This window comes from Silene latifolia, chromosome 1 (assembly GCF_048544455.1).
Source record: "Silene latifolia isolate original U9 population chromosome 1, ASM4854445v1, whole genome shotgun sequence".
NCBI lineage: Eukaryota > Viridiplantae > Streptophyta > Magnoliopsida > Caryophyllales > Caryophyllaceae > Silene > Silene latifolia.
The window spans coordinates 174596819-174668907 of NC_133526.1; the positions used below are offsets into that span (position 1 = coordinate 174596819).

Genomic DNA, 72089 nt, shown 5'->3' on the forward strand with positions numbered 1-72089 from the left:
TGCAAAGTTTAAAGTTTAAACAACCTTCAGTACCTATCTGCAAAGTTTACAGTAGAACATTGTGAGAATTAAAAGATTTTGTCATTTAGGGTGAGCTTATAAAGCTGTGAGTTGAAAACTTGCGCCAAAATCGTGACATAATGTGATTTTCTCATTCGAATTACATCATATAGAAAAATACTTCGTACCATAAATCTAATAGTTAGCCTTGAGATTGATAGATACACTCCTTTAAATGTTAGATACACTCATTTAGATTGTTAGATACACATCTTTAGATTGCTATATACACATATCTGGCAAGCTAGATATACTTGTTTACCTTGTCAGATACACATCTCTGACAAGCTAGATACACTCCTTTACCTTCCTAGATACGCATCTCTAGATTGCTAGATACCCCCTACTACCTAAGCCCCTCATCATTTTCAATCAACCTTGGCCAAAATGTTAATTTAATAGTCAACTTCCTCCATAATTTTCAGTATTAACCCGATTCACCATTTCATCCACCAACATGTGAGCTTCAAATAATGGTAAATCAGCTACCACACAGAATATCATAATGCGTGTTAAATACAAATAATGTCACGATAAGCAAAATCATCTAAGTGCTGTCATTGTTCAAGTATTTCAAATGCTATTAGAGTGTACATTTCAACTAACACACAACATTTCTAACTAGCTGCTTTCACTTAATTTACTAAAGACTAATTATATTTTTTTGGGATATTCTCTCGTGTACCCCCGAACTTTTTCGTTTTCTATGGTGTACCCCTCTTTTTTCGCAAAAAAGCTTTGACCGACAATAATTCTCTGTTACGAGTTCAGAAAACGGTTATTTTTTTTTCAAACCAATTATCTAGTCAAGGCCTTCAATTTGAAAAAAAAATTCACCGCTTTTTGAACTCGTAGCCGGTAGTTATGGTTGGTCAAACATTTTTTAACGAATAAACTTTGACCGACCATAATTCCCGTCTACGAGTTGAGACGTCGGTGATTTTTTTTTCAAACGGAAGATCTCTTAAAGACGGTCAATTTGGAAAAAAAGTTTATCGTATTCTGAACTTGTAGCCCAGAGTTATTGACAGTCAAATTTTTTTTGCATAAAAAGAGGGGTATATCATAGAAAATGAAAAAACTGAGGGGTACACGAGAGAATATCCCTATTTTTTTTTTTATTAACCAGTGATATTTTTTTCCAAAATCAATTGAAATGCGAGATCTACAATAAACGAAGTAAGATTTCAGAAAACTAATCGTACCGTCGAAGAAATCTGAAAATTTAGAGCCGCAAACTATATGGAAGTCATCGGAAAATCCATAACTCGGTTGTTGGCCATAGGAGCGACAAAAGAAGAGCGTTGGCTTGGTATGCGTGGCCGGCGGAGGATAGCACCATCTCCGGTGGTCTTTTTGGAAGCAACGGCGGATGATGGTGGTGGTGACTGGTGGTAGTGGTGGTGGATGAAGGAGATGGAAATTTAGGCGGGATGTGTGATATAAAGGATAAGGGTGGGGAAGTCAGACCGATGGATTTGGTTTTGCTTTTATTAAATTAGTTCGTACGGTTCGCACCGTACTTTAGTTCGCACCTGACCCCGACCCTATATATATATATATATATATATATATATATATATATATATATATATATATATATATATATATATATATATATATATATATAATTCAAATAATAGTTAAATATTAACTATTGTAGTTTAAATTAAAAACACTAAACATTTTGTTTTATAAAACTTTTATATCTTTTCTATTTAAAAAATAATTAAATAAACTTAATTTTTATAATTGTTTCACTATTAAAAAAAAATAAACGATTAATCTGGCTAAATTATTAATATTGAATTTAATATTTTTTTAACAAATTTTATTTAAATATGGTTAGAAAAATGATTGGAGAAGCTTATCTTGATCCTAAGTCGAAACTTAACTCGTATGGCCATACTTGTGTTATGACCCGACATGTTAACCCTATTTTGTGGCAATAGTTTTACGTTCATATGTAACACATCAGAACTCTCATATAGGATCGTCTTATATCGTGTGATTGATCCAATAGAACAAGCCCTAACGACCCCAAACTCAAGAGCTGAGTTTGACCCCAATCCACATTGATTCGACCCAAAATAACTCGACCTGAATGTTTATTGTTGAACGCTGATCATTAGTTCATTAACATTTACCCATAGATAATATAACAGCAACTCTCCTATAGGACCGTCTTATAGCATAGCACTGGTCCAAAAGGAGAGAAGCCCAAAGATAATATTTAATATAATATTTATTTTAATTTTAGTTTAACAACACGACATTTTATGATAAAAAATAACCTATTTAAATATACAAGTTATTAATATAAAATTTTAGTTTATCAAAATAAAATGTTTTTTTTACAAGTATATTAACTAATTTTTTGCGAGTTTAGGTTATTTGATTGAAAAAGGGACTTATAAGTTAATTGTTTGGGCTTTTGGGTTATGGGTTGGTCTTATACTATAAGACAGTCTTATAGAACAATTTGTGATAATATAATAATAGTTGATGCAAACCTAAAATGACCCCGCCCGACGTGACCCGTAATCTGCAAATTTGAAATTAAGCAACCCAACTCCGATGTAGTTGACCTGTTTGACTGATGTACTTATAGATAAGACTATCCAAATAACATAGGCCCAATAAAATCACTTAATAAAAATATAAAATAATATTTTTATTTTAATAAATTACTCGTAATATTTTAAATTGATAACTTACATCTTAAAATATGTTAACTTTCATTATAACTTATAAGATATGAAATTATCAAAAAAAATAATCGTCGGGTTAATCTATCAGTATATTTTGTTTGGTTTTTTTTTTCTATTAAGTCAGTTTTATATTATAAGACCTTATACTATAAGACGGTCTTATATGATAATTGATGGTAACCCATACTTTCAAATAAAATAAACAATAGACTAATGAAATGAGATATATAACGATGGTCCTAAAAAAAAAATCAGAACTTGGGCCAAAATTTGTTGGCTCGTACGTATTACAAACCCTATTAACCCCGTATTTAAATATCTCAAAGAAATACTCATTTACCTATCACTACTCCTAGTCCACACCGTTTAAACTCTCACCCTAACCCTCTCAAACTCACTCTAACACCTTTTATTTGATAAAATTGATGATGATCATCACTCTCCTATTACCTTCTGAATTGGGTTTGATTCTATCACTACTCGTAATCTTCATTGTCTAAGCAAAACATAAATGCATTGCCCTTCACTATTTTTTACAATATATTCAAGTAACAAAACACACATATGCAGAAAAAACTTATAGTTATTCCCAAGCTTTTTATTTCAAGGGTTGATATGATTTGTTTTAAGGGTTGTGTGATTTATTTTAGAATATTTTTTTATTTTATTATTTACAGTTTGGATCGGAGTTTTTCTCCAGTTGCTTTTTAGTTAGTTTTTACTCTTCTTATGTATTTTTTTTCCTTTAAAAAAAAGAGTCAAATATCCCGTCGTTTCCTGAACTACTTACTACGAAGTATATTAATTTGGTTAATTGTCTATTTACTGTATGAATTTGGTTTATTGTATTTTTTTTAGTAATTAATAAGTAATTGCAAATAATTAAACCATATTTCTGATCAATTCTTGTATCAAAAGTTCATTTTATTTTAGTTTAATACATAATAAATTTGTTAATAATATAATGATTATGTTTTTAATTCCTATTTTATTCTAGTTAATTAATGGGATATTTCTGACTAATTATTCAATTTGATTGTTGTAGTCAGTATAAAAAAAAATTGAGTTTGTAAAGAAATGATGATAGTAGAACGTGGGGTATAGTCTGGGCCCTCTATTTAAAAAATAAAAATATGTACTTTCAACCCAGTGCGACACCTCAGCACTGTGGTTGTTCCTTTAATAAATTGGATTTTTATAGTTATTGATGCGTGTATTTTATATAAGGTTTTTCCCATATATTTATACGCATTTCTATGTTATTTATATGGCATCTAGCTACAAATGTCCCCCCGAATATTCTATTTTGGTTTGTCTTGTATTAATTGCAGGTATGAACCAGAAAGGAGTAATATTGAGCCTGAACCCATCCCATTCGCATGCATTTTGAAGAAGGAAGAATCGGAGCTTGGAATCTGTCACTTAGAGATGCGTGAAGTAGCTTCGGAAGGTGTTCAAGAGTTCACACGTACTAATATAGCTCGATCGACCAAGTTGGCTGCTGGAACTGGTCGATCGAATGCTTTATGCTGCTGGAGTTCCTCGATCGAGTTCTCCCTTTACTCGATCGAGATAACTGTTTGTTGAAGTCCTCGATCGAGTACTCGTGTTACTCGATCGAGAGGTTTTTTGAGTTTTGTCCTCGGTCGAGTAGTTTTATTCTGCTCGATCGAGAGGTTTAGTCTGATACGCAGATTTTAGTTAATTTTCGGATATTCTTTTTGTAACTAGGAATAAATAGAAGTATGACGGCAGTCATACGGGAGGGCATCTTCTTCTCTTCTCTATCATCCTTTCTCTTAGAACTTTACTTTCTAGACCTAATTACTCCATTGCTACTCTCTTGTATTTAGTATTTCTAATCTTTATCTTAATTGATCTTTATTGCAATTTTATTCTTGTTCTTATCTTTTCTATTAATTTCTCTTTCTCTTATCTCTCATCTAATTGATTGCTATGTTTAATTTATTTGTTTTGTTTATCATTATTTCTTCAATATCTATCATGCATAGCTAATTCCTCTATGCTAGGACATAGGAGAGCCATGGTAATTAGGGAGTTATGAATAGGTGATTAGGGTTTGGTGGAAATTAGATCTGTGTTGTTAATCACTGCAATTAACTGTAATTATCTGCTTGAGTCGACGCATTTAGATGATTAACTTTGCTACACCTTACCTGGATCGAAAGATTGGAAGGGGTAAGACCTGCAGTGAACATTAGAGCATTCTAATGAGGGTGAAAGCTAAGTTAGTAATGTTTTAGGGCGAATAGCGGACCGAAAGGACCTTTTCACTACCCTACAGACCGAATTTGTCTTGACCTATGACCCTAGATTGGACTCCCTGAGAATCATGGTGAACCGACTTTCCTAGCTGTTTCTCTCTATTTGGTAATCTCGTTAAGATTCTACTTTATTTCTCTTTACTCTCCTTCTCTTATACCTCCGTAGTTTAGAATCAAAATATTCAAACCTCCAAGAAACAATTACTCAGACGGACTTAATTTAGCATACATTTTCCCATCTCCTTGTGGATTCGATACCCGACTGCCTCTATTGCATTTATTAGAGACCGGTTGGTTTTATTTTTGATAGAGTTGCGACAGCCGTGTCAAATTTTGGCGCCGTTGCCGGGGAGGTGGCGTAATTTTGTTGTTTTATTTTAAGTTTGTCTCTCGTCTCAAGGAATTCATTCATTGAGACTGATCTAATATTTTTCTCTAGTGCTTTAATAGTGTTGCAGGAAATCTGTCCTAGAAGAGGACGTTTTTTTTTGGTGAAATGGTAAGTAATATTAAGCTTAATCAACCGTTACATCATAGGTCGCAATACAATCTCTTTCTTAGGACATGAAACCCCTAATAAGAGTTGAATGCTTCTCTTTTAAAGCTTCACTGACATTACACTTAATTCTATGACAAACCACATACTTCACAATCCGCAAGATATAATTCGGTCTCTTCATAAGCTGGTCATGTAAACTAACATTACGTGCTTGCCAAATCCGATAAATGAGAACACAAATTGCTGCATAAACAATGTGCTTCTTTAGCAGGGGCTTCAATCTGCACTTTATCCACCATTGCATCGTTTGCTGCCAAGGAATATGGGTCTTCAACCATCAACCAGTCTGACATAAGCTGCAAACAATACCTACTATACCAGCAGTCAAAGAAAAGATGTGAATTGATGAGTCATAATTATATACATATTTATGCCTCCCCTTAATTACTTTTGATACGGTTTTCGTGCTAGTTTATAACATTTACATGCCTTTTAAGTTAGAATGTCGATACTTCCGCCTTTTGATGTTTGATGCGTTTGAGGAGCAAAGGAATGAAATGAGCATCACGGGGTGGGCATGAAGGGATACACGAAGCATGGCACGAGAATCCATAAGAATGAAGGAAGAGAAGTTAAGAAGAAAATACGAAGAAAAGAGCTTCTTATCACTAGTGCTTCCTTTGAAGAGACATATCTTGAGTTCTACAACAGATTTTCAAGTAATTCTAAATGCAGGTGAAATCTTATCCTCTTAGCTTTCCAACGCCGTAAAAATCGCTTGTTTCTGACAAGTAACGAAGAAATGGCGGCCGTTTGAAGATCAGTGCGCAAAGCAGGAACTTGGTTCCTCGATCAAGCCAAGCTAGGCTCGATCGAGGAACCAACCTAATCAACTAAATTTTGCAATGTCGAGAGTTGGGTGTTCTTGAACTTTGGTGCCTCGATCGAGCCAGGCCAGGCTCGATCGAGGAAGTGGTTCCTCGATCGAGTCCACTTAGGCTCGATCGAGGAACCTTCCAGTTTTATAATTCCCGCAACTTTCCTTAAGTCGGTTATGTATTGCTATAAATACCAAAACTCATATCCTAGGTTATTTATGCTTTATTTTCAGTAGGTTTAATATAGCTTCCTTATAAAACTCTCTCAAATACTTAGCTTAGTTTAATTATTGTTCGGATCTATTGCCTTTAATTACGGTATTGTTCTTAATCTTTCCTTTATTATTAATCATTTATTTCATTGTTCATCTTTTATGCTTGCAATCATGTTTCTTATTATTGTTATTGTTGTTTGTACCTTTAATATGAGTAGCTAAATTCTTAATCTAGGGTGAAGGGGATCTAGGTTAATTAGAAAGGGGAAATTGATTAATTGCTAGTGAAATCGTTTAAGTTGCCGCTTGATTATTGTTCTTATTCTAGTTGATTAACTTAGGCCTGAGTTGTTAATTAGTGTAGCGAATTAATCCTTTCACCGACCGGGTTAGAATTAATATAGGCTGCGATAATTGAATAGATTATATCTAATTATAGCGACCGCATGTTAGAATCGATCTAAAGGGCATAATAGAGTCGATCGATCTTATGACCTTAGACAACTTAGTAGATCTAGCAATTGATTAATAGACCCCATATAATTGACCTAGTGAACTGGAAATCCTAGACTTTTAATATTATCGTTATTCATCTTTTATTTACTTTGCAATTAGCTGTTAGAAATCAAATCAAACAAACTCCCACAATTGGTTACCTTAAGACACTATAAACATCAACAAACTAGATAATCACCGCTTCCCTGTGGATTCGACCCTGACTTGCCGCTAGCTATTTTGTTAGTAGTAGTTTAGGTTTACTTTGATTAAGGCCAACGACTGAAATAACCTTATCAAATTTGGCGCCGTTGCCGGGGAGGCAACAATTGTTCTGTTTGTTTCTGTTTATTTTTGTCTTTTGTTTTGGGAACTTTGTTCCTTGAGACGATTTTATCTTTTCTTGTTGTTTTCGTGTTTGCCCAGGTCTAACAGGTTAGAGATCCTACCGTTTGATCCCGAGCCAGAAAAGACTTTTCGCTACAGACGAAAATTTCAAAGAGAAGTAAGTCAAGTGGAAGACTTGAGTACACTTGACTACGAGCAGTATACTTTCGCAGAAGACTCGTCCTTAGAAGAGGACACACTTATTTCTGCAGCTGTGACTTCTACAACACCAAAGATGCCTACATTAGCAAGTCACTCTGAACCCACGGTTGATTCTATTCCTAAAGGCTTCAAGCTCCCTACCGCTGGTAAGGGAACTTTTGAGATCAAGCCTTCTTACATAAGCTTGATAGAGAGGAATTTATTTGGAGGAAAAGCAGGAGAGGACCCCGCAAAGCATATGGAGAAATTTGTTACTTATTGTTGTTCTATTCCTTTGACAGCTGGGGTATCTCAAGATCAAGTCAAACAAACTTTATTCCCTTTCTCTTTGAGAGATGATGCAGCTGAGTGGTTAAGGGACTTAGACATGGAGACCGACGCAATTACCAACTGGACTTCTCTAGCTCTTGCATTCTACAAGAGGTATTTTCCACCACAGAAAACTAATGCATTGAGAAGTCAGATTACAAGTTTTAAGCAAGGTCCTACTGAGGATTTTAATGAAGCTTGGATACGGTTAAAAAGACTAGTTCGCTCCGTCCCTCGCCATGGTTTTGAGATTTGGTTCCTTTGCAACCAGTTTTACAACGGGTTGTATGATGATCATAAAGCTTTACTTGATTCTGCTGCTAATGGGAGATTTCAAGATAACACTAATGATAGTAATGCTTGGAAATTGATTGATCAGATAGCTACTCACACAGCTGAGTATGGTAACCCCAGAGGAAGTAAGAGAGGAAGTGGCTCAGATAGTGCGGTTGCGGCACAGTTGGAGACTATATTGGCTCAATTAGCTGAATTGAAGACTACTCAGTCTTTGGGTAAGCAAGAGATGGTTCATATGGTTCAACAAGAAGTGTCCTGCGAGAGATGTGGTATAGATGGCCACACTACGGCCAAGTGTATGAGTACTATTGAGCAAGTTCATGCCTTCCAGTCTTTCAAGCAAGGTACTCCATATTCTAACTTCTTCCCTGAAAGGAGTTCGAATGCTTATGGTCAAGCTCCTCAACAAAATCCATATATTATTCCTCCATATCATGGTAATCAACCACAAGGAGGTTATCAAAGGCCGAATCAAGGAGGTTTTCAACAATTTCAAGCTCCTGCTCAAGCTCCAAGTAATGAAGTGTCAGAGTTACGAGCACTCTTGCAACAAACTTTGATGATGCAACAAAAGCAAACGGCTCAAATCTCCGAACTTATGGCTCATAATAAGATGTTGGATACTCAAGTTGCTCAAATGGCGGCTCAAAATCCATCAAAACAATCCGGTCTTCCTCCTCAAGGTAAACAAGCACATGAGCACGTTAATTCTATTTCCTTGAGGAGCGGTACTTCTTATAACGGTCCGGACATGCCCATTAATGATGATGAAGTTCCATACATGCATCCTAAGGGGTTGGGAAATTTGGAGCTAAGTGACGATGAAAAAGAAACTTACAAAGATGAAACACGGGATTTGACGAAAAGCAAAAAGACGGAGCAAAGCCAGGTTCCTCGATCGAGTAGACACGGGCTCGATCAAGGATCTTCCTCACTCGATCGAGTGCACCCCGGGCTCGATCAAGGCACCCCTGTTTTTGACGATAATATTTCCAAACCGTCTCCTAATGCCAAAAAAGTTGAGTCGATTAAAATTCAACTACCTTTTCCTCAGAGACTGCAGAAATCCAAACTTGAACAACAGTTTGGAAGATTCATGGAGGTAGTGAAGAAGCTTCAAGTGACAATGCCATTTACTGAATTGGTAACTCAAGTTCCGGCTTATGCTAAGTTTTTGAAAGAGATATTGTCCAAGAAGAGGTCTTTTAATGAAGTGGAGACTGTCGCGTTCACTCATGAATGCTACGCCGCGTTGCAAGCCAATTCTCCACCTAAGCTTAAGGATTCAGGGAGTTTTTCTATTCCTTGTACTATAGGCCATTTATCTATTGACAATGCTTTATGTGATTTAGGAGCGAGTGTTAGTGTGACACCCTCACTTATCGCGGAAAAGTAAACACGTAATTCTAGAATAAAACTGCATGGATATGTTTGTAATAGGTTCAATTGGGTAAAAACCTGTAATTTTAAAACCTGAACCTGTTATAAAGATATCCAAATTGGAAGGTGTCAAACATACAAGGTCTAACTAGAAGTGTCATAACATAACCATCGCTAAAGTCGCGAATAGCAAATTATACAACCAAATGTAAAGAGGGAGACATATGTCCCTAAAATGTATGTGACATAAAAAGTGTTTAAGGGTCACAATAAAATAAAGCCAATCTAGGTTCCAAGGTTACTTTGCTCGCTAGCTCGTCCATGTACCCCATATATGCATCACCTACCTGTTATTCGCATTTTATACAAATACGAAAGCCACAGTCAGTGGGGAGTAACTCCGAGTTCTCCCAGCCACGAAATGTCATAATTAATATAACATGTAAACATAAGAATATGAATACGAATCACATAATGCCTTAGCATATAGATGCTAGACAGTCGTGCTTATCATGTGAACAACAATATAACAACACATAGTCCTAGCATGTGAATACTAGACCGACTCATACTACACTATCATGTGAATCACATAACATCCAGGAATCCAAACTCTATCAACCATAGCCGGCTTGCATCTCACCTTCTATGATTCATAGAATCACCATACAAGAAAGGACAATATATCAAAGACAGGCATAAGTTCTTAGTACGGTCAATAGTCACTCTGTAACTCGAGTCTATACAACGAGGTAGGGAAGGTAATCGAACCGGTATCTTGGCTCAGAGGTTCTATCAAAACATGGCCAAGACACAACACAACCCTAGCCTAAAATCTGCGCAGACCTAGACATGCGGATACACACCACCGCACCCAAGACCCACAATTTTTCTAAAACAAAGTGAGTGTTGGGAAATGTGTCCTCAACAATAGTGCGATCACATGATTTAAATATCATTATTAAAATCTCATTTTAAGAATACATGTGGGATGTAATTTTTACAGTCAACTGGTCCACACATATCGGTAATGATTGGCTGACTAGAGTTTGACATTACTGTCGTGCGACGGTGGTGATCAGTTGATCCCCTTAGGTCATACCTATAGGGAAATACTCTTAATTGATTATTTAATTAATCGTATACCGATATGAGTTAATTAAATTACTTAAAATTGACGGATGATTTTGTGAGTATAATTTACGTATCTTATTGTAAATGTGATTAAATAAGACACGGTCTAAGTAATCGAATTATTTTATTACTTGGATGAAATTATTGTTTACAGAAACAATTGAAACGGAATGAATAAATTATTATAAATACAGAATGTTGTAGTTTATAATTTGGAAACATTTTTGGTACGAGTAATTATGAATTACTAGTCAATTTTGTAAATGACATATTTTATGAGTATGTTGATTTTTAATATGATAAAAAAAAATACATTGCATTGTAACATGTCATGTAACATGTTACATGTGACAAAATTGACATATGACAAAATAAAATGGACTACCCATTTTATCTCATGTGTACCGAAAATTAGAGGGTGTTAGTGGATAAATTGTGTTGATTATTTTAATAAGGGAAAAAACACAATTATTACACTCTATATCTAGGCATGCAAGCCTACTCTTCATGGGGAAGAAAAAGGGATCCATGCATTGGCTTCCCAAAACCCTCCAATCGGTTTCCCTTATGGAAAACTAAAATGTTTTCCTCTTATATTCATTCATCACTTCACTAAATATTTTTCTAGTGTAAGAAAAATAAATCTCTCCATAGCTTGTGAAAACTTAGAGAGAAAAATACACAAAACTCTTTCCTTTGGCCGAGATTTTGTAGTGCCAATACATATTATTTTGTGTCATATTTTAAGTAAGACTAATTTTAATACTAGATCATATTATATTAGTCTTTAAGATGTATTCCTTGGGTATATGCTTTTGGGAGGGATTCTACACTTGAATCCTTGTTCTTCCATTTGGAAAGCTCAAGAACAAAAGAGAAGGAGATCTCTTTTGTGCCCATAAAACCGAATCATCCATTGTAAGAATATGATTTCTTCCCCTTTTGTTTATTTGTTTGCATGCATAAAATCCGTATTTAATTTTATGACAAATTAATTTTAACATATATGAGTATGTTAGTATGTTTATGAATCTACATTTCTTTCAATCGGTATCAAGAGCCACGGTTGTTTGCATGCAAATTGGTTAAAAGTTTTTCCGAGTTATATGAATAACAAAATAAAACTTGTAAAATTTGTGTTATTATGATATATCACGAAATTATTACATGCATGTTAATATTTCTGGTCCTAAAGTGTTTTAGGATTTTTTGGTTAATTTTTCGGATTTTTATTGTTCATATTTAACAATAATGGCATTTAAATGTGATTTTATGAGTAAAATTGTCATTTTTGGTCTAAAATTAGCTATACTTCGAATTTTAAGTTGATTTTTGGATATGTTATCACATATATTATTTTGAGATAACCTGTAAAGTTTCATAATTTTTGCACTTGTTATGCTCGAAAAATGCATTTTTCATTATTAAATTCGGATTTAAGAGAATAATAGGTTAATATGAGTTAAATTTCGAATCTGGTCATAGAAAATTTATATGTTGTCACATGCAATTTTACAAGATGTGTGTAAAATTATTGGCTATAAAGAAGTCTTTTAGCATGATTTATGAATTTTTGAAGAAAAATGGCATAAATAGTGACATTATTAGTGAAAATTAATAAAATATAATCTATGACTTAGGAAAAACGTCTAATGTTGCATTTTATTGTATTTTTCAGATCTAAAATTGAAAAGTTAATGAAAATAATTTTTCCATGTTTTTATGATTATTTTATTATAAATCGATAAACCGCAACATTGTTTTTCCGGAATAATTTCGAAATTTTTAACCTAAGATTTTGAACATTATGAGTGTCATGGAATTTTTCCAGAATGTTCATGAATTTAAATTTCAAATTTTGAATTTATTTGAAATTTTTGGATTTATTTGAAGTTTAATAGCTTATTTTTGTAATTTTGGTCCATTTATGAACAATTTTGTAAATAAAAGTTAATTATGGTCAAATTATTAGTGAAGACTATATTTTGAGTCCTAAGAGGTTAGGGTAATTAACTTATGCATAAATATGAGTTTATGTATTTTTGTGATTATAAAACGTTGAAATCACGCAAATCCGTAAAAACCGAGTAATATATGATATTGGCTATTTAAAGGCGATTTAGCATAAAAATTGAGCATGTTCATACATATTATAATGCTGCTTTTTCTTTATGATTGTCATAATTTTAATTTATGTAATTTTGAATTATGTAATTTTACTTAGTATGGCCTTAGATTTTAATTGGTATTTCCCGAAATGTATGGGAATATCGATTCGGTTGTAATTTTTATTGTGATCTCGTATCACCGTTTTGTTATTTAATAGATTTATTTTATTTTAGTTACAAATGTATAATAGGAAATTATGTAATTTATTATGTAATTTTTATTCATTCCGGAGTTCCAAAAGACGGATTTCTTCAAGAATGGCGATACATAAAGACGGTGTTACCTCGAGATGTGTGCCACAACCGAAGTTCAAGGGACCAATGGAGTTGGTTTCCGAATATGTAATAGATTAATAGTTTTTCTATTTTAGGAAAGGCCATACTAGGATTTATTTATCTTTATGCTTGCATTTTATTTTATGTCACATGCATTGCTAAATCGCCATAACTAAACATGCATTGTCTTTTATCGAGTTTTTCGACCGTGTCAATTAGAATTATCGTAGTTCACCGCTTTAGTTCACTTAAAACGTGATAGATAATAAATTGACATGACCTCTCGCTAAAACTATCAATTGAGACATAGCCTTACCAAATAGTAGAAACCATGAAAACCTATTTCGCGAGGGAGTGCGCTCGGCCACACCGGGGTACAAACCTTGTTACGTAGGGGAAGTGGGTGATGAATGTTAATCCACCGAATTCATGTTGATGAGGGATGTATCGGCCCCACCGTGCCCAAGTTAATGTGGGTTTGGATCATGGACACATTTATTCGAAATTTGGATTGAACTCAACAAAAGTATTTGATAAGGGATGTATCGGCCCCACCGTGCCCTTGTCGATGTGTTTTGGGCTAAAGATAAATGTTAATGTAATTTTATCGACCAAGAGTTCTAAAAGTAGAATCGATTAAAGAGTTAATCCACCGAGTTATATTGATAAGGGATGTATCGGCCCCACCGTGCCCAAGTTAATATGAATTTGGATCTTGGAATCATTTATCATAGTTGGGTAGAGGTCACTATGTAAATGCTTTACTTGTTATTTTCAAGTATTAATAAAACGATAAATGTCAAGTTTTCCATTATTCCGTTGTTGTTATTGTTCTATTTCTTTACCACAATTCATATACGATATCATTTCGTTTTTGATTCAAATCTCCATTAAAATATCGTGACTAAAGACAAATTTGAATTTGCTTCTAAACCTCATATGAACCATTGCTAAGGATCTCTTGTAAAGAGTATAGATTAAAGTTATTCATTATCAAACAGGTTTTTGATTCTTGACTAACACATCTACTTACAATGGATCATTTTTCCATGTACTTAATTGAATTAAGTACCTTGAAGCGATAAATTGTTTTGGTGATTAGATTTTGTAATTCGTAATTGACCAAAATAACGCAACCACTTCAATGAAAGTTTTAAGACTAAAACGAACAAATGAAGAGTGATCTTCGTGAATTCAATTTTGCTTCTCAAAGCAAAGACTCATTGAAATAAGTGGGAGCATTCTCTTAAACTGTTAAGATGAGGACGAGGTTCAAGAAGTAAAAGGAATTGATACAAGGTAATGTTAAAGGTAAAGTTGTTGAGAATGACGATACTAAACCTATCAATCCCAACCGATAAAGTTTCCATTGTCTTAAATGTTGGACACGAGAAAGGAAACTACCCCAAATTATTGAAGAATCAACAAGTTAGTTGTGGGACATCTAATGGGACCTTCTTCTTTAAAAAGTGTTTATTTGATTAAACATAAATTTTGCTAGTGCCACTTCGTCAATATTAGAAACCAGTGGAGGTTTTCATCATTGTATTCGACACATAAGATGATTAGAATATGACGACTAGCAACAATAATGTTGAGAGATAGAGTAATTGTGTACTCAATCTAGTTTTTGGATTTAAAGTTGTACTTAATTGTGACTATTAAGTGCATAAACTCTAAATAAGAATATAAACTTGTTAAGATACAAAAGAGGTTTTCACTTTTGTGACCCTATACACCACGATTTGATGTATGGCTAGCCCATTATCAAGGTGATTATATTCTAAACCAAACTAGAATTATATATCATGAAGATGATGCTAGACTCAAGTTGGTAACCCAAGATTAAACCTTAAAATTTTGGAATAATGAACGCAAAGAGTTAACGAGTACTCTTGAAACCATTAGATTGTTAATGGTATATGCGTATCTTGTATTCAAAGCAAGATGTCTCGTGCCTTTTGGTTGAAAAGGAGATCGAGGTTATAAATCATTTATCCATAATAGGTTGATCATTCTCTTTTACCAACGATTTAAGTTAACGCTAGTGTGTTCACTTAATAAGGTAAATAGAGAAATCTTTTAAGAATTTCAAAGAGTTCAAGGAATCACGATTTAGTCGTGATGGGATTATCAAAGTGAAGACTTTGATATAAGCCAAATGAATTGTGATATAGTATCACAAATTAATCTCTCTTAGCACACATTATGGATTAATGTGTGGTTGGATAAGAAATCAAACGCTATTCGATATGGTTTGGACTTCAATCAAGTTACTTTGAGTTACTTGATCTTCTTGGGGATTTTATCATTTTGTCTAAATTATTTTTCCACTAAATCGAATCATATGAGATATGAAATGGTAAGGGTACCATGGTTGTAAGTTTATCACAAGAAACAAATACTCATTTTTCCCTCTTCAATTATCACGAGTACGACGAGTTTGCGGCTCGTGAAGCTGTCTTTCTAAAATACAAGTTTATTTTTAGAAGACAGAGTGGGAGAAATTATTCAAGAGCCACAAAGAATGTTATGTCGCAAGAAACTGGTCTTTCTTGGCTACATGAGACGTTTTGTGTAACACATTGTTTCTTCAAAAACCTAGGAGGTTAAATTCGTCACTTGTTAAAAATGATGAATTCATGCTACTTTTAAGAAAGTAAAGAGCTTATAACTTACAAAAGAAATTGTTTGATTCAAGTTGATTACTTCTGGAAAGTAATCGACAAAGGACTTACATAAGAATGTTTAAGTCACAACTCAATACAAGGCTTAGAGCCATGAGAATCCGAAATAAAAGGCTTGATTAGTGACAAAGGGTTTTGCACTAATAAAGAGATATTTCAAAGCAAGATTGGTTGCAAAGAGTTTTGCACTAATTGAAATGCTTAAGTATATTTGGATCTTCTTAGGGATTGTGTTTCAATATTATGAAATACATAGCGAATGAATCTAAAACCCACTTCTTCAATAGAAGGAATGTATTCAATACATATCATGAGTTTAGTAGATTCTTGCAATCCTAAGATAATGTGAAACTTAAGAGAGGGTCTTAAGTAGGACATCAATGAGTTAGAATCAACATTTTAATCATGTGATAAAATATTTCTCGATAAGTCGAGAAGTTGTGGTTATACATGAAGTTTAGTGGGAGTTACGGAAATTTTAATTAGTCCGATATGTGGATGACATATTGATCATTAGGAATGATTTAAGACTTTTGGAGTATTATAATACATCTTGAATATCCGGATTTATGAAGATAAATCCACATGATATTAGAGTTAGTAAGAAGTCTTATGTTGATAAGATTCATGACTAGTTCAAATAAATTGAACATATTTGATTGATTTCATTTGCTTCCGCTGCCGAATCAATTAAAAAGAAATGATGTATAACACATCATATGCTTTAAGTATGATGAATTGTTTTCAAAATCGAATTTAAGTAATCTTTACCAAGTGAGCTATAAAGATTACCCTTAAGTGCTTGTAGAAGCATTAAGGCTATGATGCAAAGTGTTTATGATGCAATATTGTGTAAGGGTGTTACACAAGTGACAATTGACAATTGAGATTGCGCATGGTTTCCGACAAAACCATAATCAAAACACATTAAGATGGTTAAGATACCATTGTGGCAATGTTAATTAAGAAGTAGATTTTCTAGAATCGTTCTAGGAAATAAAGAACAATGAGAGATATTTATAACGGAAATTAAGTACACTTGTGATCATGAGATGTGCAAGAAGGATGAGTCCCGCATACTGTGAAAACAGTGGGAGCTATTCTTAGGCTAGAGGGCCTATGTCTTGATTGGATCTCGACACGTACTTAGAAAGTTTTGTAATGCAAATGTATACATTACAAAGGAAAACGAGTATGTAGTGAGGTTGAGTAAGGTACAAGAAATTGATAAAACCTACTAACCAAAGCCTTCTCAAAGGCTAAACATGATGAGTCATGTCATTTCAATTGAATTGAAATGAAAAACTACGTACAAGATCAAATTAGATTATAGAACATGAAATAGTAATCAGGCATTGACTATTCATGTGTGATAATCGCATTTGTCGTTCGAGTTTTGTTTTAAAACTCTTTTATTATACCTTGTTACATCCAAACGGGTTGTAGTGACAATTGAACCCCGTTAAAGTGAACACGGATTAACATTGTATTCGCCCATAGTCACTTGTATGAGGTGACGTCTCGAAGTGACTAGAGTGTGATGCGATTGATGGCAAGTTCAAATGCCATAGAGTCATGTGAGATGACTAGTCGATCACATAGGCAGATTGTTAGGAACACCTTGTCGGGCCTTATGACCGCTTATAGAGTTCTGGCAAATTTATATAGCCTGGTCGTGGCGAGAGCTGCTATAGTATTCAAATGAGTCGATTCTTTTGACTAAAGACTATTCACCTAAGATGGCTCGTTTCGATTAACTTTGATTTGTGTTACTACGACCTTCGTAAATGGGGTCAAATGGGCATATTTTGGGTTATGATGGCTGTGGCTAGTCGAAGGGAATGAGTGCGATAGGAATTGTCCATCCCCTTGTCAGGGTTAAAACAATATCTCAGGGCCACTCGAGGAGTAATGAACTGGAAATGCGTGGCCACGCTCGGAAAGTATCTATGATAGATAAGTCCGGTCAATCAGTTATTCTCCAGATCGAGGAAACCACTCTCGATATGATCACTTGCAAGTACGACCTGAAAGACACCTTGCATTGAGTGGGAGATAGTAATAGGACAAGAGAATTGGTGACGCACACTTGTCGAGGACAAGTGGGAGATTGTTGGGAAATGTGTCCTCAACAATAGTGCGATCACATGATTTAAATATCATTATTAAAATCTCATTTTAAGAATACATGTGGGATGTAATTTTTACAGTCAACTGGTCCACACATATCGGTAATGATTGGTTGACTAGAGTTTGACATTATTTGTCGTGCGTGCGACGGTGGTGATCGTTGATCCCCTTAGGTCATACCTATAGGGAAATACTCTTAATTGATTATTTAATTAATCGTATACCGATATGAGTTAATTAAATTACTTAAAATTGACGGATGATTTTGTGAGTATAATTTACGTATCTTATTGTAAATGTGATTAAATAAGACACGGTCTAAGTAATCGAATTATTTTATTACTTGGATGAAATTATTGTTTACAGAAACAATTGAAACGGAATGAATAAATTATTATAAATACAGAATGTTGTAGTTTATAATTTGGAAACATTTTTGGTACGAGTAATTATGAATTACTAGTCAATTTTGTAAATGACATATTTTATGAGTATGTTGATTTTTAATATGATAAAAAAAATACATTGCATTGTAACATGTCATGTAACATGTTACATGTGACAAAATTGACATATGACAAAATAAAATGGACTACCCATTTTATCTCATGTGTACCGAAAATTAGAGGGTGTTAGTGGATAAATTGTGTTGATTATTTTAATAAGGGAAAAAACACAATTATTACACTCTATATCTAGGCATGCAAGCCTACTCTTCATGGGGAAGAAAAAGGGATCCATGCATTGGCTTCCCAAAACCCTCCAATCGGTTTCCCTTATGGAAAACTAAAATGTTTTCCTCTTATATTCATTCATCACTTCACTAAATATTTTTCTAGTGTAAGAAAAATAAATCTCTCCATAGCTTGTGAAAACTTAGAGAGAAAAATACACAAAACTCTTTCCTTTGGCCGAGATTTTGTAGTGCCAATACATATTATTTTGTGTCATATTTTAAGTAAGACTAATTTTAATACTAGATCATATTATATTAGTCTTTAAGATGTATTCCTTGGGTATATGCTTTTGGGAGGGATTCTACACTTGAATCCTTGTTCTTCCATTTGGAAAGCTCAAGAACAAAAGAGAAGGAGATCTCTTTTGTGCCCATAAAACCGAATCATCCATTGTAAGAATATGATTTCTTCCCCTTTTGTTTATTTGTTTGCATGCATAAAATCCGTATTTAATTTTATGACAAATTAATTTTAACATATATGAGTATGTTAGTATGTTTATGAATCTACATTTCTTTCAGTGAGTACCCTAAGGAGTCCACCAAAGGGTTGGCTAGTACTTAAGCTGACCACTTACTATCAAAATAAGTAACGAGGTCATGCCCCAACTTGGATATAAACCCACCAAGTCAGGAACACAGAGGCTATCAAGCAGTGAACATACACTCGCCAAAGACTATAATGGCCTATCTATGATGAAGGCCGAAATACTCACCTAGGACCTAGTCCCATCTAGTCCCAGCTTGAATACTTTAGCCCACACCACACAAGACAAGTAGGACACCCAATTAACCATAAAAGGGGCAAAGAGTCCAACTTACCAACATAAATGCTAACATTCTATCATGTGAAAGGCTATATAAATGTCTATTCAGCAGACAATCCAACCATATCCTCAATGTCATCAATAACCAAATTATAGCTAACCATCAATATCATAGTCCATGAGAATAAACTACAATGGCTAAAGGCAAACAAGACTCAAGCATAAGGCATCCAAAGCATCCAACAACCAACATGTGAAATGATAATTACAAATATCAAGGCATAACATAAAACCTCCAATAACAACCAATCTTACCTCAAAGAAAAACCCTCGACCCGAGTCCCGCGACGGGTCATCGGTCAAATCGAGGTTGTTGGTTTAAACCTAGTTTGACCAAACTCGTTCGGTCAAACGGCCCCACTCGAGTCTTGGCCTACTTTGGCCCAAATCATAAAATTTATCACAATATAATTCTCATGCTATTTCTAATTTCTATCATGTGAAAAACGAAAGTAACACATTATCAATCACCTAAACACTTAACAAACAACAGGCACAACATTAACTACTAATGTGACATTAATTCGTCGAGTAACTCGGAATAGTTACCTTACGCTAGCAAAGAGACAAGTAATAACTTGAGAAAGCTTCTAAAACCCAAAATTACTCTTCCTCTTCAACCACATATGAGCCACCTAAAAAAATTATGTGAAAGGACGATATTAACGAATTATCTTTATATAAAATATGAGACGGAAATTAATTTAATTATATTTTAAATAAACCAAACTAGCGTCAAAACAAATTATAGACACGGCTCTAAAATTATTATGACAACCTCAAACTCGGCCTAACCACCAACTACACATGGCCTCAAACTCGTGACTTAGCTAGGTCACGCTTTGCCAGGCCACGGCCAGGCCACTAGAGTCCGACACGACCACCACCCCGACTACCCATAGCCACCCTTCACCCTACTTCATAACCTGACCCAAAAATCACCCAAAACAGAACCCAAAAGATGCCTAAATTCGACCCCAACTCCAGTCCTCAAATGCAAAGTGAAAACCCACGATGACGGCTCTCGTCCCGCCCAAAAAAACAGTACCAATCGTCCCCTTAAGACTCCATTCTCGCGCCTAAAAACATTCCTAGCTGAGCCAACTAAGTCAGCATTTAAAACGGTTTTAGAGCGGAAATCCACAAGTATAAAGCAACTCAAAAACAGACCCTAAAGACTACAAAAATCGTCCCAACACAGAGTCCAAATTAGTCCAAAACAATCCCTACATGTCAGTATACACCGTCTCAACTATAAAACACACCAATTATCACCCAAAACAATCCATACATGTCAGCATACACCGTCTTAAATATACCACTTACTAGCTAGCATCCCAAATGATCCCTAGAGGTCAGTATACACCGTCTCAATCATCTCCACATATCAGTATACACCGTCTCAACTATACAACTGACTAATTAACATCCATAAGGATCCCTATATATAATTATACACCGTCTTAATTATAAAACAGACTAACCAGCATTCGAAATAAACATATTTTACAAGTAATATTGAGTAATCTATAATTGTTACCTTTTTCCGATTGAACTAATCATTTATGACTAACAAATCTTCTACAAGACCGTCTATTTTAGTACATACAACCGTCTTATAATAAATATAGCTGAAAATATAAATTGGGTTTGTAAAAATACGTAACGAAAATGAATTTTACTTACAACGGATTGACAGGAACGATGGGAGCAGCAATATGGAACGAAAATCATTGATAACGGATGACAAACGGAGTGGCAGGATCAATTTAAAATCAAAAAAAAATTGAAACAGAACGTAAAAGAAGATAAAGGAAGGGAGAAGAAGAATGATGCGTGAGAAAATGAAAGAATGAGTGACGAGCTTGCTTGCCTGCTATATATTATACGTACGTTTCTTCGTCGTTAAGAAACTTCGATAGTTATTAAAACCGTTTCGAGTTAAATTTAACCGATTTAAGTAAAAGTTTCAGTAATAAAACGGAATCAATAATAAATAAATTTAATGAGTGAAAATAATATAAACTCAGCTAGTTAACGTAAATAATAAGAAATCGGCTTGAAACGGAATTATTAGCGATTTTTACGAAACTAACGGATATTAATAAAAAATTGCTAATTTAGTGAAATAAGCTCAAAATAGCTAATTGGACGGTTTTGTTCCCAAAATCCATCTCGGGTTCACTTAAAACAACTTTCATAAGGACTCGTAAAGAAACGGAAGTTATTAAATAAATAAACTCGAACTAACTTCAATAAACTCGAACTAACTTTAAATAAACTTATTAATGATTATTAAAATTAACGTATCGAATTATGATGAAATTAATTAATTAGCTAAGCATATATATATAAATCGTTAAATGATGTAATTAAATTCAAAATAGCAATTAAAAGAATTTTATCCAACTTAATAAAATACGGGGTGTTACAATCACCCCATTTTTTAAAAAGTTTCGTCCTCGAAACTTGAAAGTATAAATGAAAGGTTATAAAAATAAAACTGAAATTGGAATCGGTAACCAAAACATTTAAAAAGGTCACTTATCGTAAGAATCAAAATTCTTTCAAAAGTTTCAAATAAAATTTTAAAACGTAACGATTCTCATCAAAGGAACGGAAGTGCTCTCGTTGCGCATTCAAGAACATCACATTCCAAATCAAAGATAAAGTCAAAAAGCAAATTATTTGTATAAATCGAAAATCAAAATACTTTCAGAAACATTAATGAAAAGTTTTCAAAAGTATAAGTCTCATTCATGGAACGAAATTGCTCTTGTTGTGCACACAAGAACGCTGACCTTCCAAGTCAAAGACAAATTTAAAACCGAAAATCACTCGTCGACAAGAGTAGAACAAGTTATTAAACGTTTCCAATAACTAGTTCTAACATCCGATCAACGTTAAAATCAAAATAAGAGAAAGGTAATCTACTCAAATTTTCTTTTGCAAAAAGCCAAAATAGAAATAAAGGTTTCACCTTTAAACTAAAAGGGGAGTTAAATTCCGGAAATATAATATTAAACTTTGACAAAGAAGTCATAAATAGATCAAGGTTAATAGAAATTGGATAAAATTTAAAGAAATTTCGGGTCTAGTAATTAAAATTACGATAAATGAGTTTATATTCAAGGAAGGAATAGGGAACTAAATCAAATTTTCATTTTCAGATCTTTAAAAATAGGTTAGGTTTGCAGAAGTGACATAAACTTTTAAGAATGAATCAAAACTGGTAGCTTGAAAGTTTAGAAGTTGTACAAAAAGGAAAGTAACTTAGATAGCATAAAAACAAAGTATGTTAAGAGAGCTCAAACTTAACCAACAAGAGAGCTATAAAGACTTTCATAGGGTAAAAATTGAAGTCAAAATTACAAGGATGTCAAAGATAGAGTTTCACAGGATACAAGTGTCAAACTTAAAGGAGGAGCAAGATGAAGCGAGGAAATGAGGTATGAACGGTAACGCTTATGATCAAGGAGAAAGGAAAATTAGACAACAAGGAAACTTAAGCAACATGTCAAGATGTGAGACTAAAAGAGTCGAATCATAAAGATAACTAGTTAACAACCAGTAAGAGATATTAGAATTAGGGAGGTATTCAAGACAAGGAAATAACGAGTAAACTTTTATACTTAAGAATCAAATCCAACCAAGGTATGAACGAAAGGGAGGAAAACGATTAAAGGTATGAAAGAGGATTTTAAGGCTTAAACCATACGCTTCCTAAAACTTAAGGTTCTCTCTAACAAGGTCACGCCTATTAGGGTATTGTACCTTCATGACAAAACGACCAAATCCCAAACAAGGGTCAAGGTAAAATAAATGCTCGCTTAAGGGGTGATAAATCGGTTAGATACTTCTTCCACCTATCTTATCACATATTAGGATTTCCCTAAAGCAAATCTACCACTCAAGTATAAAAGCATCTCTTTATCTCAAGCACTCGACACAACCTCAATGTTTTAAAAACCAAAGACTCAATTGACAAAGACTTCTCAACAAAGTTCTCAAGAAACAACTAATATCAAATCACATCCCCAATCTATACGGGATTGTTGACATCTAAAAATGGGTTTTCTTCCAAATTCATATTCTAAACTTATCTCATGTTTACTCCTAAGGTGACGACGCTCAACCTACTAAGCTTTCAAATCCCAAACATAAACAACAAAGCCAAGTTCTATAACTTTAATCACATAGGCAACTCATTCCTAACACAAAGAATCTACCAATCAATTATACTCACTTTGTCAAGGAACTAGGTATAAGAATCACTAAGTATGTCTCATCACCTTACCTAAGTCTTTCTAACATCACATCCCCTCAAAACCAGGGTTAAGGGTCAGACACAAACAATCTCCTCAAAAGTCGAATTTTCCAACCAAGGTCAACATTCCTCACAAGAAGGAGTACTATCAAATGGCGTTAAGGGAGGATAAGCAAGGAACAAAAGACAAGTTAGGAGTACAAGCGTAGCTTTTAAAGTAAAACAGAAGGGAGTTTTGAAGGAGGATAAGCACCAAGAGATTAAGAATAAGGCGAGATACAAAAAGAACGAGAAACATCTTCAAGGAAGTAGAAGCATTCTTCAAAGGTTGAACAAATCTTCAATCCTCAGCAAAAGGCACTAAATCTTGATCTTCGTAAAATATAAGTGTCCTTTCAATGGAACGGAGATACTCTTGGCGATCACTCAAGAACATCAATATTCCAATTCAAAGACATAAAAATACATTTTTACACCAACAAATGATAAAACTAATTATCAGACGTCTCCAATAACAAGTTTTAACACTAATTGACGTTAAAACCAGTGAAAAACATTAAAATATTTTCAAAACCTTTAGTTCAATTTTTTTTTTTTATAATAAGGGTAATAACTCCATTAGCTATAGATAAGCTCACGGTCATTGATCCAAGAACGCAACAATTATTAAATGACAATCAACAAACAGGTTAGTACCTAACAAAGAGCAAACACAAAGAGACTACAACATAAGGTCCTAAGTCTACCCATCTTACCCATCTCTCAAGTTTATTATTTTAAGGTCAAGTAATTTTATTGGGGTGCACAAACGTGCGTCGGGAGCAAATATGCTCTGATACCAACTGTGACACCCTCACTTATCGCGGAAAAGTAAACACGTAATTCTAGAATAAAACTGCATGGATATGTTTGTAATAGGTTCAATTGGGTAAAAACCTGTAATTTTAAAACCCGAACTCGTTATAAAGATATCCAAATTGGAAGGTGTCAAACATACAAGGTCTAACTAGAAGTGTCATAACATAACCATCGCTAAAGTCGCGAATAGCAAATTATACAACCAAATGTAAAGAGGGAGACATATGTCCCTAAAATGTATGTGACATAAAAAGTGTTTAAGGGTCACAATAAAATAAAGCCAATCTAGGTTCCAAGGTTACTTTGCTCGCTAGCTCGTCCATGTACCCCATATATGCATCACCTACTGTTATTCGCATTTTATACAAATACGAAAGCCACGATCAGTGGGGAGTAACTCCGAGTTCTCCCAACCACGAAATGTCATAATTAATATAACATGTAAACATAAGAATATGAATACGAATCACATAATGCCTTAGCATATAGATGCTAGACAGTCGTGCTTATCATGTGAACAACAATATAACAACACATAGTCCTAGCATGTGAATACTAGACCGACTCATACTACACTATCATGTGAATCACATAACATCCAGGAATCCAAACTCTATCAACCATAGCCGGCTTGCATCTCACCTTCTATGATTCATAGAATCACCATACAAGAAAGGACAATATATCAAAGACAGGCATAAGTTCTTAGTACGGTCAATAGTCACTCTGTAACTCGAGTCTATACAACGAGGTAGGGAAGGTAATCGAACCGGTATCTTGGCTCAGAGGTTCTATCAAAACATGGCCAAGACACAACACAACCCTAGCCTAAAAATCAAGCAGACCTAGACATGCGGATACACACCACCGCACCCAAGACCCACAATTTTTCTAAAACAAAGTGAGTACCCTAAGGAGTCCACCAAAGGGTTGGCTAGTACTTAAGCTGACCACTTACTATCAAAATAAGTAACGAGGTCATGCCCCAACTTGGATATAAACCCACCAAGTCAGGAACACAGAGGCTATCAAGCAGTGAACATACACTCGCCAAAGACTATAATGGCCTATCTATGATGAAGGCCGAAATACTCACCTAGGACCTAGTCCCATCTAGTCCCAGCTTGAATACTTTAGCCCACACCACACAAGACAAGTAGGACACCCAATTAACCATAAAAGGGGCAAAGAGTCCAACTTACCAACATAAATGCTAACATTCTATCATGTGAAAGGCTATATAAATGTCTATTCAGCAGACAATCCAACCATATCCTCAATGTCATCAATAACCAAATTATAGCTAACCATCAATATCATAGTCCATGAGAATAAACTACAATGGCTAAAGGCAAACAAGACTCAAGCATAAGGCATCCAAAGCATCCAACAACCAACATGTGAAATGATAATTACAAATATCAAGGCATAACATAAAACCTCCAATAACAACCAATCTTACCTCAAAGACAAACCCTCGACCCGAGTCCCGCGACGGGTCATCGGTCAAATCGAGGCTGACTGGTTTAAACCTAGTTTGACCAAACTCGTTGGTCAACTGCCCAACTCGCAGTCTTGGCCTACTTTGGCCCAAATCATAAAATTTATCACAATATAATTCTCATGCTATTTCTAATTTCTATCATGTGAAAAACGAAAGTAACACATTATCAATCACCTAAACACTTAACAAACAACAGGCACAACATTAACTACTAATGTGACATTAATTCGTCGAGTAACTCGGAATAGTTACCTTACGCTAGCAAAGAGACAAGTAATAACTTGAGAAAGCTTCTAAAACCCAAAATTACTCTTCCTCTTCAACCACATATGAGCCACCTAAAAAATTATGTGAAAGGACGATATTAACGAATTATCTTTATATAAAATATGAGACGGAAATTAATTTAATTATATTTTAAATAAACCAAACTAGCGTCAAAACAAATTATAGACACGGCTCTAAAATTATTATGACAACCTCAAACTCGGCCTAACCACCAACTACACATGGCCTCAAACTCGTGACTTAGCTAGGTCATCGCCAGGCCACGGCTGGGCCACTAGGAGTCCGACACGACCACCACCCGACTACCCATAGCCACCCTTCACCCTACTTCATAACTCGACCCAAAAATCGGTCCAAAAAAAGAACCCAAAAGATGCCTAAATTCGACCCCAACTCCCGGTCCTCAAATGCAAAGTGAAAACCCACGATGACGGCTCTCGTCCCGCCCAAAACAGTACCAATCGTCCCCTTAAGACTCCATTCTCGCGCCTAAAAACATTCCTAGCTGAGCCAACTAAGTCAGCATTTAAAACGGTTTTAGAGCGGAAATCCACAAGTATAAAGCAACTCAAAAAGAGTCCCTAAAGACTACAAAAATCGCCCCAACACAGAGTCCAAATCACTCCAAAACAATCCCTACATGTCAGTATACACCGTCTCAACTATAAAACACACCAATTATCACCCAAAACAATCCATACATGTCAAAGATACACCGTCTTAAATATACCACTTACTAGCTAGCATCCCAAATGATCCCTAGAGGTCGGTATACACCGTCTCAATCATCTCCACATATCAGTATACACCGTCTCAACTATACAACCGACTAATTAACATCCATAAGGATCCCTATATATAATTATACACCGTCTCAATTATAAAACAGACTAACCAAAGATTCGAAATAAACATATTTTACAAGTAATATTGAGTAATCTATAATTGTTACCTTTTTCCGATTGAACTAATCATTTATGACTAACAAATCTTCTACAAGACCGTCTATTTTAGTACATACAACCGTCTTATAATAAATATAGCTGAAAATATAAATTGGGTTTGTAAAAATACGTAACGAAAATGAATTTTACTTACAACGGATTGACAGAACGATGGGAGCAAAGAATATGGAACGAAAATCATTGATAACGGATGACAAACGGAGTGGCGGGATCAATTTAAAATCAAAAAAATGAAACGAACGTAAAAGAAGATAAAGGAAGGAGAAGAAGAATGATGATGTGAGAAAATGAAAGAATGAGTGACGAGCTTGCTTGCTCGCTATATATTATACGTACGTTTCTTCGTCGTTAAGAAACTTCGATAGTTATTAAAACCGTTTCGAGTTAAATTTAACCGATTTAAGTAAAAGTTTCAGTAATAAAACGGAATCAATAATAAATAAATTTAATGAGTGAAAATAAAATAAACTCAGCTAGTTAACGTAAATAATAAGAAATCGGCTCGAAACGGAATTATTAGCGATTTTTACGAAACTAACGGATATTAATAAAAAATTGCTAATTTAGTGAAATAAGCTCAAAATAGCTAATTGGACGGTTTTGTTCCCAAAATCCATCTCGGGTTCACTTAAAACAACTTTCATAAGGACTCGTAAAGAAACGGAAATTATTAAATAAATAAACTCGAACTAACTTCAATAAACTCGAACTAACTTTAAATAAACTTATTAATGATTATTAAAATTAACGTATCGAATTATGATGAAATTAATTAATTAGCTAAGCATATATATATAAATCGTTAAATGATGTAATTAAATTCAAAATAGCAATTAAAAGAATTTTATCCAACTTAATAAAATACGGGGTGTTACAGTTAGTGTCATGCCGTATAAAATTTGCAATCAATTAAACATGACTAAGCTTAAATGTACTAATATGACTATCCAATTGGCTGACAGGTTTATTAAGCACCCCATGGGTATCTTAGAAGATGTGCCAGTTAAGATAGGAAAATTTTTCATTCCAGTCGACTTTGTAGTGATAGATATAGCTGAGGATTATCGTGTTCCTATTATTCTAGGACGACCATTCTTGCATACTGCAGGGGCGGTTATAGATGTTAGACATGGGAGTCTTACGTTCAACATTGGAGAGGATACTGTCACTTTTGGTCTTGACAAAGCATCACGTCCTCCTAATTTAAAAGCTTCTTATCATATGATTAATGCTCTTGATCCTACTTTTGATGATTGTCTTGCTTGGTGTTTTGACAGGAATTCACCTGACGCCCCTGCTGCTGCGTCATATCCATGGAGTAAGGAAGTGGATGAGATAGAGAAGCTTATTTATGGAGATTATCCTCCTCCTGAGATGATTTACAGCTGTGATGAGGATGTTGATATGGAAGCTGAGTTGGATGCTTTGGAAGCTGAAATTTTCAGAGAGGAACCAGTTAGAGTTTTTGATGAAGCTTCTATGACAGACGAAGTGCCTTATCTCCTTCCTCAAGAAGATGACCTGAAGAACGATGAACATTGCTCTTATTTTACATTAGACTTTGAGTTTGATGAGCCAGGACATTTTTCATTATTTTTATTCTTTGCTTGGACTATTTATTGGTGCTACTTATGCTTGTGTGTAGCACATGCGCTACTTTTTGATTTACTGTTATGAGCATTAACTTGTATTGATTATGATTTGTGTGCGCATTTGTTTTAAATGCAGATTTCTTGCTCGACAGTAGGTTCCTCGATCGAGTGTCATGGGGCTCGATCGAGTCACCTCATGTTTTGGTAGCTGACGATGATAGGAATTGTGCGGATGATTAATTTCCCCTGTTTTGCTGCTGGTTTGGGGGAACCATAAGCTCTTACCCGGTATTCTCTTCCCTTATAGCTTCTTTTATTGTATTGTCTATTTCTTCTCCATTCCTTTTGTTAGTTGTGTCCTTTAGGTTGCTGGATTTTTGTGTGATTGCTATGATGTAGGCGTCACAATGAGGACACTGTGACATTTAGGTTTGGGGGAGGAGTCTTTATTTATGTTGTGTGCTTTACTTATTGTTGTGTGCATTTATATAAAAAATCCATAAAAATTAAAAACATGTTTTTCCTTTGTTTTAGGTTGAGTCTTGGTGAATTTAATAACTATGATGTTAATTTGCATTGTTTTTGCATTTGAATCCCAAATAGTTGTTCATGTACATTGTTTTGACTCGTTAGCCATGAAAACAAAGCTCATAATTCAAGTCTTAACCGTATTGACATGCCTTATATTGATTAGATTTGACACAATTACGTTGGTAAACTACTTAAATTCTGAGGTTTATAGAGCTTCCTAGGCCAGGAACATCAATAAAATGGTCTCATTGTCAATTAGGCTTGAGTGTGGTTTCTCCTTGTGGAATGTGTAATATCAAACTGCATAAGTGTGACATTGATTTCTTGATACTTCTATTGCTTTCATTTGACTAAATACATGTGGACAGGCGTTCTTACCGTTCAAATAAGCCTTGCAATTGCCTTTTTGTTAGCTCGTTTGAACCCTTGTAGCCAATCTTAAATTACATCTAGCTACAATCCAAGAATTTGCCTACCTTTTCGGGACAGTCGCAGTTGCTTGTTTATCATAATTATTTTGCTATTATGGTTGGGTTGGGACTTATTGTTGTCCTGTGGGTATAGCAAAATACTTTTAGCGATTGTGTTGTATCCTTGTGTTGGAAAAGAAAAATATGAAGCGAAAAAAAAAGAAAAAAAAAAAAAGAGAGAAAAATCGAAAAATAGAAAAAGAGAAAAGAAAAGAAAAGAGATTGCTTCATTTGGTTTTGTCAAGGATAAAAAGGATGGTTGTTAGAGTCTAATGCATAGTTGGAGAGTAATTTATTAGCTCTCATATGTTGTAAAGTTGAGATCATTTCTCTAAGTTGGGTTCATTTATTATCAAATATTTGGTTTTTGTTTTGGTTAGCGCTGCGACTACCGTCTTAGCTCCACATATCCATAACGTGCTTAGGCACAAACCATTTCTATCCCTTTAACCCATTTGCCACCCTTATTGTCCTTGATACATGTAATTTTGTCTACATATGTGATTGCATATTAGTTGGGGAAATCTCTATCACATTAGATTGCATGCATGTTTCATAAGTTGAGTAAGTGTTTCTACTTATTTATATCTTCACATATAACTCACCCTATATACTTATGAGTGCATGAGTGACATCCGCGAGAATCCAACTAATTTGTCTTGCAAGATCGAAAGGTATTTGACATTTGTCTATAGTATGGTGACTTGAGACTTGAGCTATGTTTTCTATTTCCCGTACCTTTGAATTTGTTTTATTGGTACACTTTAGTCATTGCTTTGTTACAAGATATGGATAGCTTGAGATTTGTATGTGCATCAACATTAGCTCTGAGTTGTTTATTTGCCATTTGTATGGTTGTCTTTTGTATTATGTGTTGCTTTGCTTGAGGACAAGCAAAAAGATAGTTTGGGGGAGTTTGATGAGTCATAATTATATACATATTTATGCCTCCCCTTAATTGCTTTTGATACGGTTTTCGTGCTAGTTTATAGCATTTACATGCCTTTTAAGTTAGAATGTCGATACTTCCCCCTTTTGATGTTTGATGCAGGAATGATGCATTTGAGGAGCAAAGGAATAAAATGAGAATCTCAGAGTGGGCATGAAGGGATACACGAAGCATGGCACGAGAATCCATAAGAATGAAGGAAGAGAAGTTAAGAAGAAAACACGAAGAAAAGAGCTTCTTATCACTAGTTCTTCCTTTGAAGATACATATCTTGAGTTATACAACTGATTTTCAAGTAATTATAATTGGAGGTGAAAGTTTATCCTCTTAGCTTTCCAACGCCATAAAAATCGCTTGTTTCTGACAAGTAACGAAGAAATGGCGGCCGTTTGAAGATCACTGCGCAAAGCAGGAACTTGGTTCCTCGATCGGGCCAAACTAAGCTCGATCGAGGAACCAACCTAATCAACTAAATTTCGCAATGTCGAGAGTTGGATGTTCTTGAACTTTGGTGCCTCGATCGAGCCAGGCCAGGCTCGATCGAGGAAGTGGTTCCTCGATCGAGTCCACTTAGGCTCGATCGAGGAACCTTCCAGTTTTATAATTCCCGCAAGTTTCCTTAAGTCGGTTATGTATTGCTATAAATACCAAAACTCGTACCCTAGGTTATTTATGCTTTATTTTCAATAGGTTTAATATAGCTTCCTTATAAAACTCTCTCAAATACTTAGCTTAGTTTAATTATTGTTCGGATCTATTGCCTTTAATTACGGTATTGTTCTTAATCTTTCCTTTATTATTAATCATTTATTTCTTTGTTCATTTTTTATGCTTGCAATCATGTTTCTTATTATTGTTATTGTTGTTTGTACCTTTAATATGAGTAGCTAAATTCTTAATCTAGGGTGAAGGGGATCTAGGTTAATTAGAAAGGGGAAATTGATTAATTGCTAGTGAAATCGTTTAAGTTGCCGCTTGATTATTGTTCTTATTCTAGTTAATTAACTTAGGCATGAGTTGTTAATTAGTGTAGCGAATTAATCCTTTCACCGACTGGGTTAGAATTAATATAGGCTGCGATAATTGAATAGATTGTATCTAATTATAGCGACCGCATCTTAGAATCGATCTAAAGGGCATAATAGAGTCGATCGATCTTATGACCTTAGACAACTTGGTAGATCTAGCAATTGATTAATAGACCCCATATAATTGACCTAGTGAACCGGAAATCCTAGACTTTTAATATTATCGCTATTCATCTTTTATTTACTTTGCAATTAGCTGTTAGAAATCAAATCAAACAAACCCCCCACAATTGGTTACCTTAAGACACTATAAACATCAACAAACTAGATAATCACCGCTTCCCTGTGGATTCGACCCTGACTTACCGCTAGCTATTTTGTTAGTAGTAGTTTAGGTTTACTTTGATTAAGGCCAACGAATGAAATAACCTTATCATGAATGCGACTCACTGGCAGTCTCACACAACAGACAACTAGTCTCTACATTTAAACCTCTTCTACACAATCTATCCCTGGTTAAAAGTCTCTCTTGAGCAGCCAACTAAGCTATAAAATTGTGCTTGCTCATTCCATATCTAGTCCACACCAAAGCTCTCCACTTCACCTTAACTTGATCATTCTGCAGCCAGAGATACCCATCTTGAATAGAATAGTCAGTACCAGTCCTCCATGAATTATTAGTAAACCCCAATTGTATTCTATCCTTTACCCAACAGATGTTTTTCTAGGCCCAACTAGCAGTAACAGAAGGATTATAGCTCCACCAGTCAGACTGCTTTATGTAAATATTATTCACCCATTTCCCCCCACAAATGATCTTTCTTATTAGCTATCCACCACACATACTTGCAAATAGCAGCAATGTTCCACAATTCAGATTTGAGAATGGCCAAACCACCAAATTCCTTGGATTTGCACACCTTAGACCAAGCCACGGGAGGAGATTTATCATACCGAATATGCCCTTGCCACAAAAAATTCCTGCAAATATCATCAATTTGTTTAGGGTGTTGCTTTTTCACATACGGGGTTTACTCTTTCACATACATTTTTTCATAAAGTTTTCATACTATACCCTTTTTCTAAATCTAAACAAATTAGGTTTTACATATACTTTCTCCCTAAACTTAAACCAAAATTGTTCTACAAACATAAACAAAATTGTTCTACAAACATAACGATGGATTACACTTTTCAAATTCTTCAATTAATGAAGTAAGTAATTTGTTTGCAATTAATAAAAAATTGTTTAGTAAATATTTTGAATCATAATTAGGGTTTATAATTCTTCAAATTCTTCAATTAGGTTGATGACGATTGTAGGGGGATAACGGTGGTCTGCTCTGGATGGGGACAATGGTGGTCGGAGAGATTGTGGGACGCCGTTGATCGGCTGGGTCTGGGGACGCCGGTGGTCGGCTAGAGATTAGGGGAATCACAGGGGAAGGGAAACGCTGACAGTTGCAGAGGGCGGAGAGTGCGGCGTAGAGGGAGGGTGCTCGAGGTCGATCGACCTGAGTTCGGCCGAAGTGAGGGTTGTCGGCGAACGAACTGATTGGAGGTGGTGAACGAAGGTGGGTGTTGGTGTTTTAGTGGTGAAAGGAGATTAAGGAAGTGAGAAAAAAAATTAATTATAAAAATGACAAGGTTAAAATTGTAAATGACGTATGTGAAAGAGTAATATTCGTATGTGAAAAAACAATACCGTTTTTATTATTATTATTATTATTATTATTATTATTATTATTTTTGAGGAAGTACTCGAGTTAGGAGGGAATGAGCATATCGTATTGGGCTGACGAAGCTGTGTGCGTTATAAAGGAAAGAAACCGTCGACTACTGGATCATACTAAATCCGTAACTGACTCGTCCATAAAACCCAGTAACAATCTAATAAGTCAATCACACTCTCTTTCTCTCTCTTTAAACCCCTGCCAAATTAGAGCACCATTTTCGGACAATCATTCAACAATGGCGAATGCACTTAAAATCGTCTTCGGACTTCTCACTGTCGTCACCTTCGGAATGATCATCGGTATCGTTTTCTCCTCTCTTCCTCCTATATCATTATTGTTTCATTACTTCCAATTTTTTGAGCTTAATTCTTAATCTTGATTATTAATTTTTGATTTAATGCTTGTTTTGATCGTTTAAGAGCTTATTGATTTGAAATGCTTCAGTTCAATTAGAAAACTGTCAATGTTTGTATTTTAGTAGTGATTTTGAATCTTTTGATTCAGCAATTTCGCTAATTAGATTAGATATCATGTGCTGCATTTGTTTTGGAGTAAACTAATTCGAAATTACTGGCTAATTAGGCTGTACTTATGGTGGAATGATCAAACATAGCAAAGAAATGAGATTGCTTTTTTTTTTTTTGTTAAGGATGCGATTTTGGGATTAGATTGCTACGTGGAACGGCTCATGCTTAGCAAGGGAATTCCGTGGCTCAAGTATGAATGCTAGTAGGCTAGTGATTAGAATGTGCTGATGAATGTGTCAATCTCACCACCAACAACATTGTTCTTCTAGTTGTTTGATGTAGAGATTATGTGTCAATCTCACCACCAACTCCTTGTTACTTTATGAACTACTTTATCTTCAAATATATTTTGTCAATTCATCAACTATCGTACAGGTGAAAAATGATACTGTATTCATCAACTATTAGACAAGAAATGATGATTTGTTGATGGAGTTTGCAGGTGCTTTATTGCAGTTAGCATTCATCTCTCGGCTAGAAGATTCATCTGGTATTAATCCCTCTATGCTAAAATCTATTTTTGTTTCTCTATAATTATTGATGATTTTATGTCTTAACTCTTAACTCTTAAGGCATGTTAGACATCATAATTTTTATGTATACAAAAGGCACATGTGAGCATTGTAATTTAAGGCAACTTTATTATTTTGTGGTAAGCAGCATTGGCTCAGACGTGACATCATTGAATCACTTTGTTTTTTCCATGGCCACACTGTATGGCAAACTTCAGGCTTAAGCAATGAGATACTTTACTAGAGAAGCTAATGTAGAAGTAGTTATGAACTTAAAATTTAGATTGGCTTAGGAGCGCTAAGGTGGCCTACTGACCTAGTATCCCCCATGCTCATCAATCCTGGTGCATGTAACTGTTCAAAGTTGTTAGCAATGCATTGGACTCGTATGGTCATCACTCATCACTCATCACTCATCACTGGGCCATTTTTAGTTGCAGATGTGATTAGGCTTTGTTAGGCATGACACTTCAGGTACCTATTTGACCAAAATTCTAGATAACTTATATTTTGGAAAGTGTGTGGTAAAAATTCAGCTACCTGAAACAAAAGGCTACTTGTATTAGCATGTGAAACAAAACGCTACCTATTTATATTTATCTTCTCTTTTTTACCCTTTAATCCCCACTAAACTAAAAGAATAAGAACTACTCAATATTTTCCCGCCCAAATGATTGACAATAGTGATGGGTCCATGCTAAAATTATAATAATTGATGATTGATTGACTAACAAATTTGCCACATACTAAAATATCTCAATAAATTATAAAGTCAAATCAAATTATTCTTTCCAAATTCAATATATTTGATATACGGAGTACAAAAGAAAGTGGGGCCCATATTATACACTACCAAATATCTGATACACCGCCGTTCTTTACAAACCCTTCACACTGCCAAATCTTATACAATCTTCTAACTTCTTCACAAAAAAACCTGAAAATAAATACAAAAAATATATTAATATAATTTATAGAATAACATCACAATATACTAGATATATAATTTTGATATTATAATATATAAAAGATACCACAAAACAAAACTCTCCCTAACAAACTACAACCATACCCATGTTGAGTATATAATTATCCTATAATATATAGGATATATATATAATATATATACTACGACATTAAGCCATCTATACATTTTTACGATCAATGCAATAACAAAGTAGTGACCCTATATTAGATTATGTTTTTACATAATAGTCAGCTATCATTATTTTTAACAATAAAAATAGGTTCGCACAAAAATAACTTAATCTAAAAGTCCTTTAAATAGTACACTACAATCTATTATAAGTACAACCTCACAAATCTTGTGCTTTAGCACGGGATCTCAACTAGTTACAATATCAATTAGGCCCTGTTCTTTTGGACTTAATTTCAGTTCTAATCAGTTCAGTTCAGCTCCATTCAGTTCAGCTCAATTCAATTCAATTCAGTTCAGTTCAGTTTATTTCAACATTACTATTATTATTCTTATTGATATTCTTATTATTATTTTTATATTAATGTATTTACTATTGTTATTATTATTATTATTATTATTATTATTATTATTATTATTATATTATTATTATTATTTATATATTTATTATATTACTATTATATTTATTAATAATTAATTCGTATTGTTTATATTATTATATATATATTTAATACATTTATTATTATTATTATTATTATTATTATTATTATCATCATCATTATTATTATTATTATTATTATTATTATTATTATTATTATTATTATTATTATATTATATTTAATATTTTATTAATATATTTATTATTATTAATATTATTCATAACATATTTATTATTATTATTATATTTAATATTATTATATTAATAAGTTATTATTTAATATTTATTATTTTATTAATATACTCATTATTAATATTATTAATCACATATTTATTATTATTATTATTATTATTATTATTATATTTAATATTATTATGTTAATAAGTTATTATATTAGACCTATTATTATTATTATATTATTTATTTTTTAGTTATTATTATTAATAATGTTATCATTTATATTACTAATATATTATTATTATTATTATTACTTTATTTATTATTATATTAATATTTTATTTTTTATATATCTTATTAGATTATTATTATTAGATTATATTAATATATTATTATTATTAATGAATAATATTATAATAATATTTATTATTATTATTGGTATTATTTTTATTATAATATTTATTATTTTTATTATTATTAATATAATATTTTTATTATTATTTTGATTGAGATCGATTGATTCACTCCATTAAGTTGATTGATTCGGCTCCATTAAGTTGATTCGATTCAGACAATTTGGTCCAAAAAAAGGGCCTTACTCATCATTATCCTTGTTTTTTTTAAGATATTACAATGGGCATTGTAGAAAGTCCATTGAATTGAATTTTTGTTTACGTTATTTTACTTTGATATTAATCATGATTTGAATTACTACTGCCATACTTTCTGAAGACGTTTTGAGGCGTGCAAAACGATAATCGTGTCCTTTTATGTTATTTTACCAAATATCAACTATTTTGCCAAACATTTTAAAGTTAATCTAAATACCTTATCAGTTTTTAAATTCAGCTACTTTTTCAGATTTTCGTCACCTTTTCAAGTTTCAGCTACTTTTTCCAATTTCCAAGGCACATTCCCATATCTAAAATCAAATAGGATGGATACTTAACACTTCTCTAGACTCTACCGCAAGAGCGACAATGCTGAACAAGGATTTCAGTTCATAAAACAAATGTTTAGATTCCTAGAATTCTCTCTAATATTTTGATGGGTCCCTTCTTTGCTTATTCGAAAAAAAAAACATGCGTCGAGTGCGTGTAAGCTTGACTTAAGGACCAATAAGGCACTTGCCAAAATGCCTTGGGACGGCTTAGACGTGTTTTATGAATAAGCCGCATCAAGCAATGTGCACTGTAATGCAAAATCCATATTTTCTTCTAGCTATTCTTTTCGACCCTTCCCTTTTCCCATTATCCCTATCTCATATATTAGCCCTCTTTTAGAAAAAAGATAATAATTCTTTCACAGTATTTTATTATAGAAATACAGATTTGTTTACAAAAATGTTCTACCTCGTGTGCATGAGCCATGAGGCACTTGCCTTCATTTCGTGCCTTGCGCGTCATCAACACGGGCCCTTGTCACCTTGCTGCACCTCGCTCTTTTAAAATTATCTTAGCTTTTTTGTAAGTCTTGTAAGGTTGGAATTGGGACCATATTTTTGTAAATGTAATTGGGTTCATTTTACCATATTTCCATCAAAGACTGTTTGTTGCATGAGATTAGTAAAGGAGATAGGGATTGTATAGGTGTTTGAATGTCTTATGTGCTTAGATAGCAAAAATTTGCAGATTAATTATATGTTTTTTTTTCTTATTTGGCCAAGTCTTTGGTTTTACCAAAGTAATCAAACTCTATGTTATGAATCTAAAGCTAGGCATGATATTTTATGCTAATGAACTTTGAATGATAGAGGGAAAAAAATTTTAGATTCTCTTTGGGTTTAAGTTGATGGTATTAAGGTTTCCGTTTGGGGTGCGAAGTATGCCGGCAAATTATATATTCTCCACACTACGCTAATTCATTGGCTTTACTAAACTGTATAGACATAGGTATTCACTGGTGATTATATGTCTATGCCTGTTATTTTTGAGGTTGATGTATTATAAAAGGAAAAGGTATAAAGCTTCTCTTAGCAGAAAGCCGCAGGGCATTGTTAAAGGGGTCCAATTTCCACATGCAGTAGGATTAGCCGAACTCAAAGTTGTCCGTATTACTTGAGCAGTTGAGCTTTGAGGACTTATTGTCTTCTAATGTTTCTCCTGTCATTTTCATAAAATCTTACACCCTTAATGAAAAGGATACGGGGAATCAAACTCTGCACCTTTTGCCAACCCAAGGAGAGTAAAGTAGTTTATGCAAGCGGGGAAAAAACCGTGATCAGTTTGTTTTTGTAATTCAACGCCTAAGAGTTACATTTCTTAAGCATTTGATTTTCTACAAGTTTGCACCCACTAGTTAGAGACTTAGAGTTTTAGACTATAATTGAATTGTACTGGAGTGCATTGACCATTAAGTTACATTATTTTATGTTTATAGTTGTGATGTATCGTAATGGGTATAAACTATTTGTCAGGCTTTGGTTTTCCGTTACGTGGAAGCATACAACGAACTCGACCTTCTGGCTATCTTCTTCCTGCAGGTGAATCCTCTCCTACATGATATAACCTTGGTCATTTGTCTTTCAATGCAATTTGCAATGAATTTTCATAATGGGCATCAGTTGCAGTCTCTCTTTGTTAAAACACTGGGGTAAGACTATGTAAATCTGGCTCTCTTACCCCACCTTTCTCAGGAGACCTTGTGGCAATGCGATAATGTTGTCGACTTCTTGTTGAACCTTGGTCCTGTCTCACGTGTCATTCACTCAGACACCTTTTGCCCTTGTACCCTCTTCTTTTTTCTTTCAAGGGATTGTCTGTAGCTTTGGGTTCTACATTATGTATGTTCCATGATGTATTATTTCCATAAAATAGTCACTATTTACATACTAATTAATCCAAGAACACATAATCTTACATATACTAATAAAGTTACATTTTTTTATGTCTTTGCCTAGGCTATCATTCACCTTAATTAACCTACATTTATTTAGTATTGCCCAATCCTACTGAGCTAAACATTAATTGGAACCCTATACGTGTGCTAAGCTTTTGAGATCATCCTCTTTGAGAGTACTCAAGTGAGAGGATTCATCTGTACTTCAACGATGTAGAAGAATGTGTGTTATATATCTTGCAGTATTCCCATTTCTTTTTTTTTTCATGCATAGAAAATTGCGAGTTTCGTAACGGCCCTTCTAACAACTCGTTCATGTTCCCCTTGGTATTGCTATTAACAATTGGAGAGAAAAACAGTGAGAAGAATAGAAAAATAAACTCATGATTTAGTGCTGGGAATTTTGGACCATTATGATTGTCAGTTGTGGCTTAATTACTCAATAAAGTTATGTTGTTTGTATTTGAGTATGGTTTATGGGAATAGTGAAACAAAGATGCTAATCAGAGAGCATTTCATTATTATAGCACTATTACGTGGGTTTAAAATTTGTGAGTTGTATGATTTGGGCTACAAAAGTGGTACAGGACTAATAACTTACAGCTTACTACTTGTGGATCTTTTTGTTATTGCTAAAATTTTTGTACCATGTCCGTTGGCTTTTCAGGCATCAGCCACTGGGCTAATGACAAGGAAGCTGCTATTTTACGCCTTGGATTTGTAAGTTATTTGTCTTGATCAGATCTTGATTTATATTTGACATGTTGCCATTTCACGGACTTATTCTGCGCCATTATTATCTAGCATCTAGAAATATACCCTCTGATCCATTATGAGGTTTGGGCAATACAACAAAATTAACACCACCCCAATGTCTTTAAGGCTCTTATGCTGTAGACTTTATTTGGTTTGAAAGTATACTGTGGCATTGCTTATTAATGGACATGTTCCTTTTACTAAGGTTTAATTTCTTATGTTGCATAATAGGTCGAGCCAGAGGTGATTAGCTGGTCACCCCGAATTATTGTACTTCATAACTTTTTGAGCCAGGAGGTATACTCACTTACTTATTCTTGTTGCTTTATGTGTTAGCGATTTAGCTGTCCTAGGTAATCAAAATTAATGTGTGTGAAACCATCTATAATTCGAAATATTTTATAAAGTTGCTCTATTCTGTATGCGGTACATAGCTGTTTGTGTTCAGAACTTTATTGTTAATAATCATTTTATGAATGATTATTTATGGTCATTAATGATGATTTATACCTTTGGTGAATGATATCTTCCTGGTTGGTTGCTAATAGCTGCTACCCTATTATGGTAATTCTCAGCGCCAGTAGTTCAACTAAAATATTTTTGGAACTTTGTGGTATTTGCTTGAACTACTTCACTTCTCATAAACCTACAAAATCATGGATGTCTCTTAAGAGCAAGATTTTTGGAACTTCGTGGTACTTGCTTGAAATACTTCATAACAGTCTGACCTCTGGCAAGAGCAAGATTTAATGAACCATATCCCAGTATTTTATAAGACAAATTCTGAACTTGATTGATGTCATCTTTTAATTTTCTTTTAGTTACTCCCTCCATTCCACTTTTATTGGCCCCTTTTCTATTTTAGGAAGGATTTAAGGAATAGTCGGAAATAACAACCTTACCCCTTGAATTAAAGACACTGGGGACAATGTCATTTTGATGGAGGGAGTGGTAGTTAATATATTAGGGGCAATATTGGTAGTTCACTCAATTACCATACTAAGTTTTTAGACCATCCACATTGAAGAGGAGGTCCTCTTCCTCTCTTTGATTTCTTCTAATTTTCTCATTTGGCCACATCGCTTTCTCTTTTCTCTACCTCACTTCCTACTCTCTTCATCCTTTTCCTCTCTTTTTCTCCACGTCAAAGAGGATGCTCCATTCATCTCTTTTTCCTCCTTTTAAGTAGACGCCACCACCCGTATTCTCTCTTGTATGGCAGTTGGCCCAAGGCAAGGACATCCTCCATAAATGGAGGATGTCTTCCTCTTCAAAGCGAATGTTGCCACATTGAAGAGGACATCCTCTTAGCACTCTCTCTCTCATCTAAGAGGATGGTCACTCTTCAATGTGGGTGCCTTAGAAAGGGGTCAATTAATTTGGAATAGCTTTTGGAGGAAGAGGGACAATAAACATGGTGGGGAGGGAGTATTATCTTATTCAACTTGTACTACATTTTCTAAATGCAAGATTGTATTGAGACTAGATAAGTTATCATGCAAAAGATTTGCCTCATGCTTCAGCTGTTGCTGTCACTCATTCATCTTTGCTGCTGCATCTGTCCAAATTTTCGTAGCTATTGCTTATTAAATTTTTGCGAATTTCTCAGGAATGTGACTATCTTAGAGCTTTAGCTTTGCCTCGCCTTCAGGTCTCTACTGTGGTTGACACTAAAACTGGAAAGGTTTGTACGGTCCTTTTTTAATTTCTTTCCTAATGATCAACCATCCTTTGTTTTATCATTTACCCTTTGTGTGTCTCTACTGCTGATGCATACTCTTTTGTACCTGTGCTCATAGCCATAGGAAGGTGTGACAAATTTGCGGTGGTTGAGCTGGATGAGTCCGCATATCTCTTTAATATTCGAATGCGGAATATGCTAATGAGTAATGAGCTCATATAACTGTAGAAGGTAGACAGACTGACAGAGTGACTCAAGAAAGGAAGAGAGGGGAAAACTTAACCATCATATTGAAGTGTTTGTTACTCCTAATTGTCTTTTTTTCACCTCTGCTATGGCCTTCCAAACTTGTTGCACAGGCTCTATATATGCTGAAAGTCATGCTTGGTTCTACCTCATGTTTGTAGGCTGTGAGTGTGTTGTGACTTGTGTACCATTCCATATTATAGTTCCCTTCATATCCGCTTTCATGCTCAAATTCCTTTCTTGTTCAGTTTGGTATACTAGGATGAATGTGCAGATGCAGACTTCATACCCATTTCATGCTCAAATTCCTTGTTCAGTTTATTATGTCCTTCCAAATCTGGCAGATGTATACGATTTTTTCATTCTTTTTTCCCCTTATTTCTGAATTATTTTCTTTTTTATGTTCTTTGGAAAGTTTTGTTGTTCACATTTTGCTTGTCCATTAAATTTTCTACTTGCTGGTAGTGCAAAACTGTGATCCTTTTTAGGTTTCATATGATAACATACATTTTCCTCATGCAATGTTCTATTTATTTGTATAATTGTTTTTGTTTGGTACTCCCTTCGTAATTGTATGATCTTCCCATTTTTTATTTTGATTGTAACATTGTTTGAGGTAGCAATATTGCATGGCAATAATATGGGCAAGTTTGGTGTTAAGTGTGGTTAATAGTTTTATTACAAGAGGTTTAAGTTACGGGTAATAATGGCAAATCTTGTAATTAATCATTGTTCATAAGGAGAAAACAGTAGCTTTGACCAAAAAACATACCAAATATAGCATGAAAAAAGTTAGGAAGATGATAAAAGAGTATTCCAAAATGGATAATGTGAAGCTCATTTCGTTATGGAGGGAGCAAGTCTTAACCGTTAAATTTATTGTTGCACCCTAACTTGGGAAAGGGAAGGGCCAGGTAGGTTGAGGGTTGATTAGTTAAAAATGTAAAAATACTCCACTATTACTACTTTTCCTAAACCTTTGTGCAAAAAGCAATACTCTTATCATTTGATACAGTAGTACATTTAGGACTTCTTAATTTACGTGAAGTCATATCTCATGAGATTATCTATTCCTCTGTTTGTCATCTGAAATATGACAGTAAAAACATTTTCCAGGAGGCCATTAGGTAAGTAGCCTCTCATTGTAGAAATCTGAAATTTCGGACCAAAACCTCCCAGATTGTTTGAGCTTTTTCGAAGTTTGTAGTACTTACGTTTTTAATGTCCAACCAAAGGAGCGAGGAATGCGTTACTCTAAATGCTCCACATGTAAAAATACCTTCCAGGAGGCCATTAGGTAAGCAGGGTCCGATTGTAGAAGCCTGAAATTTCGGACCAAAACATCCTAAATTATTGAGCTTTGTTGAAGTTCATAATACTTGTGTTTTTAATGTCCAACAAAATGACGACTAATGTGCTACTCTAAATTCTTCACGTGATTGCAGGGAGTTCGAAGTGAAGTTAGAACAAGCTCTGGAATGTTCTTGCGTCATGATGAAAGGAAGTATCCATTAATAGAGGTAGGTTATGCTTTCTGCATTATGTTCTCCTTTATTTTTAGGACTGGAGTGGAACAGTGGAATTCTGTGACCACAATTCTTTTGCTTTCATCTGGAATTTATGAAGGTGTTTGATTGTTTTTTTTTTGCAAGTCAGTGAACTGCACCATGTCCTGTAATGACGTTTCGATTTGACTATCTTAATTTGTTTTTCTGTCTTTCTCATAGTTAATTACCGTTATCTATCGCACAGTTTATTTCCTCTCTTCGTCCAACAATTATAACACTACCTCGTAGTTCAAAAAGAATGATATGGAGTATAATGGACCTTAAACAGGTCATATGCGGGGTTTCTGTTCAGCAACGACCCCTAAAAATGGCCATAAAGACAGCTTGCTTTAGCCTCTGAATGTTCTTTTCGTCTTTGTGGCTTACCTTGTTGCTCAATGACCTCAAAGATTCCTGGTCATGTCATAAGAGATGCTGTGTAAGAATTGGGTTCAGTTCAAGAGCTGTGAGATGAGGCTAGTAGGGGCACATTGAAATTACTTTTTGATATAGATCATTTAGTAAATGGCAACGCCATAGTGGCAGGAAAGAAGGAAATAAGTTATGGTGTGGGAAGGGATCGTCGGTTCAATTCCTCTAAAAGCTTATTTTCTTAATGTCTGGTATTTGTTTGGCTTATTGACCTTAAACGTCTACCTCGAAGACTGTATTCCAACCACTAACGTTTTCCTTGGAATATCAGGCAATAGAAAAACGAATCTCTGTTTTTTCTCAAATACCTGTCGAGAATGGGGAGCTCATTCAAGTTTTGAGGTGGGTTGTGCAGAGTATTTACTAAAACTTTGTTGAGTAAAAATGTATCTTTATGTTTAACACCTATGGTACATTTTATGTGATGCAGGTATGAGAAGGATGAGTTCTACAGGCCACATCATGACTATTTTTCTGACACCGTAAGTGATGTCTCATTTAACCTGAACCATCAGTTTTCCCAAATCTTTTTTTCTTATCTTTGTGGTTTAAGCTTTCTTTGGTTTCAGTTCAATGTGAAGCGTGGAGGTCAAAGAGTAGCAACAATGCTTATGTACTTGAGCGACAATGTTGAAGGGGGAGAAACATATTTCCCTATGGTAAGACCATCTAGAGTTGGTATTATTTTACCTTAATGGTGATGTGTGCTCTACTTATTGATGTAACTTCCCAAGTTGCCATCTTGATTTATCAGTATATCGCTAGAGTTTTCATGTTTCTTTTTGCTATATTTTGTACTTCCACTTAACACCCCTTCCTCTTTCTAGAAAAAACAACAAAAGTAAAATTATTTGGCTATTCAGCTATGCCCGTTTCATTTATCCAGTTAGATGGAGTTTTATTTTTATTTTTGTAATTAAAAAACTTGTTTTTCGAACATTCTGCTCATTTATGTTTTTTTCAATTGACATTTTCATTTGACTTTTAATTTTCTTCTTACATCAGAACCCCCTTGCAACCACTCTCACCCAAAACCTAACAATTTTTGGGAGTCATTGTTGTTTTTGTTGTCGTATTACATAATTTTACCTATCATTGATGGTGGGATTAAGGTTCTCTTGTTATTGTTGTGTTATTATCATGTTTAACACTTCTTTTCCTGTTTTTTCTTCTGTTCATTCTTCATTTTTTCCACCTCAGGCTGGTTCAGGCCAATGCAGCTGTGGTAAAAAGACTGTAACAGGAATGTCTGTAAAACCGATCAAAGGAAACGCCGTCCTTTTTTGGAGTATGGTTAGTATCTCAAATCAGTTTTGGAAAGGCAACACAATAATATCTGGGATAAAGCTGTGATAATAGTTAACATTGTCTGTGAATCGGAATTCTTTGCAGGGCCTTGATGGGAATTCCGACCCAAATAGTGTACATGGTGGCTGTGAGGTCATTTCCGGGGAGAAATGGTCTGCAACAAAGTGGATGAGGCAAAGAGCAGTGAATTAGGTAGTGACCCCAAGTGGAGTGAACCTTGTTTCTCATTTATGGAACGAGAGGGCTCCGCACTTCTTACTCAAGTATCCTTGCTAATAGAGCACTCCAAATTATACTCCGTATAAGATTTGAGTTGATTTAGGCTGAGGCTAGAAGACATGTACAGGAGACCACAGAGACATTGATTTGCAGTTGAAACCCTTAGAAGCTCGCTCACATTATGTAATCACAGAAAAGCACCTCAATTGTGAATCTCATTGGTAGATTCTCCCGTTTACCAAGGCTTATATAGAGTATATCCTACTCTTCATATTTGGAAGGTTGAATTGAATTGCTGCCCGTTTATCGAAGATGGGTGCCATATATTGTACTTGGTATTCGTATATGATTGTGTGTCAATTCCATCAGTAAAATGGTGATTTATTTTCCCCTTGTGTGATTCTCAAATATTAAGGGTTTATTCAGCTTTTAGTAGGAGGTATAAGCAGTGAAAATACGGAATAAGCCACTAACCCTGAATCAAAACTCACATTCTACACTTCCACAGCTCTCACAAGGACAAGAGTATTAACTATTATTCCTACAACAGCAACAACCCTCACTGCCTAATGGCTCCAACAAATTGAGGGGTTAAATTGCGTCGATGAACTACTACTATTTCATAACATTCCTACCGCAAAAATAATGGTTAAATAGACTTCATTTGATCATTCTGACATTCGCTGATTTGAACTCTTAAGTTTGTAACATACATTTTGTGGCCTCAAAGTACACCTTGATGTATATTCTATTCATCTTTCCGTAACATAACACTGTAGCATCATTCCCATTTTGCTCGAGATAAAAGTAAACAACAAACTTAAAAGTATGCGTAATTAATTAAAGCTTACAACTCTTAATAATCTTCTGCTGGAAAGTCGACTTTTTTCTCACCACAAAATAGTAAATACGAGTAACCATTTTTTCCGCTTTTTTTGCCAAAATAAAGACATACTAAAGCAAATAATATAAAATTGAAATGAAATCCAACTGTTACAACATTTAAGAATGCCATGAACCTCAAGCTTGATCAAATAATTCTAGACATTCTGATGAAACTTGAATATGAAGGTTGCAGGGTTCTGTCAACAAGAATGATACATAACCCAAAGTTTTAATCCCAGAGAGGCAGGTTTAAAAAACAAGGGAATGATACAAGGAAAACTCAAGCGGCTCTGAAATACAAACACGCTCACAAGTAAACCTCACTCTGAAGCCTCACTCTTACCAAAAAAAAAAAAAAACTCAAAACGCAATAGAGATGACAACCTCATTGTTCAGCAACAAAGAATCAACCAATTAATAAAAGCTTATAACCACTCATCTAAGGAGCTAATGTTCTCCAGGACAATACTACTTAGCAGACACAATTTCGATAAGTAGCTGCCGAGCGAAACCTCCAGCTATTCATTCACCATTGACGTTGACAAGCGAAACACAGAGTAAAAAAGCCATTAATCCATGTTCGTATTATGTTGAATGTCATCTTAATCTTCATCAGAACTACTCGAGCTAAATTCCAAATGAGATTCATGGGACCTTTCTTCGTCAACTAGTAAATAAGGCTTTACAGCAGGACTCTTTTCTGAACCTTGAGCAGCCGATTCGTTTTTGTTTGATTGGGACTCAGTGGCTGGCAAGACATGGACCCCATCAGAAATATCTCTTTCCGAAACACCAACTTCAGGTTTGATCTCATCCATTTGATCCTGGGCCTCCCCAGTTTCTATCTGTGAAATAATATTCACGTGATCTTCCGAATCCATAGTAGACGAACCGTTTGCTTCACCTGAGTCCTTTTCGTTTGATTCAGACTCAGTGTCTGACAAGACAGCATGGACCCCACCAGAAACATCTCGTTCTGAAACAACTTCAGGCTTCGTTTGATCCTGGATATCCACAGTTTCTATCAGCGAATTAATATTCCTTTGATCCTCAGACTCCATAGTAGACAAACCAATTGCTTCACCTGAGTCCTCTTTGTTAGATTGAGACTCAATGTCTGACAAGACAGTATGGACACCAGCAGAAACATCTGGTTCCGAAAGACCTACTTCAGATTTTGTTTGATTCTGGACCTCCACAGATTCTATCTGCGAATTAATATTCCTGTGGTCCTCAGACACCGTAGAAGACGAACCGCTTGCTTCAACGATTGGAGATTCTTGAAACCCTCTGCAATCCTCGTCAATTTCTGATTGCTGATTTTCCGGTGGACCGACTCTCTGAGATTGATCTTCAGACAAAATATTTGCTTCAACAAGTGATTTTTGTAGTGATCCAATACTACTATCTGTTGGATATGTCTCAGATTCCCCAAAACCTTCTGGTTCTATTAGGCATTCAGAATCAAATTCAATGGAAGAATGTCTCCCCTGTTGTTGCACAAACTCAACAGCAGGTGAAATACTTGAATCAAGAACAGGCGATTCTTGTGTCTCTCTAACATCTCTATCTTTTTCCAATGACTCAGGCTCAATAGATCCAGCTCTTTCCAGTTTAGGTTCCACCAGCTCCAGGGAATTTGATGTACCCACTTCTACAACAGTCGAATTTACCAGAAACTTAAGATCCATCGATCCGGACCTTTCTATTTGATCTACAAACTCAACAGTTGGCGCAGTAACTGTTTCCATGACTGGTGAATCTAGTATATGTATGATGTCTTCTGCTTCCATGACTTGCGAAGCTTGTACATCACTGATGTCTGTATCTACGTGCAAGGCCCTAGATTCTTCAAACCCAATCCCAGATTCAGCAGTCACTTCCAGAGCTTCAACCGAGCTAGATTTATTAGTCTTTATTTCAAGGTCCTCAAAATTCTTTGTACCCACTGAGACTCCTGACTCAGGCTCCATTCTCGAAGAATCTAGAATGTGCTCCTCTGGCAAAGCAAGGTTAAATTCAGTTCTTGCTGTAACTGATTTCTCATCATTCAAGGTATTCTCATTGACAGGTACTGCTATGGTGGTTTGGCTCATGGGCTTTGTAGATTCCACCTCCTCCATTGTGAGTTCATCTTGGATGAACTCAGTATCTACTGGTTCTTGTGCATCCTCTTTACTCGCTTTCTGAAATGCGACATGGTTCTCCTTAACAGATTGATCTTCCAGAGTCACGACATCAATATTGGCATCTTCTATATGTAGATCAGGAATTGATTCCTTACTCGATACAATATTTGATTCATTTACAATTATACCCTCAGCCTGGGCAAATTCAACAGCACTGACATCCCTCATATGTGAATCAGAGGTTGATTCCTTATTCCATGCAAGATTAGGCTTACTAGTCAAATTACCGAATTCATAATTTTGAACATCGGCGTTATCTATTACTGATGTGCTATCACCGAATTGTATCCCAGGACTACAATGGACTTCAGCCAAAGCTTCTTCAGGAACATCAGAATTACTCTCGGCATCTAAGTAACTTTTATTCAAGCTTAGTGGTATACTCTTCAAACTGAAGTCGCCAACTGCATCCAGCTCTGAAAGTAAGTCTTCAGCCAGCTCATCTTCCTGTGTTGTATTGTCATGCTCCTCTGAATATTTATCTTGAATACTCTTTTCAACTGCAATCTCTGAAACGGATACTTTTTCAAGTGTCTCAAGCTGTGAGAAAGATTCATCATTCTGAAGCAAACTAGTTAACATTTTATCCTCAGGCTCTTGAACCTTGAGAATCTTGGCATTTTCACCGACTTTGTTGACTTGACTGAATTCCTGAAGATTAGTATGAATGGCAGGTTGTACCTGTACAATGTATTTGTCCAATTCAGTAGATTCAATGTGGTAGAACAATTACTAAATCGTGCTTCTAGCAAATAGCAATTAATGATGTTTGTAAAAGTCGTTCATTCCAAAACGAGATGCAGCCACGTGATGCTTCATAAAGCAAATAAACTAATTTCAGCAATTCAGCCCTATGTAATAACAAGCAACACTTAATCATTAACATGAAAAGATTGTTTATGTGAAAAAAAAAATAACACACTCTTGGTAATCTATAATATTATATATATGGAGACTAAAATTTATTTCTACTCATGTCCAATCAAGTCGACTTTTTTCAGACTATATTTTGCCTGAACTTTGAAACCCCCGTGGTACATTTTTATTTTCACACATATTTCAGATTTGGAGGAGCATACGACACATTTGTTGTTAATGTTTACCAATAAGGATACTTCACTACTTCTTAGTTAACAATCCATCCATATGAAGTATATGTCAGATTAATTTAGACCAACAGGCTTCAAAATGTTTCAGAAACTGGCAAGTCCGACCTAAAGCACATTCACATGTCACAATAGATTATCGGGGTTTGGAGGCACAGACATCACATTGAACGTTACTTTAACCTTAAAAGTAATGAGTTACTCAAGACATATGTAGGATACTCACCTTAAATTAGCCCAAAAGGCTCAAATGTTACAAAAACTGATTTGTTTCAACCTTAAAAAAGAATCAAACATAGTAAAACTATCCCCGAACTCCCAAATGAGTTAAACAAATCTTGCATGAATTTGGCAGAGATGCACCATTGACAAGACCTTTTGAACCTACAATATACTAACAGAAACTACATGATCATAAAAGCAGCAAAATTTTTATGGTACAGAGTCACTGAAAATTGAGACAAATGTTTCCTACAAAAGTAAGGTGCCACCAACCAATTGAATTGGATTACAATTCATGAGTTTACATTGTGAGGATGGAGTAGCTGTGTCATGACCACACACCATGTGAAATAATAAAAACAATTAAATAAGCCGCATTACCTGTTTTTGAGGGTCATAGATAAGAGAATCATGTGGAAGAAAGTGAGATTCATCTAATGCAAACAACAGCTCTTTACTCGCATCATTGTCATGATTGTTCACAAGGGAATTTGTGGTTAGAAAGTGCTCACTTTCACCTATTTTTGTTTCAGCCTCTTCCTTTAACTCACCCTCTAAAGAAGATAAGTTCGAGTCACTGGAAGAAACAAACTGTTCTTCTTGTTGAGCAAAAAGTAGATCTACTGAAGACTTGTATCCATCATCAAATGACATGTCAGCAATACTTCCATCCAGCTTGCCTGCATGATGACCTTCAGTAGTGTCTCCCTGCGTGAAAGCTTGTTCTACTTCATTTGGAAGAATTTTATCTTTCAATAATTCTTCCTTCAACACACCACTGGCTGAAGAATCCTTACTAGAGGCGAAAACGTATTCACCAACTGGTAATGCTAGTGAGCTACTAGTCGACGGATTTAATTCTGTGAAATGAGACCCAGTGCTATCAGTGACTTCAGTTACATCATTCATAGAACACCTGCTATCATTTGGCTCTTGTTGTCGTTGCGGATCATTGTCCTCATTATCTTTAACGTGAAATTTGGACTCGTCCTCTCCAAATAAATCTCTTTGTACATGGTACAGATCAATCTCTGAAGTCTCTCTCTGCAAATCGGAACAATTGGAGGAATGCGACGAGTTCCTCTTAATGGCCAGGGGACTTGAATCATAAATAGGTTCTTTTGGAAGACTTTCATCAGCTTTAGCTTCAAGTCGAAACTCTAGTTCTTTGTGCGATTGATTAGTTGGAATGTCAGACATTGATGTGTCCAAACAATAATTATCTGAAATGTCAACATGTTCAAGGTTGTGGACCTGATTATCCACTAACCCTCTGTCATGATCTTCATCTTTTACACCATTATTCTCTTTTGGCACTGATAATGAGCTGGAACTACTGTGATTTATTTCGAGTAATTCTCCAACGAATTGGACCTCATTGGAGCCCAGTTCCCTCTCAGAAAGCCCATAATCTACTTCTAGATAATTTCCTTTGACATCTTCTCTAATATCAGTTGGTTGTCCAACTTCAATGACAGGCAAACTATCATCAACGTCTTCTGTGTCATCGCCTTCATATGAGAGTGAACGTATATCATCTGAACACTGGCTTACATGTTCCTCATAGTCAGAAGGATCGCCAACTTTTGGACTCAGAGCAGTAGAACTTGCCTTAGACTCACTAAGCTCACTAGATTGTCTTTGAAGAGAGGAAGAACTCATTCTGGACTCACTAAGCTCACTATATTGTCTTTCAAACGACGAATAACTCATCATATCATCCGTTCTCTCTGGTACAAAGTATGGCCTGAAACGGCTAGGACGAGTCGTCTGCCTACCAAAATCAAATATTGAGGACCCCACGCTGAATGTTTCATTCCTTTTAAACATCCTCAGGTTAGTGGACTCTCTCTGACTAAGTTCCATGAACTCCTCCTGGAAACTATCCCCTGTTAAGTCGGGCTTTTCTTCACTGGAGTCATAAGGAAGATCAAAGGGGTTTCGCCTTTGAACCATAATAGATGGCGCTGAACCCGGAATTGGGGGTAGCCCCAAGTCTGCATAAGAATCATGACCGTTATCGAAAGGATTATATCTTGTTGTTAAAATTGGTGCGACTGGAAAAGAGAGATCCATTCCCTCCAAGTCTAGAAGATTTCTCTCATTAACTGTCCTCCTTGCTCTTCTTCTCGCAATAAGGCTCTCGAGACGTTGATTCCTTTCCAATTCTGATGTACCCAATTCCATGAGATTCTTTTCGTCCTCTTCTGTCCATTTGATGGCAGATTTCGCACTATCTTCTTTACCATCTTGAGCTTCTTCTTCATTGTCATCATCCCCATCACTTTTAACATCACCTGCTTCTTCATCCTCCTGCTGATCACTTTCGTCGTTTGAATGATGCGATAGATTACTGGTATTTGGATTTTCATCCTCTAGAAGGGGATGAAGCTCATCAAGCATGGGAATAATGTCTGCCATTGAAGCATCAGGAGAGGAACTCTCAGCTCCATCAGAACCAGAATCAGATTCATTGTCCATATCACGATCAGAGTCCAAATGATTCCATGATCCCAAGGACAACTCTAAAGGACTCCCTATCTGAGCATCAAGTGATCCTTCACCAGATATATAATCCTCAAAATGATCAACACGAATCTTCTTAACCGAAGATAACTCATCTTCTAAAACATCAAACTGTGTCCATGATCCTGAGGACGATTCCAATCTATCCCTTATCTGGTCGTCAATAGATTTTTCAGCTGTTATGTGGTTCTCCAAATTATCAGCCTTAACAACCAACCCCGGAGTCGAAGAAAACATATCCCTTGAAACATCTTCCATAAAAGATTCCAAATGATCCCCAGTCTGAACATTAGCTGATCCTTCTTCTGACTTTAAACCCTCAAAATTTTCAGAATGCATATTTTCAGCTGTAAGGGGCGTCTCATCAACACTTTCAAGACTCAAATTAACATCAACTTCTATTCCAATCTTTTGACTGTTCAAATAATTAACTGCTTCACCAATGGACTGTTTCTCAAATTCGATCTCCCTCGAAATATAACAGCTATTGACTGAACTAATACCAATATCACCGTGACTTTCATAATCTCTTGCTTTCTCATTAATATCTAGCAAAGGCTCTTCCTCAAAGCTCCTCTCCACTATATCACTCTTAAATTCTTTGCATGCACCACCATCATCCGAACACTCGTCTTTCACAACAACAGTACTACTTTCAAGCATGCCAGTTTTTAGTTCCGAGATTTCGTGGGTTTTTTCCTCATCTTCCTCAATTAAAGTAATAACGTTATGATCCCCAAAACTCAAAAGGGTCCCAAGTAATACAGCAGTACATAGAAGAACAGGAGAGGCAGACACCAATAATTGAAACAAAAAAGGGAATGATCTATACAAATATAACAACATTAAGAAAACACCCACTAAAAAAGGATGATTATAAACTGATCTGAAACATATTATTGCAGGTCTAACCACAAATTTCCTGATTATCCGCACTCCAACTATAATCCCATCACGACCCATTTCTGCAACTGTATCAAATTCAGCAGAAACCTGTCAAAACCCAGAAACAAAATCAAAAAGCCATGATAAAGAAAAATAGCAAATTTAAACAAAACCCAGTTTAGATCCACTAAATCATAGGACAGAAACAGAAAAAGAAGGCATAAAGGAAATTAAAGTTAAGAAAGAGTATGCAACTTACAGTAGCTAAAAAACAGTCAAGTATGAAAGTGTATGATTGATTATATATATATATATGTTGATGAATGATCAAATGATTTAAATGAAGAAAATAAGAGGGTATGATGTATGAAGTACTCCGTAGTAATTTGAGCAGGAAAATTCAAATAAAAAAGAAGTGGGAAGAAAGTGGGAAGTAGTAACAAGTTAGAAAAATGGTGAAGAAAAAGAGTGTACAAGAGAGATCTGTAATAAGGGAATGAATCAAAAAGGTGTTGTGAGACCAAAAAGCAATCAAATTAAAATTGAAAATGAATTGTTTGGTGTTGTGATTATACACAATTTGCTTTTTTTTGTAGCAAAAGGGAAAGCTTCAACACTCTGTTGTCTTTGCTTTTGCTTTTTTGGTTTTCTGTTTCTTATTCCATTGATCATATGGCGTATGCAACTGGATTATTTGAGAGTGGGTCAGCTCAAACTAATGTTGATGTATTATTTTCAAAATCTATATTCCGCCCAAATATTACTCATTTCACCTCTATACGATAAATAATGACGATTTAAACTACCATAAAAAATGACTCTTAAGGCCGAAAAACTTTAAGCGGTCATAACTTTGTGCTCGGGTATCCGTTTTCAAAGAATTTTTTTCAAATCGCTTATTTCGACGAGAAGAACACCATGGAAAGAAAAAAAATTTGAAATGGTCCCATTCATGTAAAACACACGAATTGACCTAGGCCGATTCATGTGGTTTACATGAACCAGCCTTGGTCAGTTCGTGTAATCCACATGCCAGTTCATGCTTTCACACGGATATGCGGGGTTCTGAATTTTTGAAGCGGTTTTGATTTTGTTAATTTTTTAAGCGGGTTTTTAAAATTTTGAAATCAGAATTCGAAAATGAAAAAAAAAAAAAAGGAAATAGTGTACAAAGGAGTTTTAATAACTCAAGGGCAATAAGGTAATATGTTTTTGTTTTTCAATTGTTGTCACATTTGACCGTAAAATGGTTACAAAATTCCGTCTTATTTATTCATACCAAATAGCCCGTCTGAAGCAAAACCAACTAATTTTTGTATGTTTTTTCTTAGTCAAATAAAAACGTATTCAATTTTTTTAAAATAAAAACCGTAATCATAGGTTTGGTATTCAAACACTACTGAATATCATCAAAGCCTAATCTTTCACTAGAAAAAACTAAACAACCCCTTTTTTTACTTCCCACCCATTGGTTACCCGGTGATAAACCACACATTTACCTAACTATTCACCTCCTATCATATTTCTTGAGATTTCTTCATCTAAACCCAAGTTTATCTAGCTATCATCCTCCTTAAAAATTTGAAGATTTATCATGAATTTCACCCAACTATTTACCCTATACTTCATCCACTTAATTATTTACCCACGAATTTCACCCGGCGCATTTTCATCTCATTCTCATGTGTGTTCATTGATTTCCTTATTTAATTGTTTATTAGATTGTCTGATTAAATTGTTTATTAAATTACATAAATCCTAATTTTAGAATTTTTAATTACATTGAAATTTTTTCCAGATTTGTTTAATTAAACTTTAGTCTTTGCTATCACTTTATTACATAAATTTGATTAATTTAATGTCTTTCTTTTTAGAAAGTTGATAACTTTCCTTTGTTTGATGTTGTGTAAAAGTTGTATAAACGCATTTAATATTGTCTACTTTTAGGTACTTTGAGGATGGGTACTCCCTTTTATGTTGATGTCAGACTTCAGGTTGGTGGGCGTTTTGAGTTTGTATCTGGAAAAATACGGTATGTTAGGAGTGTCCTTGTTTTGATGACTGGTATTTTGTAGAGCTGAGCAAAAAAGTCCGAACCGTATTTTTAAACTGAAACCGAACCGAAAACCGAATTGTGGAGTCCGAATATTCGGTTTTTTTTCCGGTGCGGTAACCGAACCGGATTTTTTTACTATAAAAGCAGAGCGGATTCGGTTGTAGAAAATTCAAAACCGGGGACCGGTATTTAAACCGGTTTCTTTATTTTTATTTTTTTGAAACCAACTGGTTTCTTTTTTAGAAACTAAAATTCAAAAATAATGTAAATTCAAAACCGGAGACCGGTTTTTAAATCGGTAACCTAATTTTTCTATGTGTTTCTATGCATTTAATTGTGGATCTCTCTTGAAACCGGTTATAAAAACCGGAGCGGGTAAACCAGTTTACGGTTCCGGTTTTTAAATTTCGAAAAAACCGGTTAACCGGATTAATCCGGAGCGGATTCGGTTTAGAAAAAAACCATTTTTTAAAACCGGTTACCGAACCGGTTTGCAAAACCGGAGCGGATAACCGGTTTTGCTCAGCCCTAGTATTTTGAGTACTAAACTCAATTACTACATGCTAGTAAATGAAGCAAAAAAGGTGGTGCGCCAGAATGTGAGTATCTTTGTATGGTTTAGAAGACATGGTTTGTCTTTGTGTTTTGGTAGAACCATGATATTAAATGATGGGTATATATATTTGAGAGGTAGTAGATTTTCTATCAAACACATTTATACTTAACCTAACACAATAATAAGTCAAGGTCGAATCTCAAGGACGGAGGATGTCTACAATTGCTCGAAATCTATTAAGTCTAATTGTGTGGATTTGTCACAATTTGGATTTTGGTTTAACAATCTAAACTATGTAAACAAAACAATAAAATAGATGTAAGCTAAAATAAAGAAGTGGTAAAATCGGAACAAGATCAATAAAGGGGGAAAACTAGGGTAAATATGTTCATATGGGTGACTAGGGAGTCTATGACTGAAGTCTTAGTTGATTGGGGTTCTAATTGGTCTATAGTCGAGTCTCTCGATCTAACGACCCTTCCTAGACCGATACTAGCTATCTCTTGCATACACTAGGTCAATCTACCAATAATCATGCAAGTTCTAACAACATCTAAGGCTCTCGATATTATAGATGTGCATAAACAACAACGAAACATGCAAAGTGGTCACACATTTCATCAAACATGTAAATCAGAGTGCAAGTATTGGAATTAGAACCACTAATCAACAATTAAACCCAACCAACAAAAATTTATCCCTTAATCATCTCATAATCCCTCATTAACCCTAGCCTAATCACTACTTACTCATACTTGTGGTAAAGATAACAAACATGAATGAATAAGGCAAGAAATTAAGACTAAACATGATGAATTAAGACAGGTAAGTAGTAATTAAAGTAAAGATTAACAAGTAATTAAACGGCGATTAGAGATAATATCAACTAATTAGGGATATATCAACAAATAGAGAAGAAATCTTGAATAAATATGAAGACTTTGTCCCCAATCTTCAATAATAACTCAAGAAATCCAAAGATCTAACTTGATTAACACGAGATTAAACATTATTTATGGAAAAATTTAAGCTAATTATGGAAGGATTAAGAACTAATCTAAGCTAGGGTTTGTAATTAGAGGCTAATGATAAATGGATCCCCAATTGATTACAAAAGTTGGGTATTTATATGATTACAAGATTCGGTTAAGGGGAGGTCAAAAATATCTTTGGTGCAGGTTTGTCTCGGGCGAGATGTAGCTATCCCAACTCTGTCTCGGGCGAGATATGGATATCTCGGGCGATATAGGAATATCTTAGGCGAGATATCCCTACCACTGCTCCCTTTTGCTCGATTTTGATCAATATCTCGTGAGAGATCATCACATCTCATGAAAGATGATTGTTAGACACTTCTAATCATGTAACTACCCTTAGGGGTCTTGGCTTGATCACCTTTACTCGATTTCCGCTTGCTACATCCTTGAAAGTCGTCATTCCTTCCTTATCTGCACTTGAAATGATTCCTACAAAACTCATCAAATAATACAAAATAACAAATAGGAGGGAATTGACATCGATTATTGCTAATAATGGCGCAAATATCATGGAAAATAGGGTCAATTAGGGGCTAAAAAGTGCTTAATTCACGATTGCATCCAATATCCCCAAACCGAACCTTTACTCGTTCTCGAGTAAGAAGGTGTCTAAGACTAAGACTGTGACACCCCCATACTCCAAGTGCCTTACCAGGACCACTCAGGTATAAGAACGTCACTATCTCGGTTTCCCGAGGCAATGATAATCAAAAGACAATAACGAAACATAATTTAAATAGTAACAAGTTTAAAGCGTTTACAATCCAAATCCAAACTGATAAAAATACGATACATGTTCTCTTAAACCAAATGTCCAAACAACTAAAATATGACAGCGGAAGACTCTAATCAGCTCGTTGTGACACATCCCAGCTAGCCCAAATGCCTCTAGTCAAACCTGCTCAACAACTGCTCACCATCCCCGAATGGATCACCACAGTTTTTAAAACAATTAAACGGGGTCAGTACTAATTATACAAAAATAAGATACAATACAACAATTACCAAACAACACAATCGTCACATCAAACCCCGATCTCCATAAACAATCTCCACGTAACTGACTACACACTAAAGTGTGTAGCCCTGCCAGAGTACCCATCGCACCAGATACTCCACAGCGCCAGTGGGGGACCGCAACCGTACCCACCAAATCCCCGCTCATCTACATCGAGCGATAAACCCAAGTCCATTAATGCGCACATCCCTTCTGTGGCGGGTTCCACAGAAGGCGAATCATGGGCGTGAAGCCACTCCCGCAAGTGACTCCACTCAGTCAGGGACACGCCCCGAAGAACACAGACAGATAAACAGCAATCACAATACAACCTCAACAACCATCTGAAACAATCAACAATACTAACTACAGCACAATACACCACACATATCATGTAATTAATAGTGAGTAGGGAAAACCCTACCTGAAATGCAATCACAAACAGTAGACGATCTATCAGCTGTCTCAAAAACGCTCTTCTACGAATCCTCCTCCTATTCACATAATCATATAATTACTAACAATCACAATTAACAATCAAAACCCTCAATCCCCCAAATTAGGGTTTAAACAAAGTTCATTAAATGCTATAAGATTGGTATGTAGATCTTACCCTCGACGCAAGGATCACAAGGACACAAAGAATGATGAAATCCGACCTCTCAAGCTCCGCGATTTGCCAATAACACGGATGATGCGAATAACGTAGTCTCAATCTCCTTTTTAAGATTATTAGGTTTGTAAACGTGTTTAACAAATATGACGGTATGAATTATATACTAATCCGTGTTATTAACAAAACCCGTCAAAATAATACTAGTTAACCGACCTACTCGATCGAGTAACTAACGTACTCGATCGAGTGCCACTTACTCGATCGAGTACCTAGGCTACTCGATCGAGTACCCTACAGGAAGAACACTGTTTCTAAAGCCAAAACACCCTTACTCGACAGAGTAAGACCCACTCGATAGAGTACCCAGAGACTCATAAAACCGTAGTATTTCAGTCTTCCCTCCTTAAAAAGAACTTCGTCCCCGAAGTTCAAACCACAACAAAATAAAAACATACTATCACACACCCGACACTACAACCAAAACAAAACTCAACACAAAACTCCGACACAACTCACTACTAACTATACCAAAAACAACATAAAAAGATACAAGAACTCTTCGCGATCATCTCTTACCCCCCTAAAAGAAACAAGGTTACGTCCCCGTAACCATACATACCTGATCAAAAAGAAACGGACAGCGCTCTCTCATGGACTCCTCTGCCTCCCATGTAGCCTCCTCAACCTCATGATTCGACCAAAGAATCTTAAGCAAGACTGTCTTGCCATTTCTAGTTTTCCTAACCTTTCGGTCAAGAATCTGCTTAGGCACCTCAAGGTAAGACAAGGACTCATCTAGCTCTATGTTCTCTGCCTCTAACACATGTGACGGATCACTCACATACTTCCGCAGCTGAGATACATGAAACACATTATGCACCCTATCTAAAGAAGACGGTAAAGCCAAACGGTAAGCAACCTCTCCAACCCGGTCTAAGATCTCATATGGTCCTATAAACTTTTGGCTCAGCTTGCCTTTCTTCCCAAATCTCATGACCCCACGCATAGGAGACACTTTCAGAAGAACCTTGTCCCCAACCTGAAACTCTATATCCCGGCGATGTAGATCTGCATAACTCTTTTGCCTATCCTGAGTTGCTCTCATCCTTTCCCTGATCATCTTAATCTGCTCAACCATCTCATGTATCATCTCTGGTCCCAAAACCACTGCCTCAACACTGTTTTCCCAACAAATCGGACTCCTATATCTCCTCCCATATAAGGCCTCAAATGGCGTCATGCCAATACTAGTGTGATAGTTGTTGTTGTAGGAAAACTCGATCAAATCTAACCTCTGTTCCCAACTACCACCAAAATCCATCACACAAGCTCGTAACATATCCTCAAGAGTCTTGATTGTTCTCTCTGTCTGACCATCTGTTGCAGGATGAAAAGCGGTACTCATCTTTAATGTCGTTCCCAAAGACTCCTGCAACTCTTTCCAAAACCTTGAGATAAACCTCGAATCTCTGTCAGATACTATGTCTTTAGGCACCACATGTAACCTTAGCACATTCTTCCAATAAGCCATAGCTAATTGTGCCTTAGTTCATGTATCTTTCATTGGCACAAAATGAGCTGACTTGGTCAGTCGATCCACTATAACCCATATCATGTTGTTACCCTGCTGGCTCTTGGGCAAACCCACGATAAAATCCATGGAAATGGACTCCCACTTCCACTCAGGTACCTCTAAAGACTGAATCTTACCTTGTGGTCGTCGCTGATCCCCTTTAACTCTCTGACATGTCAAACAACGGCCCATAAACTCAGTTGTTTTTTTCTTCATCCCAGGCCACCAGAAAGTCTTCTTTAAATCCTTGTACAGCTTGTCACCACCTGGATGTACCGAATATGGTGTACAATGTGCCTCTGTCATGATTGTCTTTTTCAGCTCCTCATCATTAGGGACACACCACCTCCCATCAAACCTCAAACTACCGTCTGTATGAATAGAGAATCTAGACGTTGTCCTTTTCTCTACTCCAGCTCTCCACTCCACCATCTTGGGATCTAACACCTGTTTACCTCGAATATCATCATATAGATCAGACTGCACTGTCAAGTCTCCCATGGCATCCCCTTTCTGGATCATATGTATCCCAAACTTCCCAACCTCATCTCTCAACCTCATCAAGGATATAGCTGTGCACAAAGAATGTACACTCTTCCGGCTCAAAGCATCTGCAACTACATTGGCTTTCCCTTCATGGTAGATAATATCCATGTCATAATCGCCAATCAACTCCATCCACCTCCTCTGTCTCATGTTCAAGTCCTTTTGAGTGAAGATGTACTTAAGACTCTTGTGATCAGAAAATACCTTAAAGGTCGTCCCATAAAGGTAATGTCTCCAAATCTTAAGAGCAAACACAACTGCACCGAACTCCAGATCGTGTGTAGGATAATTCTCCTCATAAGGCTTCAATTGCCTAGAAGCATAGGCAATATCTTTATCGTTCTGCATCAACACACATCCCAACCCGTTCTTTGAGGCATCTGTATAAACCTCAAAGTTCTCACTCCCTTCAGGCAATGCTAATATTGGAGCTGTGGTCAAACGCTCCTTTAATGTCTGGAACGCCGTCTCACAACTTTCATCCCAACGAAACCTGTTTTCTTTCCTCATCAAAGCTGTCATAGGTCTAGCAATCTTGGAGAAATCTTTCACGAACCGTCTGTAATATCCTGCTAAACCCAAGAAACTCCTGATCTCAGCTACATTCTTTGGTGCTTCCCACTTGGTAATTGCCTCAATCTTTGCAGGATCCACAGCTACCCCTTCCTTTGAAATCACATGCCCCAGAAAGGAAACTTTCTCTAACCAGAACTCATACTTGGACAACTTGGCATACAACTCATGCTCCCTCAAGGTCTGCAACACAATCCTGAGATGCTCCTCATGTTCCTCCTTAGTCTTAGAGTAGACTACGATATCATCGATGAAAACCACTACAAACTTGTCCAAAAACTGACTGAAGACTCTGTTCATCAAATCCATAAACACAGCCAGCGCATTAGATAACCCAAAAGGCATCACCACATACTCATAATGGCCATACCTCGACGTGAAAACTGTCTTTAGTATGTCCTCCTCTCTAATCTTCACCTGATGGTACCCCGACCTCAAATCAATCTTAGAAAAGACTGATGCACCACTCAACTGATCAAACAGGTCATCTATCCTTGGCAAAGGATACTTGTTCTTCACCGTCACTCGGTTCAACTCCCTGTAATCTATGCACAACCTCAGGCTCCCATCTTTCTTATTCACAAAAAGAACTGGTGCTCCTCACGGTGATACATTAGGTCTAATGTATCCCCTCTCTATCAGATCATCTAGCTGCTTCCTGAGCTCCTGCAACTCCTTAGGACCCATCCGGTACGGTGCCTTAGAGATTGGCCCTGTCCCCGATTTCAGCTCAACACTGAAATCTATCTCCCTCTTCGGTGGCAACCCCAGAATCTCATCTGGAAAGACATCTGGAAACTTCCCCACAACTGGTATCTGCTCAACTGTCGGGCTCTCCATCCTGTCATCTCTCACACGGCACAAGATCATCGGGCACCCCTTCCTCAAATAAGACTTCAAGGTCACAGCTACAATCAACTTAACTTTGGGTCTGACAACAAACCCACGATAAGACACACTAATGCCCTTAGGACCTCTCAGAGACACTTTTTTTTTTATGACAGTCTATCTTAGCTTTCTACTTTCCCAACGAATCCATCCCGACTATCATCTCAAACCCGTCTAAAGGAAATTCTAGCAAGTCTACAGGTAGATCAACTTGCCCAACTATCATGGATACATCTCTATACAACCTCCCACATGATACAGACTCACCCGAAGGTATAAAAAATTCCTCTCTTACAGACTCATACTCTCTCAGACCCAACTGTTTAACATGACTCGAAGATACAAACGACTGTGATGCCCCCGAATCAAACAAAACAAAGGTATAGACACCATTAACAAGAAAAGTACCATTGATAACATGAGCGTCATCCTCAGCTGCTTTCTTCTCCATCATGAACAGCTTGCCACTGGTCTTCCGCCCACCTCCCCGGACAAGATTAGCTGAAGTAGCCGGTTTAGCACCCGACCCCTGGTTGTTGTTGGTGTTCGTAGCAGGTTTCTGATAAGAGTTACCGCCATTGCGGTTGCCCCCACCGTTGTTGCTCTGACCTCCCCTGTCGTTCCATGACCCAGCTAGTCTTGCTCGCATAACTCTGTGCATGACCCTGAGAAAAGCTCCCCTGCCCCGGCCTCTGAAAACCTCCACTCACCGCACTAGTGCACTCATGTCTCTTGTGGCCCATACCGCCACAGTTGTAGCAGGTCATACCCCAGCTACCCCTACTACTACCACGACCTCTCCCGAAAGAAGCCCCAGCACTAAACCCCGAGCCCGATGAATATGCTCTCGCCTGAGTGTGGTTACCCTTCTTATAGTTAGATTGGCCACCTCCCTCACTCTCAGCCTTTCTTTTCTCAGCACCTCTCTCTTGGGCCATCTCCACTAGCCGCTCAGCCCTCCCAGCTCTCTCATAAGCTTCCTTAACATCCGTAAGGACTCACATAGGTAACTTCTCCATGATCTTGGGGGTCAACCCCTTCTCAAACCTCAGAGCTAGGTTCTCATCACTCAATCCCATATCCTCAGCATACCTAGCCTTCTCATTAAACTGTCGGTAGTACTCAGCCACCGTCATGTCAGCTGTCATCTTAAACCCATCGAACTTCTCTCTCAGCTTACTCCTCACATGCTCCGGCATGAACTCTCGCCTTATAGCCTTTCTAAACTCTTCCCAAGGAATAGCAGGTAACCCCTGCCTCGCATACATATCCCTAGCGTTCACCTTTACCTTGTCCCACCACTTACCTGCCGCCTCCCTCAAGTAGAACGCAGCTTGTTCCACTTTCATCTCATCCGGGCAGTGCACCAAATCCAGGATGTTCTCCATCTCTTTGTGCCAATTATCCAGAAGAATTGGCTCCCCGGTCCCCTTGTACTCTTTTGGGTTAAACCTCGCTATGTAGAGACTAATCTTTGAATGATCAACATCCTTATCCTTCCCCACTCTCTTTAAAGCTTCCGTAAGAGCATCTTGGTGATCCAATATCTTAACTATGTCATCGGTGGTCATTCTCTCAGCTCTAGCATAAAGGGCGTTTCTCTTTGGCGACATCTTGTAACTATATAAGAAAAGGTAGATATAAACACGCATACTATAACCCAAAACACGTATATAACCTGCACAGACTCCACTCGATCGAGTACCAGAACCTACTCGATCGAGTTGAGGCCACTCGATCGAGTGCCCAACCTACTCGATCGAGTGCCTCGACTCCAGAACCTAATCAGACTCCTGCCCAAAAACATACTCGACCGAGCTGACAAGACACTCGATCGAGCGCCCCCTACTCGATCGAGTGTCCCTATGTACTCGATCGAGCACCCAAAACACGGTTATGTCCAGAAAACATCAAACTACCTACTCGACCGAGTCACACCCACTCGATCGAGTACCTCACCCACTCGATCGAGTGCCCCCCACTCGATCAAGTCATGCAGACTCGTATAAACTACCCTCATGTTCATCTCACTTTACCAACATAATATACAAGTTTTATAAGTTTAACAAAATAAACGTAACCACGCATGCAAATACGCGCAACTCCTTATATAATCATTAAAACGATCTATTCATGTTATCAAAATGCCACATTATAAACACGCAACATACTTTTCATTCAATTCAACATGCAAACACGTCTCCTTCAACTTTTATCCATACTTCCAATTCTCCACATCCAACATCCAATAGTTCACAACACATGCTATTAGGTACACATACAGAACAAAAGACAACACATACGACCCTGACACGTACCTCCCATGTGACCGGTTCAAAATTGCAGGGCGAGTTCACGACTTTAGGACGTCTCCTAAGCCTTTGCATTAGCTCCTACAACTTTTACCCAGGGTTCATTTTAATTGACTCCCTATGCTCATTAGATTCATTGGTTACAGGTTTCAGGATCGTCGCTCTGATACCACTTTGTGACACCCCCATACTCCAAGTGCCTTACCAGGACCACTCAGGTATAAGAATGTCACTATCTCGGTTTTCCGAGGCAATGATAATCAAAAGACAATAACGAAACATAATTTAAATAGTAACAAGTTTAAAGCGTTTATAATCCAAATCCAAACTGATAAAAATACGATACATGTTCTGTTAAACCAAATCTCCAAACAACTAAAATATGACAGGGGAAGACTCTAATCAGCTCGTGGTGACACATCCCAGCTAGCCCAAATGCCTCTAGTCAAACCTGCTCAACAACTGCTCACCATCCCCGAATGGATCACCACCGTTTTTAAAACAATTAAACGGGGTCAGTACTAATTACACAAAAACAAGATACAATACAACAATTACCAAACAGCACAATCGTCACATCAAACCCCGGTCACCATAAAAAATCTCCACGTAACTGACTACACACTAAAGTGTGTAGCCCTGCCAGAGTACCCATCGCAATAGATACTCCACACCGCCAGTGGGGGACCGCAGCCGTACCCACCAAATCTCCGCTCATCTCCATCGAGCGATAAACTCTTGTCCATTAATGTGCACATCCCTTCTATGGCGGGTTCCACAGAAGGCGAATCATGGGCGTGAAGCCACTCCTGCAAGTGACTCCACTCAGCCAGGGACACGCCCCGAAGAACACAGACAGATAAACAGCAATCACAATACAACCTCAACAACCGTCTGAAACAATCAACAATACTAACTACAGCACAATACACCACACATATCATGTAACTAATGCGAGTAGGAAAACCCCCGAAATGCAATCACAAACAATGAGACGATCTAGCAAAATTTGTTTCAAAAACGCTCTTCTACGAATCCTCCTCTTATTCACATAATCATATAATTACTAACAATCACAATTAACCATCAAAACCCCCAATCCCCCAAATTAGGGTTTAAACAAAGTTCATTAAATGCTATAAAATTGGTATGTAGATCTTACCCTCGACGCAAGGATCACAAGGACACAAAGAATGATGAAATCCGACCTCTCAAGCTCCGGGATTTGCCAATAACACGGATGATGCGAATAATGTAGTCTCAATCTTCTTTTTAAGATTATTAGGTTTGTAAACGTGTTTAACAAAGATGACGGTATGAATTATATACTAATCCGTGTTATTAACAAAACCCGTCAAAATAATACCCGTTAACCGACCCACTCGATCGAGTAACTAACGTACTCGATCGAGTGCCACTTACTCGATCGAGTAGCCTGGGTACTCGATCAAGTACCCTACAAGCAGAACACTGTTTCTAAAACCAAAAATGTTGGGATTCATTAATCTCATAAGTTTACATATTCATGTATGAATTAATTTATTTGGTCATAAAATAAATACAAGATCTTATGCATGCAAACATACAACAAAGTTGAGAAGAAATCGTCACTTCTTACATTTGTGTTTCGGATTTTTGGGCACCAACAAGATCTCCTTCTTGTTAGTTCTTGAGCTTTCTAACAATGGATGAACAAGGTTCAAATTAGAACCTCTCCCAAAAGCATATACCCAAGGAATACCCTTAATAACCAATATTATTATGAACTAGTAATAATATTAATCTTACTTAAAATGACACAAAAATTGATTTATTTGCCCTTGAAAACTTCGGACAAGGGGAGTAATATTGTGAGGTTTCTTTCTCTAAGTTTTCACAAATTGTAGAGAATGAAATAATTTTCTAACACTAGAAAAATATTAGGTAAGGTAGTGAATAATTATAGATGAAAAACCCCTTGGCTTTACTCATGCAAAACCGGTTGGGGGGGGGGGGGAGTATTTGAGGCCAATGCATGCAAGAGATGCTCTTCTCAAAAGCTATAGGGTTGCATGGCTATTAGCTAGTGTAATCATTGTGTTTTCTCATTTAAAATAAACAACACAATATAAACACTAATACTCCCTCCAATTTTCGGCACACATATAAAATGGGAGATCCATTTTATTTTGTCTTTTGTTAATTTTGTCATGTGTCACATGTCACATGACATGTTATACTATAATGTATTTTTAACATATTAAAAATCAACATATTAATAAAATATGTCATATAAAAAATTAACTAGTAATTCTTAATTACATGTACCAAAATGGTTTATCAAATTATAGATTACAACATCTTGTATTTATAATAAATTATTCATTCAATTTCAATTGTTTCGTAAACAATAATTTTATCTAAGTAATAAAACAATTCAATTACTTAGACCGTATCTAATTTAATCGAATTACAATAAGACACGTTAACTTTACTCAAAAAATCATCCGTCAATTTTAAGCAATTTAATTAACTCGTATCAACATACGATTAATTAAATAATCAATTAAGAGTATTTCCCTATAGGTATGACCTAAGGGGCTCAACTGATCACCACCGTCGCACGACAGTAATGTCAAACTCTAGTCAGCCAATCATTACCGATATGTGTGGACCAGTTGACTGTAAAATATTACATCCCTCTTGTATTCTTAAACATGAGATTTAAACATGTGATCATCATGATCGACAGTTGTCATCGCATTATTGTCGGAGGACACTTATTCCAACAATCTCCCACTTGTCCTCGACAAGTGTGCGTCACCAATTCTCTTGTCCTATTACTATCTCCCACTCAATGCAAGGTGTCTTTCGGGTCGTACTTGCAAGTGATCATATCGAGAGTGGTTTCCTCGATCTGGAGAATAACTGATTGACCGGAGTTATCTACCATAGATACCTTCCGAGCGTGGCCACGCATTTCCAGTTCATTACTCCTCGAGTGGCCCTGAGATATTGTTTTAACCCTGACAAGGGGTGGACAATTCCTATCGCACTATTCCCTTCGACTAGCCACAGCCATCATAACCCAAAATATGCCCATTTGACCCCATTTATGAAGGTCGTAGTAACATAAATCAAAGTTAATCTGAAACTGTGCCACCTTAGGCGAACAGTCTTTAGTCAAAGAATTGACTCATTAGATTACTATAGTAGCTCTCGCCACGACCAGACTATATAAATTTGCCAGAACTCTATAAGCGGTCATTAGCCCGACAAAGTGTTCCTAACAGTCTGCCTATGTGATCGACTAGTCATCTCACATGACTCCATGACACTTGAACTTGCCATCAATCGCATCACACTCTAGTCCCTTCGAGACGTCACCTCATGTAAGTGACTATGGGCGAATACAATGCTAATCCGTGTTCACTTTAACGGGGTTCAATTGTCTTTACAACCCGTTTGGATGTAACAAAGTATAAGGTGAGTTAATAATAACTCAAACGACAAATGTGGACATCACATTCGGATAGTCAATACCATATTACCACCTTGTGACGTATATTGTAAGTGTGTAAACACTAGTCATTTGCAACATGAGTTTAACACACCATGTGTCCATGTGTTCAAACTCTTGAATTGCAGTTTCCTTTATTCTCATGTTTGTCTTACATAGCATGAATCACACCAAGTACATCTCTAGTTTCCCAAACTAGGTTTAGGTTCTTTACTTTGAGAGAACTTTCTTGTTGTTTATCACATAACAAACGAATTATGGTGGACGACATAACTTGCACTAGTCAAGTGTTCTTCCAACTCATAATGTACCAGGTATATGTTTTGTAGGATCTTGCAACAATTGTCAAGATGATTGGCCTATCACTTCTCGTAAGTCTTAGCAGATTTGAAAATAATAGTTTTGAGTAACTTCTTACTATAACCAAGTATCTTTTCAAACTTCTTATTTCTCCTTTTAGCTTAAATAGCTTAGGATTTTCATAAATCCTTACGCGTTTTCGAAAATTCAATATGTGCAACTTCTTGTCACATAACAGAGTGTTCTATCAAACACTAGAATAGCTCATTGTTCTCCTCGAGAATTCATGACGATTCTTATATGGCTTACCAATGACTCATCATGATCTTAAGCATATGATTCATTATAGGACATGTGCATGATTATTCTAATGGCAGAAACATTAGTAATCTTTAATCATGTGATCAACCATTCTTAGGTTCAATGAATGACCATGACTACTTATGGTAATTCCATTTTCATCGATATGAATAACCTACGTTTCTCGTTGATTGGATGTGCATATCTCAATGCCTATCCAACATCCCATGATGTGATTGGATTCATCTTAGTCCATTTTCATCCAGAATTGAAAACTCAAATACTTCTTTGTGAAAGATAGTACTAGCTCGTCATTCTCAATGAGTAATGAGTTATAAATTTTACAAGATGATTGCTCCCACTAAATTTCATGTCTTCACATGATAATTTCAAACTTCCACTCAATTCCACATGTTTCGTATTTGACTACTCAATCGAAACATTTCAAGAATTGAAATACATTTTGCTTTGCCAAGTTATTAAGATAAAACCATATATGTTCGCAACATATCTGTTCAAAATACCTATTTTTAAAAGGTTTCAATCTTAAACTTATGGAAATAGATTTTAATCTCTAACTCATTTATTTTTATAATGATGCGTAGCAATGTCATTATTTAAAAGTGAAATCCCATTTAATACACGTCCTTCTCAAAATACCCTTTTCGGAAGGAGGTTTAACCATTTCATTTTCATAATGAGGTTAAGTAATGACACTAGCGTAGTTAACAATTAACTTAGCTCTTGTAGACATCGGCATATCTTTCTTTGTAACTTTTAATCATAAATCTCATTTATATTCAAGGATGCAACTTTGTTTCATTTAGGCTCTTAAGTAAATATCAATATTGAAACTCTATTTATATCTAGGTGATAAACTAGCAAAATCTCTTGTTGAGACTTTTCTTTAGTCATTTTCATTCAAGAACTTTCTTTTGGTCTCCTCGTGTAGTTATCTTAAGAACATATTCTTTTGATTACTTCACTTGGTCTCTTTGTCATGTATATCTCATCTACTCAAGACCATAGATCTCATCTATTCATGTATACTATCTATTTGGTATACAAATCATTCTTTCTTTTGTAGATCTCATTTACTCAAGCATACAAATTATTCTTTGTATTCTTTGTGTCTTCATTTTTCTCCCATTCTATATTTAGAATAAATACACTAGATATTCAAAGATAGCTTATGAGACACAAATAATGATTTTGAAGTAGAAGGAGGATTATCTCATAGATTGACTAATAGATTTTAGATTTGATGAGTGTACTTGGTAATTGACATTCCTTTAGGAGAGTTCATCAACTCAACATCACTTTATAATTGATCATACACAAGCCTCAAGCTTGTGGACATATAATGAATCCTATCATTATAATTGTCTATTGGATCACTTTAAGTAGATGATCATATGTTTCTATGTGCAAGCATAAAAAGACGAATTTTTAGAACAGACAAATACGATAAAAGGGGTGACTTGGGTTGCAAGCCAAGCCACCAAAATCCAAAATACAACCATTGTTTAAAAGGATCAACCATTTCCATGTCGAACACGGAAATCAAAAAAGTTCTAAAATTCATAACATTAAAATAAAGACAATAATAAAAGCCAAGCTTCATTGGTAGCTACTCCTAGCTCCTACATGATTTCTTAAGCTTGCTTCTCTTTTCCCTTATCTTTGCTTGGAGGAGGCCCTATTTACAATAGAAAGAGGATACATTATCACAACTTTGTATCAAAATACCATAGTTGAATTAGAAACATAAAAGAAAGGATAGTCATTTACCTACTGGAGTGATCTTTCCAGCTGTGATGTCACCAAGATACTTGGAACAATTCCTCTTCCAATGTCCAACACCATTAGAATAATGGCATTTATCAAGAGGACCCTTCTTGGTTTTGGAAGTGCTAGCTTCAAAAGTCCTAGCCTTGGTATTCATGGGAGCTTGCCTTTTACTCTTTTTCCCATTCTTCTTGAACTTCCTCGTGCTCTTAGTGCTTATATTAAGCACATCCTTAGGCGGGTTAACATTTAGCCCCATGTCTCTTTCGGCTTGCACAAGTAACTTGTGCAACTCTTCAAGAGACATGTCCTTGTCTTGCATATTGAAATTCACCAGGAATTGTACATATGCTTTGACTTTGGATAAGGAGTGAAGAATTCTATCAACAATGAGCTCCTTGGGGATTTCAACCTTTTGAATTTTCAATGTCTCGACTAGCTCCAACAATTTGAGCACGCGAGGGCTAACCTTTTGGCCCTCCTTGAAATCGAGATCAAAGAATGTCGAGGCCGCCTCATATTGGACGATCCTCGGTGTTTGTGAGAACATTTTCACAAGTTTGGAATAAATTTCATAAGCGGTGCACATTTTGAAAGCTCTCCTTTGGAGATCCGCCTCCATCGCAAAAATTAACACATTTTTAATTGCGGCGGACTCTTTGTGGTAAGCCTCATATGCTTCTCTAGTGGCGCCACTTGACCTAGCATTAGGTTCGGGTGGAGAGGGTTCCATAAGGTAACGAACCTTATCGTCACCTTGGGTGGCTAGCTTGAGTTGGGCATCCCAATCGGAAAAGTTTGACCCATTCTTTTCTAGTTTACAACGATCCATGAAGGATCGGAGCCATGAAATATTAGTGAGAGCGTGAGCGTTGTTGTTTGGTGCGGCCATTTGTTATGAGAAATAAAATGTGGTCTACAAAACAAAATAAAAGGAATAAAACACTTGTCGTTTTTAAAATAATAATAATACTCGTAAATTTTAATTTAAACAAGTTTTATTGCATTTATCTAGTGACCTCTACCCAACTTGATAAATGATTCCAAGACCCAAATTCATATCAACTTGGGCACGCTTTGGCGATACAACCCTCATCAATATAACTCGGTGGATTAACTCTTTAATCGATTCTACTTTTAGAATTCTTGGTCGATAAAATTACATTAATATTTATCTTTAGCCCAAAACACATCCGGCTATGGTCGATAATACTTTTGTTGAGTCCAACCCAAATTTCGAATAAATGTGTCCATGATCCAAATCCACATTAACTTGGGCACGCTTTGGCGATACAACCCTCATCAACATGAATTCGGTGGATAGATATTTATCACCCACTTCCCCTACGTAACAAGGTTTGTACCCCGGTTTGGCCGAGCGCACTCCCTCACGAAATAGGTTTTCATGGTTTCTAATTTTTGGTAAGGCTAAGTCTCAATTGTTTATTTAGCGAGAGGTCATGTCAATTTATTATCTATCACATTTTAAGTGAACTAAATCGGTGAACTACGATAATTGTAATTGACACGGTCGATAAACTCGATTTAAAATGCATGTTTAGTTATGGCGATT

The 72089-nt window shown here is 36.0% G+C and overlaps 2 protein-coding genes across 5 annotated transcripts; one reads left to right on the forward strand and one right to left on the reverse strand.

Annotated features, from left to right (window-relative positions):
• Positions 1 to 33939: 33939 nt before the first annotated feature.
• Positions 33940 to 46055, forward strand: LOC141612245 (prolyl 4-hydroxylase 1). Of its 4 annotated transcripts, none has more exons than XM_074430979.1 (12): positions 33940 to 34123; positions 34794 to 34841; positions 39052 to 39117; positions 40141 to 40193; positions 40461 to 40526; positions 41839 to 41913; positions 43602 to 43676; positions 44407 to 44477; positions 44566 to 44617; positions 44705 to 44794; positions 45336 to 45428; positions 45528 to 46055. In XM_074430979.1, the coding sequence occupies exons 1-12, from the start codon at positions 34060 to 34062 to the stop codon at positions 45633 to 45635; spliced, it is 861 nt and encodes a 286-aa protein (XP_074287080.1). In that variant the 5' UTR covers positions 33940 to 34059; the 3' UTR covers positions 45636 to 46055. The 4 variants fall into 4 exon arrangements, with proteins under 4 accessions (XP_074287080.1, XP_074287101.1, XP_074287086.1 ...); XM_074430985.1 differs by having other exon boundaries at positions 33989 to 34123; positions 34474 to 34841; XM_074430992.1 differs by having other exon boundaries at positions 33993 to 34123; positions 34727 to 34841.
• Positions 46056 to 46688: 633 nt separating this feature from the next.
• LOC141612271 (uncharacterized) lies at positions 46689 to 54177 on the reverse strand. Its single transcript, XM_074431012.1, has 3 exons — positions 53735 to 54177; positions 50446 to 53583; positions 46689 to 49417 (listed from the first exon to the last, which is right to left on the reverse strand). The coding sequence occupies exons 2-3, from the start codon at positions 53551 to 53553 to the stop codon at positions 47150 to 47152; spliced, it is 5376 nt and encodes a 1791-aa protein (XP_074287113.1). The 5' UTR covers positions 53554 to 53583; positions 53735 to 54177; the 3' UTR covers positions 46689 to 47149.
• Positions 54178 to 72089: the final 17912 nt, after the last annotated feature.

Excerpts from the sequence above, each read along its gene's own strand:
- LOC141612245 (XM_074430979.1), top strand. The coding sequence starts at position 34,060 with ATGGCGAATGCACTTAAAATCGTCTTCGGACTTCTCACTGTCGTCACC. Across the intron at positions 34,842-39,051 it reads TCGGCTAGAAGATTCATCTG|GCTTTGGTTTTCCGTTACGT; the intron begins GTATTAATCCCT and ends ACTATTTGTCAG. Across the intron at positions 44,478-44,565 it reads GAGCTCATTCAAGTTTTGAG|GTATGAGAAGGATGAGTTCT; the intron begins GTGGGTTGTGCA and ends TATGTGATGCAG.
- LOC141612271 (XM_074431012.1), bottom strand. The coding sequence starts at position 53,553 with ATGGGTCGTGATGGGATTATAGTTGGAGTGCGGATAATCAGGAAATTT. Across the intron at positions 49,418-50,445 it reads TCTATGACCCTCAAAAACAG|GTACAACCTGCCATTCATAC; the intron begins GTAATGCGGCTT and ends TACATTGTACAG.